Source organism: Cyanistes caeruleus, chromosome 26 (genome assembly GCF_971803275.1).
Source record: "Cyanistes caeruleus chromosome 26, bCyaCae1.hap1.1, whole genome shotgun sequence".
NCBI classification, from domain to species: domain Eukaryota; kingdom Metazoa; phylum Chordata; class Aves; order Passeriformes; family Paridae; genus Cyanistes; species Cyanistes caeruleus.
The window spans coordinates 1050297-1120859 of NC_141726.1; the positions used below are offsets into that span (position 1 = coordinate 1050297).

Genomic DNA, 70563 nt, shown 5'->3' on the forward strand with positions numbered 1-70563 from the left:
TCACGTCTGGCTGGTCCCAATGTGTCCCAGGGCCACCCAGTATCATTCAACTCTGCTAAATTAAGCTGAATCCCCTTAAACTCCATGTCCCTTTTTGTCCCTGAGCCCACAGGGTTGTAGGAGTGAGGAATCCCTGGAGGACTTTGTGGTTTCTCCTGCTGGCTCTTCACCCTTCAGGAGGAAGCTGGGGCCATCACTGAGCTCAAATCTCAGCCCCCTGCTCCTCCCTGCTCTGCTGGACTTGCACTTCAGCCCCATCCCTGGGGAACTCAGGACTTGGAGCAATTTCCTCCAATTAATCCTGTCCTAGCAAGGTGCTGCACCTCTGGGCAGGCAATACCTGCAGAAAGGACAAGAATTAATTAGTCATTAGAAATCACACCTATCAATTCACTTTGTGTAAAAAGCACCTTCTTTTCCTTCGGAGCATTCCACCCATCCTCCTCTCCATCTCTTGGAGACACGGGCTGATTCCAGCACTGTCAGGGTGCAATTCCAGTGCTGTTCCCTCCTGGAGTGTCCCACCAGGAGCTGTGTTTGCTGGCTGGGGTGGTTATTGGGGTTTCAGAGGTCCCACACACACTCATTTCAGGGGGGTTTCCCTTTAGAAGCAGCGCACACAGAAATTGGATTTGCACCTTTGTTTGGTGACAAAAGGGAGGAAATTAAAGAGGCAACACTTCAATGAAAGCTCCTCTTTACCTGCCTTTGGATTAGCACAGCTCAAGAGCAGCTTTTATCCAGAGAAGATGCCTTGTTATTTGTCAGGGATGTAAGAGGCGCGAGGCAGAGCCTTGGAGTCAGTCACTTCGCAAGGGAAACGCAATTATAAAAACTTTAAACCCCTAAATGTTTGCAGGAGATTAGGAGGAACCGGAGTTTGAAAGAGTTTTAATTCATTTTTCCAAACTTTCTCTGCTCCAAGTTCCTGACTTTGGTTGCTGCCTCAGAGCCAGGTTTTGTGAGCACTAAACCGAGTCCCTGAGGTTTGCCTGAGCACAATTTATGTTTAGGTTGCCATTAAAAGTAATGTCTTGTGAATGGCAGACATTCAGTGCGTTGTTCTGAATTATTTGTGTGCAAAATATTTACAGTTGAACCCCCCCCAGCAGGAGCAGCGGTTAATTACTTACACACAAAAGCTAAAGTCATTTTTCTTGTCTGTTTTTCTTTTGGATGTAATTACAGAAATGTGGGAAATACTTTTCCAAGGCTTTTGAACTCCAAAGTGGAACAGAAGGAAGACACCAGGGGGACATCCACCGTTCAGTGTTATTTTCCTTGCACAGGAGAGAGAGAGAGAAAGAAAGAAAGAAGAAAAAAAAAAGGAACTTTCCGAGATGAGCACCAAAGTCTCAAGTTTTCAAAGGTTTGCATAACAAACAAGAGACACATTGTGGGTTGCATCTTGACTTTGAAGGCTTGCCACTGTCAACTGAAATAAAATGGCAAGGTTTAAAGCCTTAACCAAGTTCACAAGGAAAATATTTGGACTGAAAGTTTTGGAAAGTTTTCTCTCTTTGAAGTAGTTTGTCATGTGTTACCAATGTGAACTTTATTGACCTTGAAACGTTTTTTTTTTTGAATCAAATAGCAACTAGTGACACTTTAGTAAAATCCTAAATCAACAACCATCTCCTGGCGGCTCCAGCTTCGTAGCAAATGCAGGCAAAACAGGGAATCTACAGAGGAGACCTTTATTATTCATAAATGAAGCCTGCCAAAACCTTCCCGAAATAGCATTCAAAGACCCTTTTAAGGTCATGGATCCTGAACAAAGCCAGAAGAGCACAAAAAAGGCTGAGGAAAGTCCAAGAAAGAGGCTTCCCAAAGGAGAGGCTTTCCAAGGCAGTATTTCATCCCCAACTACGTACCAGGGCAGCTCTGCTCCTTCCCAAGGAACCCCTCTCCGAGATATCATCTCGCAGCAGCACTTTCCCGGCTCCTTGCCCGTTCCTCGGGAAGAGCCTCAGGAGAAGCCCGGCCACCAGAAACAACCCAAGCCCTCCTCCTTCGACCACCCTGCCCACGTCCCGCAGCTTCAGCAGCACGCACTGGCACCAGCATTCATGTCCCCGGGGAAGCCGGAGCACGTCCTGGAAGGTCCCACATGGCAGCTAGTTGATCCAGTCAGGCCAGGGCCCTCCGGCTCCTTCCCGTCCCCCGGGCTGCACGCCCACCACGGCCAGCTCCTCCCGTCCCACTCGCCCATCATTCCTGCAGAGGACATGCCAGCCGTGCAGAAGGTCTTCATCCCCCGCCCCGCCCAGGTGTCCCTGAAGCAGGCTGAGGAGGTGCACAAGAAGGAGAAGAAGCCTCAGAAGCCGGGCAAGTACATCTGCCAGTACTGCAGCAGGCCCTGCGCGAAGCCCAGCGTGCTCCAGAAACACATCAGGTCCCACACGGGGGAGAGGCCCTACCCTTGCATTCCATGCGGCTTCTCCTTCAAGACGAAGAGCAATTTGTACAAACACAGGAAGTCTCACGCTCACCGGATAAAAGCTGGGCTGGCCTCAGGGATCGGAGCAGAGATGTATCCGTCGAGCCTGGAGATGGAGAGGATCGGCGGGGAGGACTTTGAGGAGCCGACGGAAGGGGAAAGCACGGACTCGGAGGAGGAGACGGCAGCGATGTCGGGCCACGCCGTGGAGCTGTCGCCCAGGCAGAAGCACACCCTGCTCTCCAGCAGCCTGCTGAGTGCAGGGAGCCAAGGCTCCAGCCACGACCGCTGCTCATTGTCCCATTCCAGCATGTCCCAGTCCCTCGAGGACAGCTCCCAGTTCGTGGAGCCGTCGTCGGAGCACGCCCTGAGCCATAAGTCCGAGGACACCCACACCATCAAGCAGAAGCTGGCGCTGCGCCTGAGCGAGCGCAAGAAGGTGATCGACGAGCAGGCCTTCCTGAGCCCCGGCAGCAAAGGCAGCACGGAGTCCGGGTACTTCTCCAGATCCGAGAGCGCCGAGCAGCAGATCAGCCCTCCCAACACCAACGCCAAATCTTACGCCGAGATCATCTTCGGGAAGTGTGGGAGGATCGGGCAAAGGACAGCGGCACTGGCTGCAAACACAACCCCGGGGTTCCCACACCTGTCCGGTGATGAGAAGCCCAGCATGGTCCCGCTGTCTGTGCCTAGAACACAGGTGATAGAACACATCACTAAGCTAATCACCATTAACGAAGCCGTTGTGGACACCAGCGAAATCGACAGTGTGAAGCCCAGAAGAAGCTCTCTATCAAGGCGTAGCAGCATTGAATCCCCGAAGTCTGGTGCGTACAGAGAACCGTTTCAGTTCGATATCAAGTCTGGTTCCAGCAGCCAGCTGGATGCAGCGAAAGTGTTGGCGTCCCACGGTGAAAAAATGAAGCCCGAACAATCATTGTTGTCACTTCAGCAATCCCACAGTGCCACAGAGACAGTGCCTCTCCTAAGAAGCCACTCAATGCCTTCTGCTGCATGCACTATAAGCTCCCCACACACCTTTAGAGGTAGCTATTCATTCGATGATCACATCATGGAGCCGGAAGTCTTAAGCCGCAGCCAAGCGTTTTCCTCCCACCCTCGAATGCTAAAGCGCCAACCAGCTATCGAGCTACCCCTGGGAGTGGAATATGTCTCAGAGGAGGTCGGCTCTGCCAGCAAAGAAACTGTTCCCAAACCTCCCGAGGAGCCTGAAACCAAGGAAAGCGATCTAACCAAAAAGTCCCGCAAGGGCCCGAAGGCGAAAGGGTTCATGTACGAGTGTAACGTGTGCGGCGCTCGCTACAAGAAAAGGGACAACTATGAGGCCCACAAGAAGTACTACTGCTCAGAACTGCAGCTCTCCAAGCCCCGCTCTGCCACATCCCACACCTCGGCGGAGCCGGAGAAGAGCGCGGCGGATCCCGACGTGTGGCCCCAGATGATGCACTACAAGCTGGGCAGCACCTTGGAGCTCACCCCGCTGCGGAAGAGGAGGAAGGAGAAGAGCCTCGGGGATGATGAGGAACCTCCAGCTTTCGAAGTGTCTGACACTCCCTCCTCCAGCACCGGCCCGGGCGCTCAGTTTGCAAACCTGGCCTCGTCTGACGTGGCTCTAAACCTGACCCGTGAATCCATGAAGTCACCAGCAGACTCGGGAAAATCCGCACCTCCCGAGGCCAGCGCCAGCTTCCATTCCAGGAACACCAAACCGGCTTCGAGCACAGAGGGCAAGGAGAGGAGGACAACCTCCAAGGAGATCTCTGTCATCCAACACACGAGCTCCTTTGAGAAGTCGGACTCCATCGAGCAGCCCAGCAGCTTGGAAGAGGACAAGCCCTTGTCCCAGTTCCCGTCTCAGTCCACACCCCAGCACAGCCGCCCCCCTCACTCCCTGCAGCCCAGGCTGGTCCGCCAGCCCAACATCCAGGTCCCTGAGATCCTGGTCACAGAAGAGCCGGACAGACCAGAAACAGAGCCAGAACCTCCTCCGAAGGAGCCAGAGAAAACCGAGGAATTCCAGTGGCCACAGAGGAGCCAGACTCTTTCCCAGCTCCCTGCGGAAAAACTCCCACCCAAGAAGAAGCGGCTTCGGCTGGCAGAAATGGCCCAGTCCTCTGGGGAGTCCAGCTTTGAGTCCGTCTCCCTCACCCGGAGCCCCAGTCAGGAGAGCAGCCTGTCCCACGGCTCCAGCCATTCCGTCTCCTTTGACCGGGATGACCACACCAAGCCAGAGTCAAGCAGCCAGCCCTCCGAATCCCAACCAAAACCTCCTGGAGTCGGCTCCCATATGCTGATGGTCCCCAGCCACCATCACCATTCCAGGGAAATGCGGAGATCTGCTTCCGAGCAGACGCCAAACGTGTCCCACCCTTCCCAGATGTCAGAGACTCGCAGCAAATCCTTCGACTACGGGAGCTTGTCGTCCACTCCTGCCTCCACCCCCGGCCCCTCCACCTCCTCGGCCCCCCAGGAGAGGAGGAAATGCTTCCTGGTGCGGCAGGCGTCCCTCACCAGGCACCCCGAGCACGAGCCGGACCCGGCCCCGCCGGGCTGGCCGGACACAGAGGATCCAGCTCCTTCTTCAAGTAAACCTCCAGCCACGAGTTTGCCCCATCAGCCGACCTCGTCTTCCCCTTTGCCCTCTCACAGCACCTACCCGAGCGACAAGAGCCAGCCAAAGGACAGCCCCGAGCCATCCTACAGCCCGCCATACACAGAGGCTCTGCAGGTGTTCCACCACCCCGTGCCACAGCTGGCGCTGCACGAGAAGCACTTCATGGCCCCCCAGGTTTCCATATTCCCCTACCAGCACCTCCTGCCGCAGCCAGGGCAGTCTGCAGAGCTCTTCGCCGCGCACACCATGTCTGACATCCTCTCCGCCCAGTTCTCCATGCCTCAGATCCCTCCCTCCATATTCCAGACCCCGCCGCTACCCCTCCCACAAACGCTCATCCACCCGGGCCCGCTCCACCTCGCTCCTCCCTTGATGTCTCACCCCGCCGAGGTGTCCTTCAGGCACCCTTCATTCCTGCCCGTGCACTACCCTGTCTCCTCCCCAATCCCCTCAGCCTTTTTCCTGCCTCTCCAGTCTCAGTTTGCCCTCCACTTGCCAGGTGATGCCGGTGGACATTTGCCGCAGATCAAATCCGGTTTGTTCTCGGCAGCAGGGAGCTCCAGCCTGTCCCCATGCACGGATTACGACTCGGACAGCAGGTTGCACCCTCTGACCTGCGCAGCGAGTCCCGCGCTGTCTGTCACCGTCACCCAGCTCGTTGTCCCCACCCGGACAGAGCCCATGGTGTCGCTGGTGGTCCCCGTTCGCATCCAGACCAACATGCCCTCCTACGGCAGCGCCATGTACACCACGCTCTCCCAGATCCTGGTCACGCAGTCCCAGTGCAGCTCCTCCACCATCGTCCTCCCCAAATTCGATGACCACCAGCCCAAGGGTGCCCTGGTGTGCAGCGCTGATGTCCACGGGCTGGGTTTTGACCTGGCCCAGATGATCACAGAGGAGCAGAGAAGTCTTTTCCAGAGCCCGTACCTGAGAGTGCCCCTGCCCTTACCGGAAAGAAAGGGCTACATGCCCCTCACCTGCCCCTCAGACAGCGTCCTCGGCCTGGAGGGGGGCCCCTCCACAGTTGGGGGGAGCAAAAGGATGTTGTCCCCAGCTGGCAGTTTAGAGCTGACCATGGAGACCCAGCAGCAGAAGAGAGTAAAGGAGGAGGAAGTGTCTGAAGCAGAAGAGAAGCTGGAAGTGGTGAAGCCACCCGGTGCAATAGAGGAAGGGAAAAAGCAGGATAAATCTCACTTCCTTGCAGAAAGCCAAGACAGGGTCGAAGCTGAGACACCACCCGGCGTGTCCGTGGAGCAGTCGGAGCCAAAGGAAACCCCGAGCAGTTCCCAGCAGGCAGCGTCCCGGTCGGGTTCCCCGAGCTTTGAGGCACTGCAGGAGTACGAGCAGCCAGCTGGCAAACAGTTCCTCAGCCAGGAGCCTCTGCAGCCCGTGAAGAAGGAAGACTCCAAAGAACCGGTGGAGCAGCCTCCACCAACCCCTGCCAGCGCTGCCCCCGTGCCCGAGGGCGCCGCCGGCGTGGGGAAGGCCCAGGAAGGCCCAGACACCAAGAAGGTCCTGCAGTTCCCCAGTCTCCACACAACCACTAATGTCAGTTGGTGCTATTTAAACTACATCAAGCCAAATCACACCCAGCAAGCCGACGGCCGCTCCTCAGTGTACGCCAGCTGGTGCATCAGCCTCTACAACCCCAACCTGCCCGGGGTGTCCACCAAGGCAGCCCTGGCCCTGCTGAGGTCCAAGCAGAAGGTGAGCAAGGAGACCTACACCATGGCCACCGCTCCGCGGCCTGAGGCGGGCAGGCTGGTCCCGGCCAGCTCCAGGAAGCCCAAAATGACCGAGGTAATGCAATCCTATCTCTTTCTCCTGATCCATTTGGATGCGTGGGTGGAGGGGGCTGAGTGCCGGGGCGTGGCTGTGCTGAGGTTGGTTGGGGTTTACTCGTCCCGCTGGCGCTTTGGGAGGCGCCTGTTCTCGGTGAAGCTCTTAGAGTGAAGAACCCAAACCCCGCTGAAACCCCAAGCCAGGAGGCAGGAGAGCCTGCTCTGAGGCCAGGTTTCTGTTCCCCAGTTCCTACCTGCTTTCTAACCCAAGAAGTAGGAATCACCACCCCACGAACCACAACTGCTCCAGCACAAAGGATTAGACTTCATTTGCATTTGTCTTGATATTTCAAACAGCTTTATAATTTTTAATTTTTTTAATTTTTTTTTTTTTTGGTTTAAATGCTGTTATAATTCCCTACATTTTGCATGTTAGAAATGAAAAAAAAAAAAAAAAGGATTACCTTGGGGAAATGGGATTCTGTCTGGTTGTGCATCTGCTCATCTCACATTAATGAACATAGAGAGGCATGCTTAAAAGTATTTAAAAAATATTAAAAGGAGATTTGCAAGTGTATTTAGGCCCCTGAAGAAGCACAAAGGCTGTCAGTGGCATTTATAAAAAGTGCCTCGGTGGGTTTTGTTAAACACCCCTGTGGTTTGGTCCGTTTGGTCCAGAGCTGTCCACCTGCTCTTCCAGGTATTTAAGGATATTTTATGCCTGGTTTTAGAGTTAAGACTTCACTGGCTTCCCAGGGTCAGAGCTCCCCCAAGGCATTGCCCACACAGGCACAGAAGTCTTTAAGACCCTCCTGTGAGCTGCCTAATTTTATGTATCTCATTTTAAAGCCAGACTTTACCCTTCCTGCTTAATGCTGAACCAAACAGATCCCTTTAATCCAGATCATGTTCATGTAGATTAGCAAACAGAATCACTCTAAAGATTTTGCAATTTGATATTCATCTCAAGTCAATTTATATTGATGGATTATTCATTTTATTTCTGTGTCATGAAATGAACTCTGAATATTAAATTTATCATAATCGCTGCTGCAGCTGCTGCTTATAAATATGTCTTAAAATACGCAGTAGAGTCGCTTTGATTCAATAAATCTTTATTTCTATTCAGCATTTCCATCCCTCTCCTGCAGAAATCCAAGAGGCAGATTTCTAGGGACACAGGGGCAGATAATTACCTGAGCAGTGCAATAACCACGCTGAGATTTATGCACTATTTTTCCAAGGGGTTTTATCGGAGCGGTACCATAGCATCCTCGATTTGAATCCCTAAAGGAAGTGCCTGTGCTGCTCTGAGCTCTGCTCTTTGCCATGGTGCTAAAACCCACACCCAGGGGGTGTCCAAGAGGTACCAGACCCTCCCACCCTGAAGGCACAGGTTAAACATCAGTGGTTCAGCCCTCACTCATCCAAATCCCCATTTCACTGCATGCATTTCCCCCAGACCCCTCAGCAAACCCCTCCAGGCAGTGGTGCAGGTTCAGGTTCCCGTGGCACAACTTGCAAAAGGAAGAGTCTGCCCTGCCCAGCTCACCTGGGTGGATCCTAAACCCAGCCCTCCTCCCCCAAGAGCCGCAGTGGAGATAAACTGAATTCTTGCCGAGCACAGAACCCATTTTTCCATCAGTGGGGGTGAAATCCTCCGTGCAGGGTTTAAAACACGCACGGCCGGGGTCGCAGCGGCTGCCAGGACGTGCGGTAGCATCGCTCCAGGGTTGGGGATCCAACCCTCAGCTAACTCCGCTCTGGCTCCTTCCCTCCAACACCCCCTCCTTTATGTAACTGCAGGTTGTCAGTCGAGCTCCCAGGAGATGTGAAGAAGCTCTGGTGTTTTGTACAGTTGTGCATGCAGCAAGCAGTAGTTCTGTACGTGCCGTCTCCGTCCTTGGCTTGGGGTTTAAATTTCCAGTGGGATTTGCTGAGCAGATAATTCTGGAATTCTGGAGTGGCTGCGGGCTCCAGCATGCATGTAGGGATGGCTGGTGACTGTACTGGGGCTTGCACACTCTGTAAATTCGAAGATTGTAAAAGGGGATAGTAGTGACTGTATGATTTTGGCTCTCTGGTGCCTTTCATCTGTCAATGTTTTTGTGCTTTCGAAAGTTGCAATAAATAAACCTCGTGCTGCATCCAGCAAGTCAATTGTTTTGTATTCCTCAGCAAACCTGGGAAGCTTGTCCCTAGCCGTGTTCTGAGCCTGTAGCTCCTATCAGGAGGTGAAGTCACAACCCTAAAAGTTTAATTTTTGAGGGTTCTGAGCATCTTCTGACGCTGATTTCCTCGCTGTCATCTCCATGCCCAGAGCATCCAGATCAAGACCATTCCTGCTGTTAAATGGCTCAAATTATTCCTGGCACTGTTCTACCCCTGAGCCTTTTGTCATGAAATTCCTGGCACTTTTAGGGAAACAGGGACCACTCCCAGGAGGCTCCTAGGATGGGTGTGTGGATGGTGTGGACGTGGGGCTGATCCAACCCTGAGGACAGAGAGCAGCCCTGGGTGCACTGAGTGCTCTGAGCTGAGCTCCTGGAATTCCTGGGCAAATCTGAAATGCTTGACTCTGGTTTTGCCAAGCGACTTTTGAGTCCATCCCTCCTCCTGCTGAGCATCCCGTGGCAGCTGGGGGAGCTGGGTTATATCCCACTGGATCCTCTTGGAGCTGCTCACTCTGTGGCTTCCCCCAAAACCAGGGGAGACAAAGAGGCTCCACTGGGGTGATTCATCCCCCTCCAGACCAGGCTGAGGTGGGGCAGGTGAATCACCTGGGGAGCCGCCACTCCTGCCGGCCAGAGCCAAGGGTGACCAGCTGGGCTTCAGGGGCTGCCTTCAGGCCAAAACCCCTGGAGAAACTGCTCTCAGGTGCCTGCAACCTGTTTCCATCAATTACAGAAAGTGTGAGGATATAGATCCAGGATCCTCATCCTGGAGATGGATTCGGTTGAATGTCAGAGTTACTGTGGGAGAAGTTACCTGGGGGCAGGAATCTGCTTTCATTTCTCTGGAGACCCCTGTGTTTGTCCTGGTAGGATTTAGGGGAAAACATCCCAACATTTCACTCCAGGTTGAAGAGCTCTCCTGCATTTGTCCTGGTAGGATTTAGGGGGTAATGCCGCAATATTTCATTCCAGGTGTGGAGAGCTCTCCCTGGGTTTGTCCCAGGATTTAGGACATCCCAACATTTCATTCCAGGTGTGGAGAGCTCTCCCTGGGTTTGTCCCAGGATTTAGGACATCCCAACATTTCATTCCAGGTGTGGAGAGCTCTCCCTGGGTTTGTCCCAGGATTTAGGACATCCCAACATTTCATTCCAGGTGTGGAGAGCTCTCCCTGGGTTTGTCCCAGGATTTAGGACATCCCAACATTTCATTCCAGGTGTGGAGAGCTCTCCCTGGGTTTGTCCCAGGATTTAGGACATCCCAACATTTCATTCCAGGTGTGGAGAGCTCACCCTGGGTTTGTCCCAGGATTTAGGACATCCCAACATTTCATTCCAGGTGTGGAGAGCTCTCCCTGGGTTTGTCCCAGGATTTAGGACATCCCAACATTTCATTCCAGGTGCGGGGAGCTCTCCCTCATCCCACCCAGACCCACAGAGGCAGCTTTGATGTTTAGGTCCATGCTCTAACAAACAACATTCATCGTGTAGGTGAGGTGTCAGGGCATGACTTAAACCTGGGGCCAGACAGGGTTTAGACACAAAACCCCCTCAACGAGTGGCAATTTAACAGAGAAAAAGCAGATTTGACCCTGGGAACGTGTGGGGAGGTTGAGGATTCTTTTCTCCCGTGGGTTTTGTGGCTTTCTCTGCGCGGCGCCCTTGGCAGCGGGGTTGCAGTGAAAGGAAATCACCCGGGAGCGCTGCCTGGCGAGAGATTTATGTCAGGCTGAAATCCAAATTTGTGTGAATGTGGGGGAAACACGGAGGTTCAGTGTAGGAATTGTGCAGATGCCTCCTCTCCAGACCTTTCAGACGTGTATTTCAGAGAGAGGAATACCCAGGACAGGTTTGGGAACAGAGACCCCACACGCTCAGAGTCACCCCAGCCACCACGCTTCTCTTCATCCTTCACTTCTCCGGCTGGCAGGAGCTGGATAACCTGGAGGGAAGCAATTAAAAAGCCTGTCAGGGGTGACAGCAAATGCAACACCACCCTCAGGGCCCCAGATGCAGAAGCGAGGCCCCATTTGTTAGGAGGGTGCCCCGATTCCAGCCCTCGGTGTGGGGAGCAGCGCTGGGGACGCCGCTGGCTCTGCTGGGGCTGCTTGCTCTGTGTCTGCCTGCCAGTGATTCTGTCTGTAATCATGGATTGTTTTGCTCTTTTGGGGAGATAGGTTCATTTGCCTTCGCTCCTTTCTAATGAAGGTCGAAAAGATATAACTAGAGCTGAGAAGGAAGAGGAGAAAAGGGGAAAATCAGAAGAAGAGGCTCTTGTGACCAAGCGAGGGGAGCCGGTGAGGATCAAGATCTTTGAAGGAGGGTGAGTGTCTCGTTTTATTTCTCTTCCTGTGTCTCTCACTTGCGTAGAGTTGTGACAATGATGGCGAGGTGCTGCTGGAGGTGAGCAGATGGAGCTGATTACAGCTTATTCTCCCACAGCCACTGTAAAAACTTGGCCCTCCAGATCTGGAGCGCATTAATTTCCTATTTTTGAGCTGTCTTTAAGTCAGCAGTCACCTGGATCTCTTTTCTGGGTGGGTGGTTGAGTGAAGAGCACAAACCCATCTGGCAGCTGTCTCTGAAGTGACAGAGGTGCTCTCTGTATCTCCTCAATCTTCCCAGAGCCTTCTCCTGGAATGATGTTCCCAGTCTGAGGAGGATCTGGGCAGATCTTCCCTGATGCCCGGGGTCTGGGTGGGGAACAAAAGAAGAGTTTTGTTCATGTGATTTCCATCCCACCCAACCCAAATAGCTCCAACCAGAATGGATGCAAGGCCTTAATTTGATGTGTATCTTAAACCTCGGCTCCAGGTAATTCAGAGGGCGCCTCAGGAATTCAGAGCTGGTCTAATGCTGCCGTTTATTTCTTTAAAATTTAAAAAAAATAGCTCACAAGCAATGTGTCTGTGGGTTGCAGTTAAAGATCATCCTTCCTGGGTGTTGCAGGGGGGGCCAAATCAGTGCCAGCAATTTCCAGCAGGATTTATCAGCTCTGCCCTTGCTGTTGGGTGGTCTTGGTGTCTGTGTGTTAGCAAAAGGCTTTCATTAGGCTGTGCTTGTGGTTTTTCTGCTGTTACCAGATGAAATTTGCTTTTATTTTAAAATACCTCGTTAGCAGATGGTCCAGCTAGCAAAGCGAGAGGGAAAGCAGAGCTTTGGGACGGGAAAGCTGCTGGTTGTTCAGGAGAAGGCAGCTCTGCCCCGGGTGCGAGCTCTGTGCGCCCAGCTCGGGCTTGGGCAGGGAGTGGGGGATGCAAAGAGCCAAACCCTGCCGTGGCTGTGGCCAGAATGGGAGCTTTGATGGGCTCAGGAAATCTCTGCCACCCTCCTGCAGCAGGTGGGAGCCATGGGACCCACTGGGATGGGTTTTATTCCCTTCAATCTGCTCTGTGCCGTCCTGAACCGGTGCTGAGCTCAGTTTTAAATTTCCCGTAGCTCTGACCGTGTCCCTCTGGCTGCCACTCTGTGCCAATGGGGCTCATCAGGAGGTCACAACCATGAATTCCATGCCTGAATCCCGTGTTCAATTCCCAAATTCATGGCTCTGCCCAGGGCCAGCAGGACCCGTTGTGCTCCCAAGCGGCTCCGTGTGCTCCGTGCCTCATTCCCACAAGGTTTCTGATGTCGGGGTGGTCAGGGCCAGCAGCCAGGACCTTTTCCTGCTGCCCTTTCCCAGGTGTCTGCCAGGACCTTTTCCTGCTGCCCTTTCCCAGGTGTCTGCCAGGACCTTTTCCTGCTGCCCTTTCCCAGGTGTCTGCCAGGACCTTTTCCTGCTGCCCTTTCCCAGGTGTCTGCCAGGACCTTTTCCTGCTGCCCTTTCCCAGGTGTCTGCCAGGACCTTTTCCTGCAGATTTCACCACAGGGTGCCTGGTGCCTTCTGCAGGCTCCCAAATGGATCAGATTCCCTTTCCCAGCCATCTCTCGAGAATGTTTTACACAAAGTGCAGCCAATTTCAAGACATTATCCCATTCTCTTCTTTTACTTTTCCTCACTATAAAAATGCCTTCCTTGACTCATTTTCCCCCTTCTTTATTGGTTTCACACTGAATGCTGCTGGCCAGGCCCATCCTTCCAGGGGGATGCAGTTGGATTTGAAGCTTTTGGATCCATCCCATACTTTGTTGTCTCGACCAAGGAGTGAGATTATACAGAAATTCACAAAAGCTGCACTTGCTGCAACTCTTTTAGTTCCTCCTTCCCCTCATTTTTTTATCTCTTTGGAGCTCTTGCCTTTCTCTCTGACATCTTCAATACTTTTCATTCTGTAGAGTCTTCTGGCTTCCCCAGTCCCATCACTTTCCCCCTCTGCCTCTCCTCAGAGCACTTCCAGGACCATCTCTGAGGTTTCTCCTGCTGCTCTCCAGCCTCCCAGCTGGAATCTTTATCCCTCAGCTTTCAGGGAAGACCAGGAAAGCCAAATCTCCTCTTTCCACCATTCCCACTTGTCAGGAAGGAGCTGATGAAGCCTCGCAGAGCGCTGGGGGCAGCTTGGCTTCCCTTGTCTCCCTTGGAGGTGTCTCCTCCACAGACCTGGGAGTGGATGGCTCCTTCTGTTTTCCCCCTGGGAAGGGGTTTGGACCCAGCATTTGCAGGTTCCTTGAGCCTGGAGGTTTGTGCCTGGTTTGGGGTCAGGGCTCAGTAGCACCGGGGCTCACTCTTGGCATGAAGGGTTTGTGCTGCCAGCTCAGGATGTGGCCCTGGGGCTGCCAGGAGGACCTGGCTGTGGAGGTTTCCAGCTCCTGGTGGGTTCCCAGCCCTTCCAGCACCGTCTTCCCGATGGGAAAAGGCTCTGCAGACCCTTTGCAGGGTCTCTGGCTCCCTGGAAGCCTCAGGAGGGACGTGCACCGTCCGACCTGAACCTCTCCGCATTAAACTGGGGGTGGGATCCGTGGAGTTTTCCACTGAAAGAATAAATTCCTCTTGGAGAGCAAGCCTTGAGGTCACTCCACGTGTAACCTCAGCCACGGCTCCTCATTTGAAATCGTGGAGCTGTGTCAGGCTGGATCAATCCCCTCTCCACTCAGATGGCCCCAGCCCTTGGCCCTTGGAGTCATTTAACACCCCAAGGACGGGCTGGAGGCTGCACAGGCTCCTCGGGCTGCCTCTGGGAGAGCCAGAAACAGCCAGGTCAATGCCTGAGCTCCTCAAGGAGCCAATCAAGATATCCATCCTGAGGGATGCTGCGGTGGTCTGGAGCGGGGAAAGTGATCTCTTGAAGGTCAGGCTGGCCCCCAGTGCCACAGGAGAAGCGCTCTGGTTCCTCGGTGTCACCTTCAGCACCCCCCTGGGTGCCCATTCTGCAATCTGACATCATGAAACCAGAGATTGGTATCGACCTGCTGGCAGAGCGGGGTCTGTCTGCTCTCAGGGGCTGCTCAGGGACCTGCTCCCTGCTTGCTGCCGTTCCCACCATGGAAGCTGAGAGCTCAATCCATGTCCTTCTGCTTCACAGCCCAGCCCTCTGTGCTGACACGGGGACAATTAGTTGGTTTATTTAATTAGCTAATTACGACCAGTGGGAAGAGCAGTACCAAGATATAGAAAGCTAAAAACCTTAACAGTGCCGTGTATGGTGAAAACTACATTTTCTCTTTGGAAAACTGTTCCTTTTTCCTGCTTTAGGGGAAAAAAACCCACTTATGGCTGTGATGTTGTGATTGGAGACAGGAATATCTGAATATCCTGGCATTCCCACCGTAAAAAACACCTCCCTCCTCACCATCCCGTGGAAAAAATCCACACGTCCACAAGAAGGGCTTTTCACTTCCAGAGGGATGCTCAGAGCGGGGGTGTGCCCCAGACTCTGCTCTGCACTTTGGAGGAATCCAAACCCTTCCCTCTCTGTCTTCCCCAAAATGTGACAGAGCTGGAAGTGCCCCAGCCATGGGATCTCCTGAACTGGGTTGGAAGGGAACTTAAATCCCACCCAGTGCCACCCCAGCCATGGCAGGGTCACCTCCCACTGTCCCAGTGACACCTCCCACTGCCCCCAGGGTCACCCCCACTGTCCCCAGGGTCACCCCCACTGTCCCAGGGTCACCTCCCACTGTCCCCAGGGTCACCCCCACTGTCCCCAGGGTCACCTCCCACTGTCCCAGGGTCACCCCCACTGTCCCCAGGGTCACCCCCACTGTCCCAGGGACACCCCCACTGTCCCCAGGGTCACCTCCACTGTCCCAAGCTGCTCCAGCCCCAATGTCCAGCCTGGCCTTGGGCACTGCCAGGGATCCAGGGACAGCCACAGCTGCTCTGGCAATTCCAGCCCAGCCCCTCCCCACCCTCCCAGGGAACAATTCCTGCCCAAGATCCCACCCCAATCTCCCCTTTTCCAATCTCAAGCCATTCCCTGGGTCCTGTCCCTGCAGGCCTTGTCCCCAGTCCCTCTCCAGCTCTCCTGCAGCCCCTGCAGGCCCTGGAGGGGGCTCTGAGCTCTCCCTGGAGCTTCTCCTCTCCAGCTGAGCACCCCCAGCTCTCCCAGCCTGGATATTTTACTCCATTCCTAGATATAAGCAAACAATTCCCGTAATTGACATTTTTGAGTGCGAGGGGTTTTCCTGAGCCCGTTTGCTTTGCATGGCTGGGTGAAATCGGTGCTCAGACTCTTCCATGAGGGCTGGTGGTGCCAGGCTGACCACTCAGCATCTCCTGGGGCTTTGGTTGCTGGATTTCCCCCGTCCCGAGCCCTCCTGGGAATCTCCGAATCACGGGATCGTGGAGTGGTTTGGGTTGGGAGGGACCTCAAAGCCCCTCTCATTCCAACCCCCACACGGGCAGGGCTGCCCCCACGAAATCCCATCCTGGGCATCCCAAGCTCTCCCTGGAGCACCAATTTAAACCCTCAAGCATCAGGCTGTGCCCTGGAGTTTATGCTGCCGCTGTAAAGGGTATTTTAATTAAAAAGTGGGGTTTTACGTGTGGAATTTTGGGTTGTTTTCCAGCCAGATTTCAGCAGCAGTGCAGAGGAGGGGGTTTCATGTCCCTCTGAGCCCCCCAGGGACAGCCCAGCAGCTCCAAAACTCCAAACTCATGCTGGGATGCTGAGGAGAAGGAAGAGCAAACCCTGGATTGAGCAGAGCTCATCTGAGCTGCTGGCTCCTCTCCAGAAATCATCTCCAGGCCTCATCTCCCTCCCATAATTTGGTTTTCTGAGGTTTTTTTTTTTTGATTTCCATGGGGTTTGGGCGTAGCCTGAAGGGCTGTGAGGCTCCCACTCACCAGGATCCATCCCAGGTGCCAAGGAAAGGCTCTGGAGCTGGGCCAGGCCAGGCTCAGGCTGGATTTAGGGCAAGGTTCTTCCCCCAGAGGTGCTGGCACTGCCCAGGCTCCCCAGGGAATGGGCACGGCCCCGAGGCTGCCAGAGCTGCAGGAGCCTTTGGCCAGCGCTCCAGGGATGCCCAGGATCCCTGGAGCTGGGGGTGTTGGGGGTCTGGGGTGATCCATGATCCTGTGAGTCCTTCCAGCTCAGGATATTCCGTGATTCTCATAAAATAACCTGAGCATTGTAAATTCACGCTCCTTTTCTTTTTAAATAGCGCAAGAAAACCACTTTTTCTGCTTAAAAAAACCCCATTTTTTCTGCTTTTTTTGCTTTCTGATCCAAAAGGAGACAAAACACAGCGTGGCAATTTAAGGAAGGAAAGACTTTTACATTTTCCCGATGCTGACAAGATGAAAGGGGGAATTGTTTAAGAGGCAGCTCAGCTGCTTGAAAGATGCATTCCTTAATAAGAGGAGAGAAAAACAGCAAGGAGAGAAAAATATTTGCAAAATGAAAGGAATCTGCGCTTTTTACTTCGGAAACCATTATGTTATTACATTAAAATATCCTTAAAAGCCAATATGACAAAAAAGCTTCGATTCCATAGGAAGCAAATGCTTTTTTTCCTCCCCATAAACTGTCTTCATAAAAATTTTGATTTTTCTCATTAATTTTGGGTCTAGTTAAAAAGAAAATGTTTTCCCCGGGTAACTCAGGGAACAGTCAAAATGAAAAATCAATTTTTTTCCACCGGTTTGTCCAGGAAATCTTTTCTTGGATGGGGAGCAGCAAGGTAACGGGCAGGAAAATGCACTTGGAAGAGGAGGAAAGGCAGAGATTTAAGTGAGAGCAGGAGCAGTAAAGGTGTGGCTGGCTGGGCTCTGAGCTTGGACACCTCAGCTGTGTTCTCATGGCATCCCAGCCTGCTTTAAAGGGGATTTAAATCCCAGCATCCAGCCCGGTCTGAGGTTTGTGTGGAAGAGCTGGCAGAGGGAAGGTGTGGGGTGGCTGTAGCACCTTCACTGCCCAGAGCTGCCCGCCAGGAGCTCCTGGAGGAGAAATTTTCTGTATTTTTTCTGTGTTATTCACTTTAAAACGGGGTTAATTTCCATCAGGAGCTGCTCTGGGTGGTGGAGCCACAGCTGGAGCTGCAGGCACGGCCCCAGATGTTACAAACAGGGTCACAACTGGTTTGGGTTGGGAGGAGCTGTGGAGATCAGCTCATCCCGATGCCTCGCCGTGGGCAGGGAATGCTGCCAGAGCCCCGGGCTCGGAGCTTTGTGCTCCCCTGGCTTTTGGGACAATAACCTGGGAGCTGGTGCCTTTGGGAATGGACCTGAAGGGTCTGTGCAGAGCAGCTCAGCATCACCCCTGTCCAACCTTTTTCCTTTGGTGCTCCTTAGAGACAGGGGCATAAAAACCCCCAGGAAACCCCACTAAATCCTGCACAACCGAGTCCTGAAGCACGGCCCCTTCCCAGCTCCATCCCAGGATTTTCCAGGCTGTTCCTGCTCTGGGTGCAGGGGGGCCTGGGGAGTGCAGGATGTCCCCCGGTGCCTTTCCTGTGGCTGCAGCTGTGTTTGTGCCGAGCAGTTCCTGGACAAGCTGTTCCCTGGCCTCCCCAGCAGCTCCCGGAGCGCTGGAGCTGGGATGGGGGCTGCTGGGCTCCTGACTCACCAGGACTCTTGGATAAACCCTTCTGCTCTCAGCCCTCCCATTTCCTGGTGAGTGAGGGGAGGCACAAACTCCTCATGGCTCTGTCATGCCTTTAAAATGTCTGAATATTCCTTGCTGGGAATTGTTGATATTTCCTGGACACCTCACTCGAACCGGGTTCATTGTGCAGTTCATTCCTGTTTTCCCAGGAAATCCAACAAACTCAGAAGGATTTAGCTGAGGTTGCTGTCTGGTTTCCTTCATTATTTTTCCCCAGTTATTCCTGCTGGTGCAGCCAAGCCCCTTTCCCTGACCCTCGTGGGTGCTAATTTCCCACAGCCAATTATTAAAAAATGTTGTCTCCAGCTTCCTGCCTGACCTCGTGTGGGATGCTCGAGTTTCTGCACGGATTTCCTCCCCCCTAAGAACCCTGTGAGCATCCGAGCCCGTGGGATTCCCCCGTGGTCCCTGGAGGAGGAGGAGGAGGAGGAGGAGGAGGAGGAGGAGGAGGATGCTCTTCCTGAGCCCGGCATTCCCAGGGGTTTTCCCAGCATCTCACTCCACTCACCACGGATTTTATCTTCTCTCTGTCAAGAATTCCCATTTCTGTCCAGCTCAAATCAAGACTTAATAAATGGGATCAAGCAGGGAAATGCCTTTGCTGCCCCTCACGGGTAGCTGTGTCACCTCTGGGGAGAGAAGGGTGCTCCAGTGCCAGACTGAGCACCAAAGGAATTTAAAATCTTCTCATTATTGCATCTTTTACAAGCGATTTCTTTGCTTGTAACACCCGTGGATCCAAGGATCAGGCCAGATGGGTAAAGAGGAGCAGCTCCAGCTCGGATTCTGGGTGCCTGGGGAGGACAAAGCAGGATTTCCATTTCTCCTGCAGTGCAAAGATGAATTTGGGAGCGCAGAGGGAGAGAGGGAGCACTGCCTTGCTTGGGAAATCTCCTTGCCAGAGGCTCTCAGTTCATTCCTTGGCAAAAACAGGGGCAAAATCGAGGATGGCAGGAATGGTGTTGTATTCCTGTCTCTCCTTGGGGCTGGATAGACCATCCCAGGTCTGGAGCTTCTCCTCTTCCCTGGACTTTTGGGTGATTTCATCTCATTTTGGGGTGGGTTTGCTATGAAACCCTGAGCACACAACTCGGGGTCATTCCCTGCAGTGAGACCGAGGTTTTTGGGGTCTGGGAGGGGGACAAGGGGAACTTGGGGGAGAGCCTGAGGATGGAACCCCTGTGCTGACATGATTTTGATACCATTTTCAAATTATCAACGTCAGGAAAATTAATCCACAGACACCAGAGGTTTCTGTGCAGAAAGGAGACAGAGGAGTCCTTTTCCAAATGGATTTGGTTTCAATGTAACTGAATTTATAAACCAAAACGAACAAAGAGCATTCAGACTAGAAAGTGCCCGTGGGTGTTCCAGGTCTCCAGAGCAGAGCAGGGAGAAAACAAACGTGATGTCTGAGAGCAGCTGAAGGAACAGACGATCAGATCACACAGGTGAGGGGATGCCGGTGGAAAGGAGGAGGATTGGATCACGGGGATGGAGAGGGGCAGAGACGGTCAGAAGGGAGGAGCTGCAGTTATCCAGCAGGAGAGGGATGGGCTGGAAGCTCCCAGCTCTCACAGCAACGAGGGATGGAGAGAAGAATGGCTCAAGTTGCTGCCAGCAGAGAAGGGAAGAGAGGGTCAGAGCTGATCTTGGGATAGGGAAATGCCAAATTCCCGGGAATGGCTGGATGCAGGTACCAGCTTAAAGCACTCCTGGTGTTTGCACTTCCAAGGGGCTCCCTGCCCTCACTTCCCTAGGAATAAATATTTCCTGCCATTTAAGGCGCTTTCCTTTGTCAGGATTTGACAGGATTGGGGATTTTGAAATTTAATTTGAGGATTAAAACGCAGAAGAATTTGTGTGAAGCCCTGCAGCGAATCCCTGATCACCTGGGCTGTCCTTCCTCATCCCGGCTTCCCAGGCATGACACAATGCCTGACTCGGAGCCACCGGGTGACAGGGGCCAAAAGTCTGCAATAATGAGCTGTGCCTGTGAGCAGAGCATTCATGGGCTGTTGGCAGAGCTCCAGGCTCTGGGGTTTGCACTTCATCCACATGCTGACATAATCTCTGCCATTAATTCCGTGGAAAATCGGAGCAGGCCAAGGTTTTTTATCAGATTGACTCGGGATTAGGCAGTTCTTAACATCTGCACAGCCAGGCAGCCTCTCCTGTGCAGGGCTGGGATTTATGGGAGCCTTTGGTGGATTCCAGGCCCTGTGCAATCAATTAGGAACCAAACAGAGCCAGTGCCTGCTGCTCAATTGTGCTCCACCGGGAGCAGGGCAGGAAGGTGACTCTGAGAATTCTCACCTGGCTTCTGGGACTTCTGTGGCTTTTCTAATGATGAAAACATGATTTTGGGGAGACAGCTCTCTGTGCAAGGCTGGTGGTGTGATTCCTGTTTGGTGTCTTTCTGGCTTTGTGGGATTTTTTTTTCTTTTAATGTTCCCAAATGTAGTTGGTTTCCAGTTCTCCTTGGTGTCGACTACCACAGAGTGCTGGGGGTGGGAGATGGATGTGGGATTCTTGGGAATGATGGAAATGCTGAAGGTCTGTGAGGAAAGTGTGGCTAAATCGTGGTTTTTAAAAATGACATGAATTTGGGCAAGTATTTCCTGCAAAATCCATCCACTGACCAGGGATCCGCCTGGAGAGAGACTCCTGGGGGTGGGAATAAAACCATCCCCCATCCCAGATCTCATTACAGATTCTCTTCTGGAGAAAAAATATATATTCTTTATATATATATATATATATATATATATATATATAAATTATTATTTATAATATAATATATTATATATAATATATAACATATTATAATTATATGTAATATATAATATTAATATATCAATTAATAATAATATTATAATTATATATTGTAATACACTGATAATATATTAATATATTAATATGTATTTATATATATATTTATAAATATATATATATTAATATATAGATTTCTACTTTCCTGCTCTGCAGACTTTGGCAGGGAGCACACGGCTCACCCTGGTGTGGGGACAGTGACAGAATCCAGCAGCAGGACTGGGAGCACTGGGAGATTTTCCAGTGTCCCCCAGTGTGGAGCTGGAAGGGGAGAAGCTCTGTGGAGCTCCGGAGGTTGGGGATTTCATCCTTGGGTTCCATCCTCGGGCTGCCCAGCCCGGGGAGGTGAGGATGGGGAGGTCACTGCTCCTCCTGGGATGCTGCCGGCACTCAGAGGTCCTGGGATGTGCCAGGAGCACACGGAGTGAACGCCAAGAGGGACAGAGGGAGCTGGCCAGAGGCTGCTGCCACTCAGAAATCCAGATATTTAGTTATAGTTTAGTTATTTATTTTTAATATCCTAAGCCACTTTTCACAGTTTAATTTATTTCTTAATTTTTTTACGGTGAAGCTTCTCTACCTACTTTTTAGTCCCAGTCCTTTTTTTCGAGGAGGAGCTCCCCAGGGACGAGTTCCAGGCGGATTCTTCCCAAACCTGCCACCAGCCTCAGTCCCAGATTTCAGGATCCGCCAGCCCAGCTCGGTTTCTGCGGGCTGGAGCAGTGGGGAAAGCTGGGATCACTCACTCCAGGAATTCAAAGGCACCTCCCAGCCCTGCAGGAGCTCAGGGAGCCCCACAGAACCAGGGGGTGCAGGGTCCCTCTTTAGACCCCTGTGTTTGTGTGGAACTGCAGGTTTCTTCAGAGCCTCAAACAAAAAGAAAATGTGACCTAATAAGATGATAATAATATCAAACAAGCTGCTCTTGCTGCTGTTGAGATAGGACTGAAGAAATCCGAGATTTTTGAACTGGAAGAGGAACAGATTAGGAACAGGGTCTAACCCAGCTGGGGATGCTCACCTGGCATTCGGTTTTCTGGAAATCCAGGTGTTTCTGAATGCTCGTGTTCTCTCTGCTCCTACCTGGTACATTTGGTAGAAGGGAATAAGCAGATGGAATGCAGCCAAATTGTATACATTTTTTCTGTTTTTTTGGGGTGCTCTGGCTCCTCACAGAGCCCGGCCCAGCCTGGTTTGTGTGGGAGCAGCACGGTAGCGGCGCTCCCAGAGCACAAATACCTCTCCCATATGTTTCAGCTCAGCACTTAAACCCGTGCTTCTCAACCTCTGTGGGTGTCTTGATATTCTTATTTAAACAGAATATTCCATGGCAGAATTATGGGGGTTTTAAGGCTGCAGGAGCCTGAGCACTCACAGGGCTCTGGTGAGAGGTTCACCCCCCTCACAAAACCCCAAGAAGTGTGGGGTTATCTGCAAAGCCTCAGCCTGGGGCGTGCCAGCCAGATGGGGGATGATAAAACAGGAAATTCTCTCCAATAGGAGCTGAGTGAGGAGCTAAAAGCAGAGCCCTGTGCTTGGCAGGAGAGCTGATGTGGGGTGGGAGAGATGGAGACCACCAGGGAATTGGGGTTGGGCACAGGGGAGCTCCCAGGTGGGGCTGAAATGGAGAAATACCATAAAATAATTAATATCATATCATATCATATCATATCATATCATATCATATCATATCTAGAATATAATATATTATTATGTATTATACATATATTATACATACATGTATTTTATTATTATAAGTATGTTATACATATTATATAGTGTATAATATGATATAATATAGTATATTATAATATGTGATATGATATGATATGATATGATATGATATAACATAACAAAACATAACATAACATAACATAACATAACATAACATAACATAATAGAATATAATAAAATATAATATAATATAATATAATATAATATAATATAATATAATATAATATAATATAACATAACATAACATAATATAACATAACATAACATAATATAACATAACATAACATAATATAACATAACATAATGGAATAAATATATAGTAAATGTATAGTAAATATATAGTAAATATTTAGTAAACATATAGTAAATATAAAGTAACTAAAGGAGCCTTGGGGTGTCCAGGCTCGATGAGGTGTTTCCCAGGAATTCACTGAGGCCGAGCAGGGTGGATTTTGCTGTGCACAATGGACAGGGGATGATGTTTTATTCCGTGGCTCTGCTGTTGGTTTGTGGATATTTCCCTTTTCCCCTCAATATTGACAAACACAGTGAGGTGTGTGAGAGCAGAGAGTCACAAAGAAAGGAGAATTATTGACCCAGGCTGGGAGATTTAGAGCTGCCACGTGTCAGTCTGGCTGCAAAGTTGCTAATTACAATCATTTATTATGAATTCAGCTCCTCATGTGTTGGACCTTGAGCTAAATTTGTTGATCTGGGCTTTCCCAGCAGAGAATTCCCGAGCTCTGGGAGGTTCTGTGGGTGCTGAATCCGCAGCTGGGCTTTCCCAGCAGAGAATTCCTGGCCCCGATGCAGCCCAACATCTCCAGGGTATCCCAGCATGGAACACCCTGGGCTCTGTCTGGGGGAGGTTTTATTCCTTTCAGTGAAGAGCATCAGCCTAAACCAGCTCCTAACCCTGCCTCAATTCCTTCAGGAGTCCCTGCTCCTCCCATTCCCAGCCTGCCAGCAGTGCTGGAGAGCTCAGGACGTGGCAGCAGGAACAGCAGACGCTTATTTTTGCATCTTTTTGTCTCTGTGGCCTTCCTGCGTTCCCTGAGGCAGCGTGACTCGTGTCACCAGAGCCGAGGTCACCTCTGGAGCAGGGGTTTGTGAGCCGTGCCTGGGATCAGATGTCTCCGAGTCCCTCTGGCTCCGTGCAGGGAATTCCCAGCTGGGTTGGTGCTGCTGTTGTTGGCAGCCTCTCTCTGCTCCCTGTGGCTCTGAATCGAAGCCACCTGTCCCAAACGGGGACCTGCGTGTCCCTGTCTGCCTTGAGGAAAGTGCTGCAGCGCCAAGGATGCTTTTGTAACTTTCTGGAGCTAAAAACAGATCCATCTGAATCCCAGCAGAGCTGGCCATGAGATCCTGGTACATCTCACAGGCTCCCTTGCACACGCAAAATGCAGAGAGGAATCGTTTGGGGCAGGGAGCTGGGAGATGTCCCACTTTTATTCTCTTTAATGGAAATATCCTGGAGTGTTAGTGCAGGAAGGGGATTCCTGAAATCCAGGGGGAATGGTCTTTATTCCCCTGATTGCGGATTCAGGCTGGAAAATCCCTCTGAGATCGTTGGGTCCAACCACCTGGCACTGCCAAGGCCGCCACTGATGGCTTCTAAATCCCTGCAGGGATGGGACCTCCAGCACTGCCCTGGGCAGCCTGTTCCAACTCTTCCCATGAGAAATTTCTTCCTAAAATCCAACCTGAACGTCCCCTGGCACAGCTTGAGGCTGTTCCCTCTCTTCCTGTTACTCTCTGCAAGCCAAACTTGCCCAAATCCACTTCCAGGTGGCCGCTCACCATGAAGGGGGGACCAGGAGCTCTTCCCATTCCTTGGGGTTATTCTGGCTGCCAGCCCCGGGAAGGGAAGCTGGGGGAGCAGGGACACGAGCCCTGGAATTCAGCTGCCATCAGCAGAAGCTGCTGTGCTGGGATCAGCCAGAGATTGCAGGTGACAGCCCCTTGGTGCCACCAGCAGCCCCCAGGGGATTTTCATATTTATTTTCCATCCTGTTTGCACGCTGTCCCCCTGCTCCAAACCCTTCCTGCTGCACAAACTCCGCTCTCTGCCTCGCCTCTGGGAGGTTTCCACGGGAAACTTTCCAAGCAGGGATCATTTCAGCCGGCACCGGGAGCATTTCCATCGCTGCCTTGGGAGCTGCTCCTGCTCCATCCTCCAGAACCGTCCTGGGCCACGGGGGAGCTGCTCCCGTGAGAACCGCGGAGCTCCCGGCCTTGGGAAAACATCTCCCTGCCAGAGAGCTCCCATCTGGAGCGCTGGAAATCTGGGAAAGGGAAAAGAGCAGGAGCTGAGACTTGCCAGGGCTGGGATTCCCGAAAGGAATCACACAGGGGATGCCTGGGTGCTGCTCAAGCTACAGAAGAGTGTGCTTGTGGCTTATTGTTGTTATTATTATTATTATTATTATTATTATTATTATTATTATCATCATCATCATCATCATCATCATCATTATAATTATCATTATCTTTGTCATTATCATTATTTATTATTATTATCGTATTACATATATATAATTTTATATAATTATGTATTATATAGGATATACTATATATAATTATATAGTATATATTGTGTTATATATCACTATATACAATATATTATGTATTATATATCACTATGTATAAAATATATTACATTACATTACATTATATTATATTATATCACATTATATTATATTATATTATATTATATTATATTATATTATATTATATTATATTATATTTATTATATTATATTATATTATATTATATTATATATATTATATTATATTATATTATATTATATTATATTATATTATATTATATTATACCACATTATATTATATTATATTATATTATATTATATTATATTATATTATATTATATTATATTATATTATATTATATTATATTATATTATATTATATTATATTATATTATATTATATTATATTATATTATATTATATTATATTATATTATATTATATTGTATTATATTATATTATATTATATTATATTATATTATATTATATTATATATTATATTATATTGTATTACATTATATTACATTATATTATATTATATTATATTATATTATATTATATTACATTGCATTACATTACATTACATTACATTACATAACATTACATTATATTATATTATATTACATTACATTATATTACATTACATTACATTACATTATATTACATTACATTACATTACATTACATTACATTACATTACATTACATTATATTACATTATATTATATATACATCTGGACTGTAGGAGCACCAAAAGCCCCTCCTGGTGCTGATGGATTCAGCAGGACTGAATCCATGGATTCGGGATTTGGGGCCTTTTCCCAGGTGTTCCACAACCCAGCCCCCCCATTCCCTTAGTCCAGGTGAGAGTTCCCACCTGGAATCTCTCACCTGCCTGGAACTGATGTGGAATTTTGTAGGACGAAGCTTTCCATCCTCCCTGCTGCTGTCCAGAGGGACTGATGGTATCTCAAGCATCCCTGGGATCAGTCCTCATTTCCTCGCCGGGCTCTGACAGCAGGCAGGAAATGAGAAATAATTGAATCAGTTCCTACAAATTGGTTTGTCTCGGATCCAGTCTGAGGGATGGGGAAGGGCCTGGGCTGCGTCTGAGGCTCGGAGCAGTTCTGTCTCCAGCAGATCAAGGTACAGAATTTCATTAATAACCGCAGCCCCCCGGTGCTGGGAGCAGCAGGAAGGTTGATGGGATGGGCTGCTCGGAGGTGATAATCCCAGCCCAATCCATCAGATCCTCTGGGATGTTGAGGGGTTGTAATAACCTGAGTGGCTTTGGGAATTCTGTCAGTGGTATTTATATCTGGAGATCAGAAATTCATCAGCCATCAGCGCCCAGTGGTGATGAGGGCAAGAACAGAGCAGAAATTGGTATTTTTTTGGTACTTTCTGGGGATTTTTGTTGCTGCTGGCTCTCAGGTTGTCTCTCCTGTGCTGTCACCTCAGGAAAAGAGGGATGGGGCAGCTGGGCTTGGTTTTGTTTGCCACGTTTCAATAGAGCCAGAGGCTCCCCTGCTGTGGAAATAACCCCAGCCTATCATTATTAATTATTGTAATTATGTATTAGGAGCTTTCCATGGGGCCTCTCTTGGGGAGGTGTCAGATCCTGAAGCTGTTTGATTCCCCTCTGAATTCCAGCAGAGCCAAGGATGGATCCCAGAAGGATCAGCTGGGGGGAAACCCAGGATGGTGCCAGCGAGGACAGGGATGTGCTCCAGCAGCTCGGGAATTGCACATCCCAGAAACCGCAGAGGGAGCAGCTGCTGCTGCCAGTCCCACCCAGGGAAAGGCCTTGAGATTCCAGAGGGGACCATTTCTCCTGGAAAACCATCCTGCTGCTCCCCACCAGCCTCTCCTGGAGCTTCTCCTGGCACTGGCAGGGGCTGTCCCTGTCACAGGGTGAGCTGGTGACGGCGTTTGGGAATCGAATGTTTGTGCTGAAGTCGTTCCATCACAAGTCCACATCCCAAATCCTCAGAAATCCAGACCCTTCCCGTTATTCCTGGATGTCACAAGGCCGGCCCTTGGATGGGGATTGGGTTATTGGGAGTAACAGGCAGAGCTTTTGGATGTTCAGGTCATGGATGGGTATTCCTGGCACTGGTGGAGAAGGAGGAGAAATCCAATATTCCCAGCGGGGCTGGAGCTGCTGGAAGGGGAAATGTTTGGGTCTGTGTTGCTAAGGAGCAAAAGGCTGGGGATAAACACAAATCCTGAGCTGAGCACGGACCCTGCGCCCCTCCAGGGTGGGTTCAGCCCCTTCTCAGAGAGGGACAATCCCCACGGAGAGCTCCCCCAGCCTGTGCTGCTGGAGAGGAAGAATTCATCCCTTTCCTCACCCCCAAGGGGCTCCTCCCGTGGAGCTCCCAGAGCTGACGGAGCCCTGGGAGGGGAGGGCACTGCCAGAGCATCCCGGCCAGAACCTTCCAGAAAAGCTTCCAGGAAGAGGAGCTGAGCCCCCGTGGGACAAGAGGGAAACAAAAGGATGTGACAAAGCAGGCAGAGCCCAGAGGAGGGGTCTGGTCTGAGCCAATTTTGTGGCTCTTTTGTACAGAAAAGTCAGCGTTTCCTATTCCATCCCTTAATAACAACAGGGTCAGCGTTGCTGGGGTTGGCTGAGGGGAAGCTGGAAGTGACCACAAATCCCTGGATGGCTCCCCTGGGAGAAGGGAATGGCAGCTTTTGAAGTTTGCTCAAGTGAGGCAGCGGCACCAGGGAAATGCCTTTGGGTCATCTTGGGAAATACTTCACAAATTTGGCACAAATTAGGGCTGGAAATTCCCTTCTGTCCCTGGGAGCACTCGGGGTATTTGAGTGGATCCCTGGCCAGACAAGGATCCTGAGGGATCCGTGGCTGCCAGCGCCACAAGCAGAGGCACGTGGTCAGTGCAAGGCTCTTTAAGTCTCTAATTTTATTGAAATAAACTCTTCATCAAATAAATTCTGTCCCAATGCCATGTTCTGTAGCTCTGACTGCAGTTCAGGCCTCACCCACTCCAGTGAGTGCCCAAAGGCTCCTCATTCCCCCCTCCAGGGGGAGAAACCTTCACAATAAAATGAATTTCTTGATGTTAAAACATTAATGCAAATTTGGAAATATCAAATCACTTAAAATCATTAAATGCTTCGGGTTGGAAGGGACCTCAAATCCCATCCAGGGCCACCCCAGCCATGGCAGGGACACCTCCCACTGTCCCCAGGGTCACCCCCACTGTCCCAGGGTCACCCCCACTGTCCCCAGGGTCACCCCCACTGTCCCAGGGTCACCCCCACTGTCCCAGGGTCACCCCCACTGTCCCCAGGGTCACCCCCACTGTCCCAGGGTCACCTCCCACTGTCCCAGGGACACCCCCACTGTCCCAGGGTCACCCCCACTGTCCCAGGCTGCTCCAGCCCCAATGTCCAGCCTGGCCTTGGGCACTGCCAGGGATCCAGGGACAGCCACAGCTGCTCTGGCAATTCCAGCCCAGCCCCTCCCCACCCTCCCAGGGAACAATTCCTGCCCAAGATCCCACCCCAATCTCCCCTTTTCCAATCTCAAGCCATTCCCTGGGTCCTGTCCCTGCAGGCCTTGTCCCCAGTCCCTCTCCAGCTCTCCTGGAGCCCCTGCAGGCCCTGGAGGGGGCTCTGAGCTCTCCCTGGAGCTTCTCCTCTCCAGCTGAGCACCCACAGCTCTCCCAGCCTGGCTCCAGAGGGGCTCCAGCCCTGGAGCAGCTCCAGGACCTCCTGTGGATTTGTTTCCATAAGTGACCTCAATCCAGAACAATTTATTCAGGAATTTCAGGATCTCTGCAGTGTAACAAGTGCCACAGAGGCCCCAAAGTGAGATCCTGCAGGGAATAAAACCCTGGGGTAAGGCCAGGAGGCCGAGCCAGGATGAGTGACAGAGGGACAGAAGGACAGGAGACAGGGTCAGGGACAGAGGGACAGATGGACAGAGGGACAGAGGGACAGGAGACAGGGTCAGGGACAGAGGGACAGGAGCAGCCTGGAACGACAGAAAGCAGCAGTGGCCTCCAGAGCTGTTTGGAGAGGCAGGAGTGGCCATGTCATTCACTGGAGAGTGGCCAGCCCGTGCTGGGGGGGCACAGGACAGGTCACCCGTGGGGATTTCTGTGCTAGACTTTCCCTGGGAGTATTTTATGAATCAGCTGGATGAGTGGTTGTTTTTTCCCTTTTTCTATCTCCTGTTTTATTCTGTTTCTGTTTGATCTTCCAAGGGAGCTGCTGGAGCAGCGCCCAGGGCTGAGTGTGAGCTCTCACCCACGTGAATTTTGTGCCGTGGTCAGACCTGTCTGACTGCTGTGGGCAGAAAAAACCCTCCCCAGCCTTGCCTTAGCTTTAATTTATCCTCAAAACATCCAAAAAACGTCAAAAAAAATGTGCCTGCATAATTTAGCTGATATATCTTTGTATCCTATGTTGGGACCCAGCCCCAAACGCACAAAGGAAATTGGACAGGTGAGAGTAAAAACTGAAATCTTGAGTCCTCTGGGCCAGGACTCACCAAAATGGAAAGAAAACAGAAAAAAGAGAAAAGCTCAAAGATTGTATTGAGTTGTGAAAAAAAATAAGTGAAGGAACTTGCAGTCAGTCCTGGGATCATGAGCACGGAAACCCAGCAGGGAGAACTTTGTTGCTTTTTTTATAATGAGGTGCACATAAGAAATGGAGTGGGTTTTTTTTTTGTGTGTGTGGTGTTTAGGGTTTATTTTTTAGGGTTTGTTTGCTTCTTCATTGGGGTTTTCTTTTTTGTTTATTTTTTGTCTTTGTTTTTCCTATTAATCAAGCAATTTTGGTAAGGGTAGAGCTGTGAATGAAAAAGTTTCCTGAAGCAGAAGTGAATTTAGGTGGTTTTAAGTCTGGTATCTTCAGGAGGTGGAGGCAGCAAAAGGCTGGACATCCTTCCAGGGGGAAATCCCAGGAGTCCAGGAAGGCTGGAAATCCCTGGAGTCCAGGAAGGCTGGACATCCTTCCAGAGGGAAATCCCAAGAGTTCAGGAAGGCTGGACATCCTTCCAGAGGGCAATTCCAAGAGTCCAGGAAGGCTGGAAATCCCTGGAGTCCAGGAAAGCTGGACATCCTTCCAGGGGGAAATCCCAGGAGTCCAGGAGGGCTGGAAATCTTTCCAGAGGGAAATCCCAGGAGTTCAGGAAGGCTGGAAATCCCAGGAGTCCAGGAGGGCTGGACATCCTTCCAGAGGGAAATCCCAGGAGTCCAGGAAGGCTGGAAATCTTTCCAGAGGGAAATCCCAGGAGTCCAGGAGGGCTGGACATCCTTACAGAGGGAAATTCCAGGAAAGCTGGACATCCCTGGAGTCCAGGAAGGCTGGACATCCTTCCAGAGGGAAATCCCAAGAGTTCAGGAAGGTTGGACATCCTTCCAGAGGGAAATCCCAAGAGTTCAGGAAGGCTGGAAATCCTTCCAGAGGGAAATCCCAGGAGTCCAGGAAGGCTGGACATCCTCCAGTGAGCTGGGAGGAAGGCAATTAATGATCAGTAATTAGTGGCACTGCGGTAGTTACACATTTATCCCTGATCTGGCAAATTTTGCCGGAGACCTAAAGCATAAATGAGATCATTTAATCCCAGAGCAGCCTGTCAGGAACTTCCCAAGGATTGAGGCAAGCCAGATGAGTGGGCAGCCTGGTGACAGATGAAATGTGCTGTCAATAAACCCAAAATCTGACACCGAAGGCAACAACCCGGAGCTTGACTCGCTTCACTTGACAGGGAACCAAACCCAGGGATCAGATATCCCATTCCTGCTCTGTGCACCCTAAATCCAAAAAGCAAACAAGGGATTTCATCAAATGCTAAAACCAGTCGAGGAAATACTTCTTCAGCTGCTGTGGGAGCCTCCAGGGGTGTTCTTTGATACAGCAGCGAGCTTCAAATGGTGAAAATTCACAGAATTAATTGCCCACCTCAATAATTAAACCGTAACCGCTGTGACCGGCAAGGTCACATCAGCAAAGGCTTTGCAGGGCAAGGTAAAATCCTGGTGGAATTTTTTAAAAAAAAAACAACTTGAAAAAAGAATCAGGAGGGAAGGGGTGATTCAGGCCAGCTGTGAGCAATGAGTCCCCCAGAAACCTGCTCCTCCTCTCCGCCTGCCAACCACCAAACTTCCTTCCCCACCGCCTGCCCGAGGTTTTATCCTGTGGTTTCCAGCCACATGGAGATTTTGGATGTGGCTCACAGAGCTGAGGGGGAAAAAAAGAAGTGTTTGTGGCTAAAAAGAATGGTCAGGAATTTGTAACGGCAGATACTGAGAACCAAACCTCCTACAGGCTGCAGGGGAAGAAACGCTCCTCGGGTTTGGGTTTCAGCTGAAGGGAAGGAGCTGAGACAAAGCTTTCTCCAGGTTTGTGTTTTCCCATTGTTGGGTTTCCTGTGCCTCCTGACAGTGATTTTGGGCCCATTCTGGGGCCGTCGGGTCTCTGGCGCTGCTGAGGCTGCGCTGGCTCCTCCTGCTCAGAGAAGGGTTTGCAGTGCTGGCCCAAAAGAACCTTTCAGAAATGCATCAGAGAGCTGAATGTGGATTTCTGTGTGTCTGTTTGAAAGGACTGGTCCCTAAATCAGCCTCAACGACCATTGACTCCCCGTGTTCCCAATCACCCCAGCCTTGAGGGGAGGTGGCACTGCAGGGGCTGGGAGCTGCTAAACTCGGGATTGGGAATTCCACAGGGCTCTGGAAGAGAAGCCCAGACTTGCTGACACAAACCCCAGCTGTGGCCATCCACAGGATGTGCTGGCAGCAAACCTCGTGGGGAGGGAAAGGTGCTGTGCCCGGGGTAAATCCTCACATGGGCTGAGCTGCGGCTGATTTGTCTTTCTGATGCAAATCCTACGGGCACGGGAGCTGGGAAAGCGGGATCCCACTGAAGGAATGATGTCCATAAATCCCTCAGAGCGGGCAGATGGCATCTGCAGAGCGTTCTCTGGGCCGTGGCGCTGTCACCTCCTGCTTTCTTCCTCTCTCCTTCGGTATTCCTTGAGATCAACTCGCTTTTCCTCTGTCTCCCCTCTCCCTGCCTGTTTTCCTCGTGGTCTCGGGGAGCTGTGGGGGAATATCTGTGCTGAAGTGTCGGAGCTGCAGTGCCTGATTCCAGATTAAATCACACGTCTCTTTCACTGCAGCCGCCGTGGCTTTAATGAGGCTGAGGAAGGGACACAAAAACACTTCCATGGGAGGGTGTAATCGAGGGCAGCGCGAGCACGAGGCTGAAGAAGGAGAAATTCCAGGTTTTCAATGGCCAGGTGGTTCCCAGCACACTGACAGGCAGGAAGGAGGCAGAGAGGGAAGCCTGCAGTACAGACCTGAGCAGAAAATATTCAGGATTCCTGATTTCTTTTGCTCCTTCTGATTCCTTAACATCGATGAACAGAGGAGGGACATCAACCACCCCTAACAAACGTGTGCCCTGGAATCCTTTAGGGTTAAATGGAGATAACTGGGAATACTGGGACGGAGGCTGGGGCACTGGCTGAGCTCTCCACACACCGGCTCAGGCCCCTCTGGCCAGTAATGAGATGATGGGTTTTGATGCTGGTGTTTTTAGGGTATTTTGGGGGTTGTGATGGTTGGGAACAGCACGATGGGTGGCGATAAAATGAAGTATTTGGGCCAGCAGGTGACCCTGGTGATGATCTAGAGAACTCCTGCTGATGCTGGAGGACAAAAACACAAACTGGCCCCCCACATGCAGCTGCTGGACACCAAAACCTGGTTTATGCTGCTGGTGCAGACTGGGGCTGTCTAACACCCAGTTCTCCTCTCTTCTCTCTAATCCGTGTCCAAACCTGACCCTGTGAGCTCATCCCCTGAGTTTAGGAGCAGCTCCTCTCCCTCTGAGCATCTCCCAGGTCTCTGTGCAGAGCCATGGGGCTCAGACAGTGCTGGCAGCACGGGGAGGGTTTAGCCCCAGCTCACTTCCAGCACCCAGGAGGATCATCCTGAATTCCAGCTGCAGCTCCCCCAGACACCCCCTGGAGCTGGAATTGCCTGGATTCTCCCTGAGGGAAAGGAGCGAAGTGTGTGGGAGATCCAGGGGTGCCTGCAGTGGGACTCAAACACTTCTGAGTCCACCCTTGCAGGAGCTGGAGGTGTTCCCATGGGTGCATCCGTTCCCATCCTGTCAATTCTGGGCTGGATGAGGGGTCCTTGTGTGGCTTTCTGTGACCCTTGTTTTCCTGCATTACAAATACATGAATTTATTAAATATTCACTTACAGAAGTGCTCAATCTATTCCAGTGCAGCTGTTTCTGTTCAAGTTTCTCCTCAGTCTGCCTGCTGCTTTCTCACCCTTCTGGTTTGGAATAGGCTTCACTGGGAAGATACTAAAACCTGACTGATGGTGTTGGATGCCTCTGGATCTCCTATTAAGAGGCTTTAGACAGCCTGATTTTTCCAGGGTGGATGTTTGGAGACTTCTGAAGACCAGACTTAATTCCTCCTGGGTAGAAAAATGACTTGCAAGAAGTGCCATGCTTCAAAAATTTGGCCTCTTTAAGATCTGAGGGGAGCAATTTCGTGTTACCTTATTCTTCTTGTGCTGCAAGTACAGGAAATTGCAGACTTCATTTGCAGAACAGCAGGAGGCTGAAAGATTTGTCTCAGTCTTACAAGGGTTTTTCAACCCCCCCATCCTGCAGCCTTCCCCATGCACTAATGCCTGGACAGAAAATAAAATATATCACGGGAAGGAAGGATGACCGATCTCATTCTCTTGGGTAAACCTAAATCGTTGTCCTGTGCCAAAGATAAAAGAGCCTGGAGTCTGCAGTGTTTACATTTAGTGGTAGCATGATTTATTTATTAAAAAAAAAGAAAAAAAAAGGGAAGGAAAGGATGTTTTCTTCTCTTTGTGTCCATTCTGGGTGTCTCATTCAGGCTGTGTAGGGGTCACAGGGGGGTTGTGGCACTGGTGACTTCTCAGGTGGCTCTGGCTGCAGCCCTGGCGGGTGGGAGGTGTCCCAGGAGCTTTGGCTGGGATGAGTTTTCCCAGTGCCCAGACCGGGCAGGCTTTAACAGCAGGGAGTGAGAGGCAGCTGGGCTAGTCTGGGACAAATCCTGTCCAGTCTGGCACAAACCATGTCCAGTCTGGCCTGGGACAAACCCTGTCCAGTCTGGTCTGGTCTGGGACAAACCCTGTCCAGCCTGGGACAAACCCTGTCCAGTCTGGTCTGGTCTGGGACAAACCCTGTCTGGTCTGGGACAAACCCCATCCAGCCTGGTCTGGGACAAACCCTGTCCAGCCTGGTCTGGTCTGGAACAAACCCGGTCCAGCCTGGTCTGGCCCAAACCCTGTCCAGCCTGGTCTGGGGCAAACCTTGTCCAGTCTGGTCTGGGACAAACCCTGTCCAGTATGGCCTCAGACAAACCCTGTCCAGTCTGGTCTGGGACAAACCCTGTCCAGCCTGGGACAAACCCTGTCCAGTCTGGGACAAACCCTGTCCAGTCTGGCCTGGGCCAAAACCTGTCCAGTCTGGCCTGGGCCAAACCCTGTCCAGTCTGGCCTGGGCCAAACCCTGTCCAGTCTGGCCCAAACCCCGTCCAGCCTGGCCTGGGGGCCTCAGCTCGTGTTTTAGGATGGGGGTGCCCCGTGGCTCAGCTCAGCTCTGGGCTCTGGTGTGCACAGAGCAGCAGATGCAGGACACGAGAAGGTCCCAGCACAGCAGTCAGGCATCTGGAGACATCTGGGCACGAGCTTTGGGTGATAATTCCCATTTAGCCTAATTACCCAGAGCTCCCAAACATCAGCCAAGACCTGCGGTGTCAATAACGCGCTGAACTAACCCAGCATAAGTTGTGACTTCTTCTGTTGAGGTGGGAATCTTCTTTTTTTTTTTTTTTTTTTCCCCTTTATCACGCCACCTGTTGCTCATAGGTACAAATCAAACGAAGAGTATGTGTATGTGCGAGGCCGTGGAAGAGGGAAGTATGTTTGTGAGGAGTGTGGAATTCGCTGCAAGAAACCCAGCATGCTGAAGAAACACATTCGCACGCACACAGACGTCAGGCCGTACGTCTGCAAGTACTGTAACTTTGCTTTTAAAACCAAAGGTAAGCCACAGCCAGCTCCCAGCTCCTCTGCTCCGGGCTCTGCCAGCCTGCCGGGGGCACTGGCCAAGGGCATTCCCAGCAGTTGGAGGGAGGGGGATGAGGGAGTTGGAAATCGGTTGGTGTTTTCACAAGAGCAGCTCTGCGTTACGCCAGGCTGCAGCAGAGCCTCCCTGCCATCCTCCCTGTGCTTCTCCAAGGGAAAAATGCTGAAATGCAGCTTCCCTGGCAGGGCTTTCCAAAAAAAAACACCCCAGGGCGAGAGCAGGAGCTCCAGGCTCCTGGCTGAGCCCCTGGATCCAAGCTCTGGGTGGCTTTTCCTGCTGGTGCTCTCCAGATCTGCCCATCCTCATCCTCTGCAGTTGCATGTGGCTTCCACATTCTCTGTATCACATCAATGGACCTTTTCCCTCAAGGCCTCCATCCCAGGACATCGAGCCATCAGTGCCACCGGGTGTTCTCTGCCATGGCCTCGGGGGGGGTGAGCGCTGGCAAGCCACGTGCAAATAAATAAAATAGCAAATAAATAAAATAGCAAATAAATAAAATAGCAAATAAATAAAATAGCCAGTTCCAAGAGAAACGGGGAATGGGACTTTCCAAATGGGCCAGAGGTGCCTTTAACTTCTTGCAGGGGTCTGGCACCGTGGGTTGGACAATCTGGTGGCAGCGAGTCTCGGGATGAGGCAGCAAAGCGTGGGGCTCAGATTGCTGGTTACAGCTTGACAGAGGCAGATTGTTCAGGGAGCCTGTGGACAGTGCTCTCGGGCACGTGGGGGGATTCCGGGGGTTGTTCCATGCAAGGACTGGGTGATCCTTGTGGGTCCCTCCCAGCTCAGGATGTTCTGGAGCTCCCGCTGTAGCTCCAGCAGTGTCAGAGGGATGGGGAGCCCAGAAGGAGCCGGTGTCCCCAGGCACGGTGTGGGCGTGGGGAAGGGTGTGTGTGCTCTGGGGCACGACTGCTGGCCCACAGGGGACAGAGGAGGACAAAGGAAGTGACCGGGGTGGGCAGTGCCTTTGGTGGCTTTGCTGGGAAGGCTGGCGGGGATTTCTGGGTGACAACGTGCCGGTGGTCAGCGGGGCTGCGGGAGAACGGGAAGTGATACCGGGTTTGAGGCCAGATTCTCATGCTGCACATCCCAGCGACGGTTCTTCCTCTCCCTCCCATCCTGGAGCTGTTTCTGATTCATTTCCTTTCTCGTCCCTTCTTGCTTTGACTTGGTTCCGAGGTTTTCCTTGGAGAGCTGAACCCGCTCAGCCTCTCCCGTCACTCCACCTCACTCCCACCATGCTTCTGTAGGGCTTTTGCCCAGGATGCTGGGATCAAACCATCCTCTCCACCACCTCTCTGGCTGCTTTGCTCTTCATCTCTGCTCCCTTGAAGGCCACGATCTCTCAGCTCTGGCTGCACATTGCAGACACTTCCCTTCTTCCGCTTGGCATGGGCAAGGGAGCATGGAAATGCTTCCTTCCACAAGGCAAAAAAAAAAATCATCAACGCTCCGTTGGGATTTGGATGGCAAAGTATCCGTTTGCCTATGGATGCATGGAATGGGCAGAACGTCCCCAGATCGGGATTTATGGATGAATAGTTGCATGATGGTGACTTGGAATTGCATGAGAACGGCTCTTTGCTGGGAGGGGGCGATGGGCAGAGCTCTGGGCTGCGCTCAGACTGCCCAGAAATGGGGGAAAAGCTGTTTGGGGTGGGCACAAGGAGCTCTGGAACAGCAGGGAAAAAAAGCCCTGTGTGCATTGATAAAAACATCAGCCGGTGATGGAGAGTTATCAGCAACGAGAGTTTGGGATCGCTTAAAAAATCACCGGCGGGGCGGCGGGAAAATCTGATTTTTAAAGCAATTTCAGACTCTCGTTGGTAACAAGAGTGACCCGGAGGAGGGGGCTTTGCAGAGCTGGCGTTTCCCAGCTCGTTTTGCAGGGTTTTCTCTGGGCCTGGCTCCTCCCTGGCTGGGTGGGATGGCAGAATGCAGAATGCAGAAGCTCTCCCTCCTGCCGGGCTGCACTTGCACTGACACGGAGCTTTTTTAGAAATCAGCTTTCCAGAGTTAATTTTAGCCTTCAGCAGCAGCTCCAGGGGGAGGTCTGTGGAGCTGGCTTCGTTTTGGCCGGGGTAGATCTCTCCAGCATGATCTAATGCTCTAAACTCTCGAGTAGGCTGGAAGCAGTTAAATGGGATTTTATTGTTATTATTATTTTTAATGAGGATCTTTATCTGGTTAGAATGTACCTCACCCCCCACCCCTCCCGCTCTAGAAAATCCACGTCCGTGTTCCAAGAACTGGGAAAACTTTTTGCTTTAAAATGCTTTAAATATTTCCCCTAATTCACTAATTGTCTGCTTTTTGTGCCTTTCTGTCACTGGAAGCAAAGCTGTTCCTTTGGCTTGCAGAACTGCACTGAAAATTTATTTTTTTTATTATTATTTTAAAGCAAATCCATGAGATTAATTTTTTTTTTTTTAGATTTTTTTTTTTTTTTTTTTTTTTGGTGTGTGTGCTCACTCAGCTGATGGGAACAACAGCCTTGGAAATTTGATTTGTAGAGATTTGTTTGATTTGGTGTTTCTGGACCAGATCTAAAGGTGCCTCTTTAATGAGGTGTCTCTCCCTCCACTGCGGTGCAGCTTTGTGGCTGTGGCCTCCAAGAGGGTCTTTAAAGGAGTCTCAGCAGCTTCTGCATTGTTTTCTGGGCAGGAAGGAAATGGAGAAAAAGCAGTTTTCCCTTTCAGGAAGGTCAGGGAGAGCTTTTCCCTTCCCCTCTCTCAGAGGGGGTGAGCTGGGATGAGGGGCAGCGCTGGCACATTAATTCCCCTTTTCCAGTTATTTTCCGTCCTCCTTCAGACTCACATCAGCCTCTCACGTCCTGGTTGCTTCCAGTTCCCTCAGAACTCCTGGACAAAATGTATGGAACAGCTCTGAGCGGATGCTGCCTCTGCCTGGAGGTCAGAAGGGACGAGGAGCTTCACTTTAATTTAAAGGGAGCTGTGTAAAGGACACGGTGCCTGCTGGCTGGAGACACCCATTTCACAGTCTGGGCCACTCACCAGACACCAGACTCAGCCAGAGTCCTCAATAAATTCATTTTCAGTTCCTTCAATCAGCCCCTGACAGCACTGGGGGTACTGCACATGTGAATATATTACAGATATTAAATTAAAGGTATTAAATGCATCCCCCTCCAGCCCTTAAAGGGCTTCAGAGTTTATTGTTATTGCAGCTCCAGCAGCCTGAGCCTCCTCTGGAAAGTGCAGAGCGGGTCCAGCTGGCGGAAAACTCTGGCAGAATTCCCTGCTGGGAGAGCAGGGCACAGGGATGGACAGAATTCCCAAAATATTCCAAGGGCTGGGGCCCTTCCAGGGGCCGAGCATCCCCGGGAGCCTCTGGGCGTGGTCCCTGAGCTCCTGGGGATATCACAAACATCCCCTGGGACGAGGACAGAGTTATCCTCAGGGATTTCCTGCCTGGACATCGTGTGGATGCGAGGCCAGGAACAGAAAATGACCCAATGATCCAGCCAGGAGATAAACACTGAGCAAAAGAGCTCTGGAACTCACCAGGGAAAAGGAAAAAAAATTCAGGACTCAGGGCTGAAGCAAAGGACCAGTGAAATATACCTTTCTGGAATATCAGCTTTTGGCTGATGCAGGGGATAGGTCTGGTCCAGGAGGTGGCTGCTGTGTTAGAGCCTGTGTGGATACGAGCAGGCTGCGTGTGCAAATTCACTCCTTTAATCTATATGTCAATAAGGATAAAAGATAATAATCGATTTTTTTTTAAAGGATTGAACTCCTCTGCCCAATGAATTCTGTAAATTAAAGCTTTCCTCCTCATAAAGTCTCACCTGGGGACGTCAGCTCCACACCAAGGCCTGAATCAAGGCCTGTGCAGTATTTAAATCCCACATAAAACCTGTTTCAACGATTTATTTGGGATGCAGAGTATCAGTTTTGGCTGGTTCTCTGCGAGTGAGGGCATCTCCCAGCAAAATCCCAGAACCCCAGAATGGTTTGGGTTGGGAGGGATCCTAAATCCCACCCAGTGCCACCCCCAGGGTCACCCCCACTGTCCCCAGGGTCACCCCCAGTGTCCCAGGGTCACCCCCACTGTCCCAGGGTCACCTCCCACTGTCCCAGGGTCACCCCCACTGTCCCAGGGTCACCCCCACTGTCCCCAGGGTCACCTCCACTGTCCCAGGGTCACCCCCACTGTCCCAGGGTCACCTCCCACTGTCCCAGGGTCACCTCCCACTGTCCCCAGGGTCACCTCCACTGTCCCCAGGGTCACCCCCACTGTCCCAGGGTCACCCCCACTGTCCCAGGGTCACCCCCACTGTCCCAGGCTGCTCCAGCCCCAATGTCCAGCCTGGCCTCGGGCACTGCCAGGGATCCAGGGACAGCCACAGCTGCTCTGGCAATTCCAGCCCAGCCCCTCCCCACCCTCCCAGGGAACAATTCCTGCCCAAGATCCCACCCCAATCTCCCCTTTTCCAATCTCAAGCCATTCCCTGGGTCCTGTCCCTGCAGGCCTTGTCCCCAGCCCCTCTCCCCATCCCTCCCTGGATCCTTCCCTTCTCCAGGTGAGCATTCCCAGCTCTCCCCCCTCTCCATGGAGTCTCCTCCTTCCAGAGAAGCTGCTGCTCTCCTTGCAAACGATTTCCAATTTCCAATTTCCGTGACAATTGTCATTCCTGTGAAGCTCTGTTTGTGTCACGGCGCTGCCTCCCGCGCTCGGCCGTTTGCCGGATTTTTGGGTTTTGTTGATTTTTTTTCGGTTGCTGCTGAATGGCTCAGGTTTAGCAGCAGAAATAGAAAGGTTGGAGCATCCCCAGCACAGACAGGATCGTTTTCCCAGGAATCCCAAGGCTCCAGCTCCCTGCGTTCTGCTTTAACTCCATCACCTTGAAAACACAAGAATGGCTCTCCCAGAAAAAAAATCAATTCCCCGTATGGAATTTAAGTGGGAAATCACTTGTACTTGATGAAGCTGCTGGAGGTGCTTTGGGAAGCCTGGAGTCACAGCGTTCTCCAAACAGCCCAGGCATCTGAGCTGCCCTAAGTCCCCATCAGACCTCCCAGCACGGGCAGAGCTCCGGCAGCTGCAGCACATAGCTCTGGGCAGGCGTAATGGGAGCTGTGCTCACTCTGGGCCCACAATTCCCCACCATTCCCCACCATTCCTGAGGGGTTTTTATTAAATATAGCCAGTTTATTTCAAATCTGGGAGGTTTTTTGGTAAACAATCCCCAATAAGGACCACTTACCTGTTTAGGGTTCAGTGTAATTCCTCTGCTATTTAAACCCAGCCTCCCTGCTGGGCTGGCTTGCTCCCTCAAAGATGTTTTTCCATGGTTTCCAGGGAAGCAATGCTGTGTGGTTGTGGCTTTATTTTTCTTTTTTTTTTTTTTTCCCCTCCTTTTTTTAACTTGGGAGCCAGAACTCTGCGAGGCAACAAGTGGCTGTGAGTCTTCCCTTGCAGGATTCAGCTCCGGATTTCACTTAAAGTGGTGTTGATTCTACTGCAAGTCCGTCCACTCGAGTGTTTTATCCTGCCAGTGTTAATTAAGGGGTCTAAAAAAGCACAAACTGGAAGGAGATATCCACAACTGGTCAGACAGATATTCTTGTCCCCCAGATTGCTCCCAGGATGATCACTCAGCTTCCCAGCCAGTGGAAAGGAGCTTTTAATTCCCTTAAAATGATGCAGAGGGGGCAGATGAGGATCTGTCCTGCTGAGTCTCCCTTCCCTGAAAGGATGCAGCATCCCTGTTTTGTTGGGGTTCCTCCAAGAAAATTTGCACCCAGAGCTTTGCAGGAGGATCTGGGCCAGCAGCTTTACCTGGTCTGAGCAAGGGGGGAAGAGAGAGACAGAGCAAAGGAAAAAGGAGTTGGAGGGGAAGGAAACAAAGCTTGGAAGGAGTTGGTCCTTTGGGGTGAATTTGTTGGTTCTGGGGGCTGGGAAAGGAGGGCAGCAGCCACCCCCTGCCCTGCCCAGGGACACAGAACAGAGCAGGAGGTGGCCCTGGTGGCTCCTGGCACAGCTGGTGTGGCTGCTGTGCCCCAGCAGAGGAGCAGGAGGGCTCTGGCAGCCCTGCCCGGGGACAGGGACACTGCTGTGTCCAACCTTTGGACCTCAGAGTGCCACTGAGCCTCTCCTCAGGAATTCCTGCTGTTTCCAGGGCTGGCACAGAGGATTTCTGGGCTGCTTTTGGGGCTGGGGTGGCACCAGAAGGCCTGGGGGTGTCCCCTCCCCACCCAGCTGGATCCCCACAAAGCCCCTGCTCACAGCAGGCACTGCCCTGGGCTGATTTTCTGTTTGCTGCCCTTGGAGAGGCTCCAGGCAGGGATTTTGCTGTGGGGGCTGAGCAGGAATTTCTGTGGGATTTCTGTGGGGTTTTCTATGGGAGCATTTCTGGCAGCGGGGCTGTGAGGTGTGAGCTGGACAGGCAGCAGCACAGGGCGGATCGCAGCACCCTGACTCAAGCAGTGGTTTTCCTGGTTTTCACTTCCAAAATGAAATTCCAGTTCCATGAGGCCACAGTTGGGTCTGTGGATGGGTTTTTTTTCATTTTCAGGCAGTGGTGATTCGCTGGGAGCAGGGGTGAGCTCCTGGCTCGTGGGGTGGGTTTGGGGCCATGACAAAACTCCTGCTTTGGGGTGGAGAAAGAGGCTCTGATTTTGGAGCAGGGAGCTGAGCCAGGCCGGCCTCATCCTCACACCTGAGTGTCCTGAGCGTGGGGCTAAGGGCAGCTAAACACAAGGCTTCAAAATTATAAATCTCTCCTCTTTGGAGCTGTTTTGCTGCATCTGAGTTATTAAAATTTTCCTGCATCCCCATCCAGGGTGGGTGCCAGACACACGGGGATATCGAGTCAGCCTTTGTGTCTCGTGGTCCTTGCTGCTGGAGCCGCTCCATTTTATATAAAATGGGCTGAAATAAATAATTCATGGGCTGAGGAGGGATCAAGGTGGCAGCTGGGTGAGCTGTGGCACTCTCTGAGAGCTGAGGACACCACGGGCAATGCTCTGCTCCAGTGAATAGTGGATTTTTTATCCCTGATATCCAGAGACCCCCAGTGCTCCCACCAGCTCAGGGACTGGAGATTTGGGACTGAAGGACCTCAGTCCTCACTGGAGGTTGCAGTAAAGTGGCAGAATTCTGGTTTTCCTCTTTTATTTTTTATTGTTTGGTGAGCAAGCCAGGCCTGGTGCTCCTCAGTGCCCTCAGGTGCCAGCAGCAGCCAGGCTGAGGGCACATCAGGGGATGGGAAATTCAAACACTCCTTCAGCAGAGCCCAGGTTTTCTTCTCATCCCCCCTCAGCCCATAAACCCCTGCAAGTGTCCAGGGACAGCTTGGAGCACCCTGGGATAGTGGGAGGTGTCCCTGCCCACGGGGCTGGATGGGCTTTAGGGTCCCTCCCAATCCCAGTCTGGGATTTTAGAGAGCTGGAGGAGAGGAAAAAGGAAAATGGGACATTTTTGCTTTAATTCTCCTTCATTTCCCTGTCCGCTCCACCTGCCTGCTTTTCCCCCTCCAGCAACTGCTCCCCTCTGCTCTGCATTTCCCTGGGCTACCAGTGGGGTTAATTAGTGTCTAATTAACCCGCCTGTAATTTGGGAGGTGGAATTAGAGAGGTGCCCTCCGATGCCCAGGAGTTATCCCAGAGCAGCCCCCAGTGACCCCACATCCCGTTCTCCTCTCCCAGGGGCTGCTCCTCCCATCCTGGCCCCGAGGAAGCCTCTTGAGGACCTTTCTGAGCTCCAGAAGGTGCCCAAGGCTCCTCCTGCTCGTGGAGCTGAGTTTGCCCAGCCCCTTGGTGCGTTCCAGAGCACCTCAGCCGTTCTATTTTTGGGTGAAAAATGGGAATGTAGGGTTTTTCCGTCTTGTTGGCGGCTCAAACCCTCATTTTATGGTAAATTCATAAAATCATTAAAGCTGGAAAAACCCTCCGAGATCATCCAGCCCAGCACTGCCAAGGCCACCACCACTGCCCCACGTCCCCAGGTGCCACATCCACTGGTTTTTGGAACATTTCCAGGGTGGAGCAGCTCTGCCCTGTGGTGCTGAGGCTCTTTCCCCACTCCAGGCAGGTGGATGGGATGTGTTGGGATGAGGTTCCAATCCTCCTTTCCTACCAGTGACTGCTGAGCTCGCACAAGGAAAAAAAAAGAAAATAAAAAAGAAAAACATCTAAAAAAAAAGAAGGAAAAAAAAAGAAAAAGAAAGGGGGAAAAAAATGAGCCATATTTGAGTAAAATGTATTTTCTGCTTCTTTTCAGGGAATCTGACTAAACACATGAAGTCAAAGGCCCACAGCAAAAAATGTCAGGAGCTGGGCGTGTTGGTATCTTCACTGGTGGATCTGGAAGCCGAAGAAGGTAAAACCTTCCCCTTTCTACATCAGCTGTGGGTGCTGAGAGAGGGGCAGGAAGCACCAGCAGGGAGCCCTGCCCTGCAGGACACCCCACCACAGAGGGGAACTCCTTCCAGAAGTTTCTGTGTGGGGGGCAGCTGCATCCAGGGCAGGCTTCCTCCCACCTCCTCTCCCACCTGGTTAAACCAGCTCTGGATTTCCACTGGGAATGGGAATATTCTGCTCCACGAGCAGAGGCGCGTTGCTCACCGATACCAATATTAAATACAGCAGCCAAGGAGAAAGGCTGAAAATTTTGCCCTCTAATGGCTGTGGCCGTTTGGATGGATGAGAAAATAACACGGGAACGGCAGAAAGGTGCGTGAGAAATCCCAGATCCCAGCTGGGATCGCAGCTCCTGCTCTCAGGGTGAGGGGCTGCAAGGAGCCCTCCCCTGTGTCCTCTCTCTTCCTTCCAGAGAGGCTCAGAACAAAACTAAACGGGCTGATTGAATTAAATAATAATAATAATAATAATAATAATAATAATAATAATAATAATAATAATAATAATAATAGTAATAGTAATAATAATAGTAATAATAATGATAATAATAATAATAATAATAATAATAATAATAATAATAATAATAATGGCTGCGATTTCCACGTGACACAAAGCAGTGCAGGAAGGTTGCTGTGCTTTCCTCTGGGGGCAGGCAGGGAGGGAGCAGCAGCTCCTAAAACTCCCTGGATTATTTTAAAGCGGGGTTGTATTTCACTGGATTGTTTGTATTTCTATTTAAGGGGCAGCAGAAAGCAAGGGGTGTTACTATAAAAGGAGATTGGAGTATAATTCCTCACTCCTGCCTGGGCTGGGCTCGCTGGGGTGGTACCAGCTGGGGAGAATAAATAACACACATGGAATGAGATGCAACCTCAGACAAAGCCATCGGCAGGACACGTTCCCACCAATTCCCTCTCTCCTTCCTCGCTCCATCCCTCCCTCCTTTTCTCCGTGTCCTGCCCTTTCTCTCCCCATGAGCTCAGCAGGACGAATTTTGGAAGCCTGAGCTCTGTCCCTGCCTGCACGGATCGTGTCAGGAGGCCAAAGCAATTCCCTGGGGGTGTCCCAGGACTCACTGGGATGTTTCCCTGGCTGGGATTTGTGGTGGCAAATGCAAACAGCTCCTCAGTTTGGGGCTGGCTTCACTTTCCCTTGGCTCCTGAGCCCTGGCCCTGCTCTGTCCCAGCTGGGGCAAAGAGAGGAGAGCACCAGGAGCAGGCACAGCTCCCGTCTGTCCCCCAAAAGCAGAGCCATGGGGCTGGCCCACAGCTCTGCCAGCAAAACGCATTCCTGTTCCAGGCAGAAAATATGCACGGCTCAGCCTACAGCTGGGAGTTTGGAATAATATTTGTTCTGAGCTCAGTTCCTCTGGGAGTTTGGGAACAGCCCGGGCCCAGCAGCCCCGTCACCGGCTAGGATTTCACAGTGCCAGCCAGAATCCCTCTCCAGGGAGAGCTGCTGGGACAGCTCTGCCTCCAGGGATTTCTGGAAGCGGGATCAGGCGGACGCTTGGCTGGGGAAGCAGCAGGGGAAAATCCGTGGCTGGGAATGCCGAGAGCTTCGGGAGCGGGTACTCGTAAGGGCCTGGCATCCCTAAAGAACCAAACTGGGCTTTGCAGCCCCTCCAGGGGACGTGGGGACGTGGGGACGTGTCCCCTCTGGAGCCACCACGAGGTGCTGCCCAAAATGTGCCCTGAGCGGGTGAGGGACAGCTGGGACAGGGCACGGCAGGAGTGAGCAGAGAGACAGGCTGAGCTGGGGGGACAGTAGGGCCGGGATCTGGCACACACGGGTGGCACACGGGTGTGGCCACACTGTCACAGCTGGCATACACAGCTGGCACACGGGTGGCACAGGGGTGACACACAGGTGGCACATGGGTGGCACACAGTCACAGCTGGCACACAGCTGGCACAGGGGCAGCACATGCTGTCACCGGTGTCACACGCAAGTGTCACACAGGTGTCACACAGGTGTCACTCCCAGCTGGCACACGGGTGGCACACACTGTCACACACTGTCACACACAGCTAGCATACAGGTGGCACACACTGTCACCGGTGTCACATGCAGGTGTCACACAGATGTCACACAGCTGGCACACAGCTGGCACATGGGTGTCACACAGGTGTCACAGGTGGTACACAGGTGTCACACAGGTATCATACCCAGCTGTCACATGGGTATCACACCCAGGTGTCACCCAACTGTCACCCAAGTTTCACACACAGGTGTCACCCAGCTGTCACACAGCTGTCACCCAGCTGTCACACAGTTGTCACACACCCAGCTGTTGCCCAGCTGTCACCTAGGTGTCACCCAGATGTCACCCGGGTGTTACACAGGTATCACACCCAGCTGTCACCCAGCTGTCACACCAAGGTGTCACCTGGCTGTCACACGGCTGTCACACGGGAATCAAACTCAGCTGTCACACAGGTGTCACACAGGTGTCACCTGGCTATCACCCGGCTGTCACCCAGCTGTCACACAGCTATCACACAGGTGTCACATCTAGGTGTCACCGAGCTGTCACCTGGCTCTCACCCAGGTGTCACACCAAGGTGTCACCCGGCTGTCACCCGGCTGTCACCCAGCTGTCACACCAAGGTGTCACCTGGCTGCCACACGGCTGTCACATGGGTATTACATACAGCTGTCACCAAGGTGTCACACCGAGGTGTCACCCAGCTATCACCCAGCTGTCACCCAGCTGTCACCCGGCTGTCACCCACTTGTCACCCGGCTGTCACCCAGCTGTCACCCGGCTGTCACCTGGCTGTCACCCGGCTGTCACCCAGCTGTCACCCACTTGTCACCCGGCTGTCACACAGCTGTCACCCGGCTGTCACATGGGTATTAAATACAGCTGTCACCCAGGTGTCACCCGGCTGTCACCTAGCTGTCACCCAGCTGTCACCCGGCTGTCACCTGGCTGTCACCCAGCTGTCACCCGGCTGTCACCCGGCTGTCACCCGGCTGTCACCCAGCTGTCACCCGGCTGTCACCCACTTGTCACCCGGCTGTCACACAGCTGTCACCCGGCTGTCACACAGCTGTCACCCGGCTGTCACATGGGTATTAAATACAGCTGTCACCCAGGTGTCACACCAAGGTGTCACCCAGCTGTCACCCGGCTGTCACCCGGCTGTCACCCGGCTGTCACCCAGCTGTCACCCGGCTGTCACCCGGCTGTCACCCGGCTGTCACCCGGCTGTCACGCACTGCCCGGCTCCGCTGCCCCGTGTCCCGGGCGTGTCCCCGCAGCCGTGCCGGTGTCCCGGCGGTGCCTCTGCCGAGCTGCAGTGACATCCAGCGGCTGCTCCCGGCCCTCCTCTGCGGCCTCACCGGGATTCACCCAGCCCGGAAAGCTCCCGCTGGCCCTTCAAGCGGCAGAGAGACGTATTTTAACCCGCAGAAATATTTCAAACCCTTTGGAATTTGCTTTTTTATCCTCCCCGCCGCCTCCAAGCTCTGATTTACAAAGCCCCAAACCCTCTGAACCACAGCTGGAATTTATCCCACCCAGGGAAAAATCCACAGAGGTTCCTTCCGCCCCCTTGTTCGATTTTTAGCAAAAGTCCTGCCTTGCTGGTGTTTATCTGTCATGAAATCCAGGCAGGAAAAAGCCCACCACGTGCAGCTTTGGGTATTCTGGAGTCACCATTGGAACAAATGATCATCAAACCCCACTGAAGGATGAAGGTGCTGCTGTTCTCATCTATTAAAGGGGTTTTTTTTTGTATTTTAGAGCAAATAAATATTGTGGTGGGTGCGCAGAGGGGACCGAGGGCTGTGTGTGCTGACAGCTGGAACTGTAACTGGGGTAGAGTGGGATCTACTGGGATCTGCTGGGATCACCAGAGAGGGCAAACTGCAGCTTCAAAGTGAGATAATCACACCTAGGAACAGCCAGGTCCTCTCTCCTCTTGTGCCCTTAGAGCTTGTGAGCAGATTTAGCACAGAAATAGCCCTGAACGTGTGTTTTGTGAGTGGATTTAACACAGAAATAGCCCCTTACATGTTTTGTGAGTGGATTTAACACAGAAATAGCCCCTTACATGTTTTGTGAGTGGATTTAACACAGAAATAGCCCCTTACATGTTTTGTGAGTGGATTTAACACAGAAATAGCCCCTTACATGTTTTGTGAGTGGATTTAACACAGAAATAGCCCCTTACATGTTTTGTGAGTGGATTTAACACAGAAATAACCCCTTACATGTTTTGTGAGTGGATTTAACACAGAAATAGCCCCTTACATGTGTTTTGTGAGTGGATTTAACACAGAAATAGCCCCTTACATGTTTTGTGAGTGGATTTAACACAGAAATAACCCCTTACATGTTTTGTGAGTGGATTTAACACAGAAATAGCCCCTTACATGTTTTGTGAGTGGATTTAACACAGAAATAGCCCCTTACATGTTTTGTGAGCAGATTTAGCACAGAAATAGCCCCTTATATGTTTTGTGAGTGGATTTAGCACAGAAATAGCCCCTTACATGTGTTTTGTGAGTGGATTTAGCTCAGAAATAGCCCTGAACGTGTGTTTTGGAGCGCATTTAGCACAGAAATAACCCCTTACATGTGTTTTGTGAGTGGATTTAACACAGAAATAGCCCCTTACATGTTTTGTGAGTGGATTTAGCACAGAAATAGCCCTGAACGTGTGTTTTGGAGCACATTTAGCACAGAAATAACCCCTTACATGTGTTTCGTGAGCAGATTTAACACAAAAATAACCCCTGAGCGTGTGTTTTACACTCTGTGTTTTGTGTTTGCCTCCAGGAACCAGTGAAGACCTTTTCCAGGACTCTGAGGGGCGGGAGGGATCTGAGCCCATCGAGGAACACCAGTTTTCAGACCTCGAGGAATCTGACGACGACGACGACAATGAGGACGAGGAAGACGAGGAGGAAGAGGAGAGCCAGGACGAGCCAGCACCGAAGCTGCCAGAAGGCAAACCCGGCGCCCTCCCGCCGCACTCTTTGGGGGGCTCCCCATCTCCTCAAGAGGAAGGCACAGAAACACCCACAGCTCAAGAAGCTGCTTCCAGCAGCCCAGAAGCAGGGGAAGGCCAGCAGGCCTCCTCCTCCTCCTCCTCAGGGCTGGAGACCAAGTGGTCAGCAGACAGCAGCGACGTTGCTGTGTGCCACAGCTTCCTGAGCCTCCACAGACCAGCTTTGACCTCCACCGAGCGCCTGGCTCCCGCTGAGAGAGAGTCTGTCACAAGGCCACAGATGTCCTTGGTCGTGGACCTGTCCAGCTCCAAAGACACCTCCCCGAGGAAAAGGTGGTCCCCAAGCCAGGACTGTGGCAGAGGGGGTGGCAGCAGCAGACCAATGATAGCGAGGAAGCACTTACTGACCAAAAATGAAACCTCCCCCAAACGCTTCTCCCCCACGGCAGAGCTGCCCTCCCTGAGGTGCCTGTCCCCAGGGAGGGGGCTGTCCCCCTGCCAGCGCCCCTCTCCCAGGAGGGAGGCGTCTCCCCTGAGATGTGTGTCCCCAAGGCTCGAGCTGTCGCCCAGCAGGCACCTGTCCCCCCGGAGGGAGCTGTCCCCCAGGACTGCCCCCGATGGAGAAGCGTCCCCTGCCAGGCGCTCGTCGCCCAGCAGAGAGATGGCGTCCCTGAGGTACTTCTCCCTGAAGAAAGTCTTGTCTCCAGGCTGCTTGGAGCTGTCCAGGTATCCACCCCCTGGCAAAGAGGACTTGCCTGGCACTAGCAAATCAGCAGAGGACAAAGTTCCAAGCCCGTATCAAGCCCAGCCCGGGATATTCTCTTCGATGCCTCTACCTCACAGGTTCTTTGGCAAAAACTTACAGCTCTACGAGTCCAAGCTGGTAAGTCCAGAGCCCTGCTGCCCTCTGGTCCCCACGGGGTGGTCTCTGACACGGCTTTTGGTGAAGGCTGGGTTGCAGAAGTGCACAGGGACCCGGAGAATAGGGACAGGGGACAGCAGTGGGTTTCGCAGCCATTTGGGCCCTTCTCAGTCGGAGAGACATAGAGTTATCCCTTCTCCATGGGGTTATTCCCACTCCTGAGCCAGCCAGTCCTGCTGGGACAATCAGTGAGGACAGCCTCTTAATGATTAATTGTCACCAAGAGCCTTTTTGTTCCTGGGAATTTCATTCCCATCCCTGAGGTTTCCCCAGCTGGGCTGGAGCTGTGACCATTTTCCAGCGGTCAGTGGCCTGAGCCAGCTCTGCAGCAGCCCTGGCTGAGCCCTGTGTCCACCCACAGGACGGATGAGCGGCTGAGAAATGTTTGTTTGGACATCTCTCATTTCATCTCCCTCCTCTCCTCAGCACAGAGAGGGGTTTCCCACTGGCTCCAGAGCATTATTTAATCTCCCCGCTGGATAAATCAAATCCTGTGGGTAAAGGAAAATCGCCTGTTCCTCCCAGTGCTATCCCAGCAGGCAGATTGATGTGGGCTTTGGTGGGATATTTCCCATTCCTGCTGGAGTGCCTGGCTCTGCTCTCAGTTGTGCTGGTGACCGTGAGATCCATGGGCTGTGGGGAGAGGCTGCAGCCCCCAGGGACAGAGAGAGGCCATTATTGATCCCCTGCCACCCCAGATGCTGAGCCAGGGCTTCTCCCATGCTAACCTCCCATCCTGTGGTGCCTCCTTCCTCCTCCTTTCCACCCCGAGTCTTTGTCTCACCTCCTCAGAGACTCCCCTTTATTTTAGGTCCAAACCTTGTCTTCCTTTAATGCTGTTTCCCTTTCCTGTCAATTCACTTCTTGTGGTGAACCTCAGGGCTCGGGGAGCCCTCATCCTTCAACTCTTCTGTCAGGGCAACTTTCTGCTGCCCCTGCTTGGAGCAAATCCCCTCAGCTCCCAAATCCACAGCAGGAGACAACATTTTAAGCCCTGCTTGTCTGCCATTCCCACCTTCCAGCTCCTTTGTTCACATTTGCCTTTTGGCTTCGTTTTCCTGCTGCTTTTCCTCACCCAGAGCCGCCACTGTTACTTTTCCGTGTGCCTCCAAAGCAATGGCAAAAACCCGCCCGGAAAAATTCCCCTTTATCAGCACAACGGACAGCTGGGCTTCCATTGCAAAATTCACATTCCTGGTAAGGCCACAAGAGACAGAAAGACCAGAGGAGGGTTTATCAAGTCCCAAACAGAGCTTGAAGATGATCTGAGCTCAGTTCCAGTGTCAGGCTCGCTGCCAGGTCTCACCACGATCATCTCTCTTCCCACTGGCCCTGCTTAGGGCAGTCTCTCCTCGTGGTCATGGTTGCACCACTGAAATATTTGTTTGGGCTTTCCCAGCATCCCTGAAGTGACTTAGTCAATAAATATTTAGCGGTGTTTGGGCTTGTCACTGCTGACCCAGCACACGCTACCTTTGGTGGCTCTTCCTTTTTCTCTTTCCTGTTCTCTTTTGCTGCTTTCCTCTGCTGCCTCCTCAGGGATCCAGCTCACAGGATCAGGGAATTATTCCCCACAGTCCTACAAAGAAATGTGCCCTCCAGTGGATCCTCACATTTTAGCTCCAACCCCATCTTAATCAAAAGTTGGTTTCGGTTTTTGTCACTTCCTCTTCTTGGGAGTCCTGTGCAGGGATTTAGTCATTACCTCATCACTAATTAATCCATTTCTGTTTAGCCACATATCTCTCCATGATGTACGTTAGGAAACTATGGGAAGCACCGAGAGAGAAAGAGGAAAAGGTAAAGTGTAGGGTCGGAACCCTTGATTTGCACAGAGCACCCCGTGAGGGTGGTGGTGGTGGTGGGGACCCCACTGCTGGGCGTTGATGCCACCTCTCACTGCGAGCATCCCTGCACTCAGCAGTGTGAGGATGCTTTTTAGGAAAGCACAGTGAGAATAAATACATAAATGAATAAACAGCCTCATTCTGGGCTCTCAGGGACCCCCTGCACTGACAGGGATCAGCTGGCAGCAAACACTGGCAGCGTTTCAGAGGCAGCTCTCAGAGTATGGGTAACGGTTTTAAACTAAAAGAGGGGAGATCCAGACTAGAGCTGAGGAGGGAATTTTTTACTCTGAGGGTGGTGAGGCCCTGGCACAGGGTGCCCAGAGAAGCTGTGGCTGCCCCTGGATCCCTGGGAGAGCCCAAGGCCAGGCTGGATGGGGCTGGGAGCCACCTGGGATAATTAAGGATGCCCCTGCCCACAGCAGGGGGTTGGACAAGATGGCCTTTAAAGGTCCCTTCCAACCAAATAATTCTCTGATTTTATAACGATCCAGGCCTAAACCGAATCCCTGGATCTGTGCCCCAGCACACCCTGGGCGTGTTTCCCCCAGAAGTGAAACGCTGTGCGTTGTGCTGCCCCACACCTTAAAGCTCTGGGGTTCCGCACGTCCCTCAGGTGTCTGAGCTCCCCAAAAATCAGATGAAAACGCTGACCACAGCTCTTGCTGCTGCCGAGGCCAATGCCCCGTGTGTCCCACTGACCCCGCTCTCTTTTTCCCCCCGGCGCAGAAGACGGAACCCCGCAGCCCACCCTGCTCCCCCGGCACCCCGCAGCCCTCGTGCCCCCGGCCCCTTCAGCCCCCTCACGACCTCCACGCTCCCGGCCGAGGCGAGGAGAACGTCTTCAGCCACCTCCCGCTGCACTCGCAGCAGCTCGCCAGGACCCCGTACCCCATGATCCCCATCGGGGGCATCCAGATGGTGCAGGCCAGGCCCAGCTCCCACGCCAGCCTGGTGCCCGGCCCCGTGCTGTCCCTCCAAGCCGGACACTTCTCCTCCGCCCAGCTCAGCCGGGCTGCCAGCAGGGACGAGGAGCCCCGAAGCCCTCCAGAGTCCGTGTCCCCCGTGGCCAAGGTCTCCAAGTTCGCCCTGTCCCCAGAGCGGGCGGGTGGTGGCCTCTCGGAGGAGAAGACGAGGACTAGTGAGCTTCAGCAGGAGCTTGAGGCCGAGCCCAGCCTGGCGGAGCCCCCGGTGTCCCCAGGCAGCCCCGGCGCGCCCCAGGAACCCTCTCCGGAGCCCTCGGCCTCGGAAGAGCCCTCCAAAGCCAAGGGCAAGCAGCAAGCGGGCAGCTCGAGCAGCCCTTCGGAACCAGCCTGCACTTTCATCTCAGCCGTCCCCTCGCTGGCCAGGGACAGCCCCTCAGAAGCCCCCCCTGGCCACCCCCAGCCCTGCTCCCTGCGCCCCAGGAACCTCTCCGGAGAGCCCGGCGGGAGCAGCCCACACCCAGAGCACTCCGATTTAGGTCAAACTCACAAAAAGGTGGATGAAAACGCGGGAAGTACTTAAGCCTCCGCCAGCTGTTCCACCTTTAGGCTTCCTCTGTAAAATCAACAGACATTTTCAACACTATTTCCTTTAGTATAATCATAAGAAGCACTCTAGTGAATGACCAAACCCATGGAAAATTCCTGGTTTTCTTTGTCCCAGTCTGGTATTATCTCCACATGTATGCAGTTACTTGTGCCTTTTTCTATACCTTTTGTTGCTTGAAATGTACAAAACTGTTTGAGGCTGTGAATATTTTTTTAGAGTTTTTTGGAAAGGGGGTTTGTTAGACCTTGTCTTTTTTGCCATTTAGGTGCGCGTTATCCTGGGCCTGAGAGATGCAGAAAGGAAAGGGTTAAGTATTTTAAAGAGCGAGAAGATGCACTGAAAACAAAAGCAAAACAGAAAAAAAAAACTTTTTTTTTTATATATTGATTAAATGATTAAAAAAAAAAAGAAAAAGAAAAAACCCCAAATCCTTGCTCCTGTGTACAGAAGTTTATGATTCGTATTTATTACATGCTTTATTTAATTATTGCAAAGTGCTTGGGTTTGTTTTTTTTTTGGTTGTTGTTTCTTTTATTTTTTTTTTTTCCTGGCATCCCTATGGTCGTGCTTTAAACAGTTGAAACTGCTTTACATTTGAAAAACGTGTTTACCCTGACCTTGTGACTGAAAGTAGCACTTCCTTGAGCAGGGGAGGTTCCTTGTGTGCAGGGAGAGGAATTGTCCCTCGAAAAGAGGAGAACAAACCGCGAGCAGCCCTCCCTCCTCCTGCAGAACCCAGCAAAGCACTTTTCTTATAAAAAAAAAAAAGGACAAAAAAAAAACCGAAAAAAAAAAGTAAAAAAAAAAGAAAAAAAGGTTCTTCTTCTTCAAAGGTTTTCCTGCGAGAAGGTAGGAATGTGTGGAATGTAGAGCCCGTGCCAGGAAGGGTCTCTCGCTGGACGAGCCTCCTGCTTGCTTTGCTTTAATCCTCCCGCGGCGCCCGGCAAAGCCCTGCCCGTGCTTGAGCCCTCCCTGGGCTGGGGGAGCCTCTGCAAACCCTCCCTTGCTGTCGGAGGGGGATGAACACGGCCTTGGAATCCTTTCTTTTCTTCCTCCAGCATGTTTGAGTTGTGGACAACTCAAACTGCCCTCATCGCATCCCATCATCCCAAAACATCCTGTCCTCTCCTGTCCCATCATCCCATCCCATTCCATCCTCTCCTGTCCAGTCCTGTCCCATCCACCCATCATCCCATCCCATCCCATCATCCCCTCCCATCATCCCATCCCATCCATCCCATCCCATCCTGTCCTGTCCAGTCCTGTCCCATCCACCCATCATCCCATCCCATCCCATCATCCCATCCCATCCCTTCCCATCCCATCTCATCATCCCATCCCATCCTGTCCTCTCCTGTCCCATCATCCCATCCCATTCCATCCTGTCCTGTCCAGTCCTGTCCCATCCACCCATTATCCCATCCCATCCCATCATCCCATCCCATCCCATCCCATCCCATCCCATCCCACCCCATCCCATCCCATCCCATCCCATCCCATCCCATGGATCCCATCCCATCCCATCCCATCCCATCCCATCCCATCCCATCCCATCCCATCCCATCCCATCCCATCCCATCCCATGGATCCCATGGATCCCATCTCATCCCACCCCACCCCAGGCTCGCTCCCAGTGCTCTGGGAGCTCCAGGGATGAGGAAGGCTCGGGGCTCTGCCAGGCCTCTCGGTGACTCTGGCTCTTGTTCTCACCTTTATTTCTTTTCCCCCGCGGGACATCCCCAGCTCAGCCCTTCCGGCGCGGACAGGCCCCGTTTTTGGCTGTTTTTGGGAGATAAAAATGTGACGCTGAATGGTGAATGCTTGCAAAGTCAGCTTGTTGTGCATGCGCTGCAGCTTTTTCCAGAGCAGAATTTTCGGGATGAGCATCCCTGGCAGAGCAAAGACCTCAACTGCCAATAAATCCTATACCAAATCCAGAGCTACCCTGACGGAGCCATTCCTCTGTCAACTTTTTAAACCACAAAGCTTCAAGTCGTTTGCCCCAGCAGGTTCTTTACTACTTCTGAGGGTTTTCTGGTCTATGGAATCTGTACAAACCTGATTTTTTGTTTTATTTTTTAACAAAAAAAAAAAAAAAAAAAAAAAAAGAAAAAAAAAAAGAGAAAAAAAATTAAAAATATAAAAAGATATAAATATTTAACCAGTGGACCAGTTCTTTCTTCTTTCAGAGCTGTTCCACTTTATCGGGTACGTAATACACTTTTTAAAAAAAAATAAAAATACAAAAAAAAAAATTAAATAAAAAGAATCAAATAAAATCCTGAATGAGAACATATTTCCTTGCCAGACTTGATGAGCTATGAACTGTTCCCGTTTCACGGGCAAAGAATAGAAATTTTTTAATAATCTTCTGTCATTTTTTCTACTTTTCATTCTTTTTTTTTTTTCTTTCCTTTTGCTCTTCTTGTAAAGGAAACGAAGTACAAAAAAGAAGATATCATGGAAATACCATTAAGGCTGTGACACTGACCAAAACAATGTCCAGAACCCTAATTAGAGCTTTTATCAGCTTTCCCTTTTTGCCATCTCCCCCTTTTTTGGCGCCGAGCCTGGAAGCTGCTCCCGCAGGCAGATCCAGAGGCAGGAGCAGGGCTGGACTCGAGCTCTTAAGCTGCAGTTTAAACCCTCCCCAGGCTTTAAGCCCGAGTTTAATACGCACTTAACTCCCGGGTGAGTGGGAACGGAGTGCTCAGGGCTGGTGTCGGCATCCCTGGAAACCATCCATGAAATCCAGCGGCTTCCCTGATTCCTGCCACTTTCTGCCCCTTGTCACACTCTTAACTTGATCCAAGGTAGCTTCTTGTATTTGATTTTACACACACACATATATATATATAAATATATATATATATATATATATGTGGTACATAAAAATACCACAGCGGTTGTGTCTGGTTTAGGGCTAGATCAAATCTGCTCAGCTTCTTTCTGTAGCTGCATTTCAATCTTTAATCTTATTTAAATTTTGTGTATATTTTTTATTTTTTTTGCCGCTCTGTCATTTGTGGAAAGAGGGGAGGGGAAAAAATAGCCCGAGAAACCCCCAAAGTCTTTACATGGGTTTATTGATTATTTTATTGTTGTTGTGGAGGGCTTTTTCTTATTATTATTATTATTTATATATATATATAACATACACATATATTATATATATAATATATAATATATTATATAATATATAATATACAATATACAATATATAATATACGTTATATATTATATATAATATATAATATATTATATAATATATAATATGATCTATATCTATGATATATGATATATGATATATGATATATGATATATGATATATGATATATGATATATGATATATGATATATCATATTATATATCATATTATATATTTATATTATATATGATATATGATACATGATATATTATATATATTATATATATTATATATTATATATTATATATTATATATTATATATTATATATTATATATTATATATTATATATTATATATTATATATTATATATTATATATTATATATTATATATTATATATTATATGTGTGTGTGTATATATATATATATTTATTTATTTTAATTATTATTGTCATTATCAGGATTTTTAAGCTTTCCCAGCATCTCAGCTGCGGAGCATCCGCACAGTTTGTGTGTAGCCATCCAGATCCTTTCACCCGGCGCCAAAAAAAAGCCAGGAAAAGGAGTTTGGGAAAGGGTGAGGAGCTCCCGGGGCCATTCCCTGCCCGGATCCCATCCCCAGCCCGGCAGCCACGGAGCGGGGACCGCCGCAAACTCAGGAGATGGGCACAAAAAAAAAACCCGAGTCCTAACCCAGTTTGGCTTCTCTGGCTGGGGTTGAAATGGTGCTTCACGCTGTACCCAAGGGGCGAGACGGCTCCCCATAAAAATAGCTAATTGCTAATTAAGGGCTAATGGTCGCACTGCCAGCTCCGAGGGAGCCGCTGCCCGCCAGCACCAGCATCTCTGTCTGCGGGCACGCACCTGGGCAAGAGCGGCTCCCTGTGCCCCCTGCTCCGAGCAGCGCAGGGATGGCATTCCCGGGATTTTCCTGGGGATGCTGTTATTCCCAACCCTCAGCTCTGGCCGCCGTTCCCAGCCGGGTCCCCTCGCTCGGAGCCGATTGCCGGGCGCTGATTTTCGCGTCTCTCCCAGTGTCTGTTCTCCCTGCAAAACCGGGATGGGAAATCCCTTTTTGCTTCCCACAAGGGCTGCGAGGGCGGCTCTGTTGCTTTGCAGGGCAATTAGCGGGATTAATTGCCAGAGAATGTATTAATAATGCAAATAGGCAAATGAAAAAGCGGAGCCCGGCCCTTCCTTTTCAGCAGCAGGTGGAAATAAAACCCCCTCGCTTTTCTCATGGCAGAGCTTCTCTGATTTATAATCGGTGAGGACACACGGCCTGGCTGCTGCTGTGTGCTCTGGCTGCTCCATCACCCCAATCCCTGGGATGTTTCCCTCCCTGCTGAGCTGTTTTGGTGGCTCGCACCCCTTGGAGGTCCTGGATCCCAGCGGGATGCTCTGGCAGCCAGAAATCCTCCTGCAGTCGCTCCCTGACAGCGTTCCTCACACCAGGGCTGACACCCAGAGCTCACAAAGCTCTTGGACCTTGATCCCGAGCACCTCTGGAGTTTCAGGAGCTCCCTGGAGCTGCAGCAGGGATTTAGTTCCTAAATTGAGTTGGGGGTCTTGCAGGGCTGAGCAGACCTTGGGGTGAGGAGAGGGCTCCCCAAAACCACGCCATCCTCGAGGCAGAGCTCTGCCAGCCCCGAGTATCCCCAGGTCCTTGGCTGGATACCCTGCTGCCTATTTCATCATGAAATAGCTGAGAACTTCCAGCTTTTGACTGAGAAATGCAGTTCCTCCCCTGCTCCTGAGGGGTGACATCCCAGCCCTGGTGTCCCCAGTGTCCCACCAGTCCCAAATGCTCTGATCCCAAATCCAGCCCTGTCCGAGCTGCTGGCTCCTGCTGGCCCCTGGGCCAGAGCAGGGAATTCCCACCCAGAGCATCCCAAATCCTTCCTGCCGGGGCTGGGGCTCTGCCTCCCCCTCCCCAACAAATCTGCAGCTTTCCAAACCCCTGGTTTTGTCCAAAATCCACAGGGACAGCACCTGAACAAGCAATATCCTCGGAGAAGTCATTCAAATGATCCCAATTTCCGTGCAAAATCCTCCAGGATTTGATCTAGCCCTTCCCTGCTCTCCTTGCTTTTCCTCTGTTCATCATTTGCTTTTTGTCTTTCCTTTCCTTATAACATTTCTGTCTATTGCACAGTATTTACGAATAAAACCGTATTGTAAGTTATTTACAAAAAAAAAAAAAAGAAAAAAAACCACAAAAAAAAAAGAGAAAAAAAGAAAAAATAAATAAATTAAAAAACATCAGTCCTGATGGCATAAAACCAATCTGTTTTCATTACTGAGATATGATGGCACTTACGATCACTTTAGTAAATGTAATGTAAAAAAAAAAAAAAAAATTAATAATAATAATAATTAATAATGTGTACGCAAATTTAATATACATGGTCTCATGTAAGATAAATATTTGCCTTTTTTTCTAAAAGGTGTATGTATTCTGTAAGTGGAATAGTCTGTAGAAAGTTTCTATATGTTCTTAAAATGGCAATACATTCCAAAAAAATGGTACTGTAAATATGTACAGCGTCCAATGGAATTTGGTAGTTTTGCCTGTAATTTTATTTGAACTCCAGTTTCTACACTTGCATCTTGCAATGTCTGTATGGTTATATCAGTGCAAAAAAAAAAGAAAAACAAAACAAAAACTGCAGGTAAAAAGCACAGTCTGATGTAAAAACAACAAAAAAAAAGAAAAAAAAACACACAAAAAACAAGAAAACAGAAAAAAAAAAAAAAAGAAAAATATTCAGTATTTGATGTTTGTGACCCTTATTGTAAATGACATCTGTACTGTGAATGAGAAGTTTTTACAAGTATAATATTGCCTTTACTACAGCTCAGATTGTCTGCTCGGTCTGGGCGTATTTTTAAAAAAACAGCATGTTGGAATAAATTTTAAAGTCCCAACATATCACTACGTGTGTGAGTGGCACTCTTTAATTCCCCTTTCATTTCCCAGGTCCAGCTGGCACATCTGGATAAATCCTGGTTCTGCTGACCCCCCGGTGCAGGGGGAGTGCTGCCCTCATGGAAATGCCAAAATTGTATTTTTTTTTTCCATTTTTTCTTCCTTTTCACCCCCCAGTTTTTCCTCCTCACGGGGCTGAGACCACGAGCAATGGATGCTCAGAGGTCAGGCTGAATTCCCACAATCCCAGACTGGTTTGGGATGGAAAGGACCTTAAAATCATCCAGTTCCAGCCCCTGCTGTGGGCAGGGACAGATCCCACTGGAGCAGAGCGCTCAGAGCCTTGGACACAAACTTTAGGGGAAAAAAGAATAGGAAAAGTATAAAAAATATCTGGAATTTTCCCCTTCCACTTGTACCTCACGAGGAATTGAGCTGTCCTCAGAGCATGAATTCCCTTTATTCACCTGGAAATCCTTCTGGGCAGCTCCTGCCCTGCTCCTCTTCACCCCATCGGCCCCAGGGCCTCAAAAACCCCTCCAGAAAAAAAATCCCTGTGGGATTTCTGCCTGTGGTGTTGCAGCTGGGGCAGCAGAACCCACGGCTCCCTGGGGAGTGAATATAGAAGTGAATATTTCACTTCTCCAGGGCTGAATTCTAAAGAGGGAGGTGAGGGCAGGGCTGGGGGAGGTTGGTGGGTCTGCGTTAATCTCAGGAAATTTGTGTGTGGAGAGGAGGGAGAGGTGCTGGGGACAAACCCCTGCCTTCCCCCTCGCTGAGATCCCCCAGAATTCAGCAAAATCTGCTTTTCCAGGACGGAGCTGCACCCAATTCCCAGGCCTCCCTGCCTCAGTTTCCCCAGCTGTGGGCTGCCCACTCCAGCCCAGCAGGGCCAGCGGGGCCGAGCTTTGGGTGCCACCCCCTTGCTCCAGGGGCTTCCCATTCCTGCTGCTGCCCCTGAGCTGCAGGAGAAGTGGATGGAGCACCCAAGAAAATAAAAAAGCTGGAGATGTGTGAAGATTCCACGCTGACCACTTGGATTTTCCTCTCTGGGGATGGAAGGCAGCGAGCCCGGGCTGCAGGCAATGGGATGGTGACGTTTGTTCCACCCCCACCTGACATTCAGTAGGGGAATAAATTTTCCTTTAAAAGAAAAAAATAAAATAAATCATTCCTGCAATGTTTAAAGCTGCTGGAGGCAGCCAGAGCTGCCTGAGAACGCTGCAGTTAAACCCCAAACCTGGAGCCAATTTGGGTCACAAAGATCTCCAGAGAGGCTCCAATTAATCAGGTGTCCCAAGAAATTCCTTCCTCCACAAGAGCCTTTGTTTTCCCGACCCAGAGCAGACGTTTCCTGCCCTGGGGAGCCAAATGTGGGATGGAGCTGCTCAGAATCCCTTGGCTGAGGCTCCAGGCTGGCTCCCCTGGGAAGTGCAGCCGTGTGGAGAAGGGAAGGTGGTGAAAGCACTCCGAGAAGTTCAAACCAGTGCCTCCCTCTCTCTGGGAGGATGAAATTCCTGCTGTTCTTTGGAAATCCTCGAGTCCCACGGTGAAATGGTGGCTCCTTCTGCCCAGGTTCAGCCTCCCAGCAGCTCAGGGAGGAGGATTCCTTTCATAACCAGGCCCTGATGTGCATCGCAGCCATAAAAGCACCTTAGAAATCTTCAGTCTTTGACCTTTCATGGGCCTGTCAGGTGAGGAATCACAGAATGGGCTGGAAAAGACACTAAAAATCATCTTGTGCCCATGGGCAGGGACACCTCCCACTGTCCCAGGCTGCTCTGAGCCCTGTCCAGCCTGGCCTGGGACACTTCCAGGGATGAGGCAGCCACAGCTGCTCTGAAAAAGCTGCTCTGAGGGGTTTGAATCCACTGCCAGCCACAGAAGAGATTTCTTTGAGAGCTGGGATTTGATGGATTTTCTGCAGCACAGTCCAGTACCCCCGGTGTCCTCTGGAGCAGCTCTGGCTGTGCCTGTAGACCTGGCTCCCCTAATCCCAGCTGGAATCTGGGATTCCTTAATCTGCACCTCAGTCTGCTCTGCTCTGATCCCAGCTGTGCCTGGGGCTGGTGTCACACAGCGAGGGGAGGAGAGGCTCAGGCTCCAGGGATTTGGGGCTCCACCGAGCCTGTGAGGAACGGGGATTCGGCTCCGGGGATTTGGGTCCCCAGGGAGCCGGGAGGAGGAGGAGGAGGAGGAGGGATGGCTGGGGATGCAGTCAGGGACAGCTCCTCCCGTGCCCCGTGTGACAGAGGGGACACAGCCCCTGTCCCTCTGCCCTGGGCTCCTGCCCACCTCGGCCAGATGGTTTGGGGCAGTGGCTCCCTCCCAGGAGGAGCTGGGAGGGCTGGAAGGGCTGGCACGGCTGGTGCTCGTTGTTATGACAACAGGAGGAGGCTGCTGAGAGCAGGGAACGGGGAGGGAGGGGAGGAAAAGGGATCGGAGAATCAAAGAGTCAGAGAATCGTGGAATCATTAGGGCTGGGAAAGACCTCCAAGGGCATCGAGTCCAACCTCTGGCTGAATCCCCAGTGAGCCACCCCAGAGAGGATTTTGTAGGGCAGAAGGGTCAGGGCAGTGAGGGGCAGGCTGAGGGGTGGGCTGAGCACGGGGAGGGAGGGAGGGCAGCCCTGGGGATAGAGGGAATCACCAGGGATAGAGGGAATCCCCAAGGATGGAGGGGACCAGGGATGGAGGATCAGCCCCAGGGATGGAGGATCAGCCCCAGGGATGGAGGATCAGCCCAGGGATGGAGGATCAGCCCCAGGGATGGAGGATCAGCCCCAGGACACCCATCAGGACTGGGGCTGTGCCTTGCTCCTGACACTGCTGGGCACAAGAAGGGCCTGGCCCTGCAGGGCTGAGTCCCAGCAGCACAAACATCACCAGGGGTGGGACCCTGGTGGGCACAAACTGGGAGAATAATGCCCAGAGCAGCAGCCTGAGGGTTATTACAGCAGATCCCTCCCGGGGAGCTCATCCTGCTAACAGGCACTGCTCGGACAGGCAGCAAAACAAACCCAAAAATCACCTGAGGATGAACCCTGTGTCCTGCTGGGGTCACCAGTGCCCCCTGCCAGCCCCAGGAGGGACACAAAAAATGAGGTGCAGAAGTTGCCAGAGGATGCCTGAGGTGTTTCTCAGCCACAGCTCCAGAGGATGAAGTGGAAACCTCTGGTCCTGGAAGCGTGCGAGCACTGGGAATTGCCAGCACCGCATTGTTCGCTCCCACCACACTTTTCCCTCGCAGCTCTCTGCTCCTGGAATCAGCCTGTCTGCTGAGAACCCAGAATTTTCACTATAAAAATAGATTTCCGAGTATCGTGGCTGCAAAAAAAAAGAGCTGGAAACCGCGACCTTATCTTTCCTAACATATGGGAAAAACGAAGGCTGCAAAATGTGTTATTCCTTTAACCTCATAACTTCGGAGACACGGGGCCAGCAGGGCCCTGTGTGACACCGAGCTCTAGCAGAGATCTCTGCTTTTAAGATCTCTGTAACCCATTAGGGTGCAAATTTATGAAAGGAGTCAGGCTGGATAAAAACCAGCTGGTGTTTTAAGGTGAGCGTTGTGCTCCAGGAAGGGATTGTCAAATTGTTTTTCACGAGCTCTGTGCCCGTGGCTGTTGGCCTGGGATGTGGGTGACATCCAGGGCTGGCACTCAGTGCCAGCTGGCAGGGGACACGTGTCGGGAGATGAGGAGATGAGGGTTGTGGGGATGGATGGATGGATGGATGGATGGATGGATGGATGGATGGATGATGGATGGGTGGATGATGGATGGATGGATGGATGGATGGATGGATGATGGATGGGTGGATGATGGATGGATGGATGGATGGATGGATGGATGGATGGATGATGGATGGATGATGGATGGATGATGGATGGATGATGGATGGATGATGGATGGATGGATGGATGATGGATGGATGGATGGATGGATGGATGATGGATGGATGATGGATGGATGATGGATGGATGATGGATGGATGATGGATGGATGATGGATGGATGGATGGATGATGGATGGATGGATGGATGGATGGATGGATGGATGGATGATGGATGGATGGATGGATGATGGATGATGGATGATGGATGGATGGATGGATGATGGATGGATGGATGGATGGATGGATGGATGATGGATGGATGGATGGATGGATGGATGATGGATGGATGGATGGATGGATGATGGATGGATGGATGATGGATGGATGGATGGATGGATGGATGGATGGATGATGGATGGATGGATGGATGGATGGATGATGGATGATGGATGGATGGATGGATGGATGGATGGATGGATGATTGATGGATGGATGATGGATGGATGGATGATGGATGATGGATGGATGGATGATGGATGGATGATGGATGGATGGATGATGGATGATGGATGGATGATGGATGATGGATGGATGGATGGATGGATGGATGGATGATGGATGGATGATGGATGATGGATGGATGGATGGATGATGGATGATGGATGGAGGATGGATGATGGATGGATGGATGGATGGACGATGGATGGATGATGGATGGATGGATGGATGGATGATGGATAATGGATGGATGATGGATGGATGGATGATGGATGGATGGATGGGTGGTTGAGGGTTATGGGGAAGCCTCTGAAATGTGGATTTCTGTTGCTCAGTGGAAGGAGCCCAACTTCCTGAGGCAGACACTGCAGTGCTGGCTGAGGCTGTGTGAAATCCCAGCTGTGGGAACCCCCTTCCACCCCATCTTCCACACCTTCTGACTCTCTGTGAATATTTGTGGTTAGCACCCCCTTTCTGAGCTCCTCCTTCAGGGCCAAACCCCACAACCCCCAAACTCTCAGGGCACCAGGAGCTGGGGCTTTCACTCCTCTCCCATCCCAGCCAGCAGCAGGAGTCACAGGCTGCCCAGAGCAGCAGCAGTGACAGCTCCTGCTAACACCAACCCCATCTTCCAGGGCTCGATATCTCTGGCTGGAGACCTAATAAGTGCTGAATTGGTGTGTGATTTAATGAGACGAACTTCAAAGCTGCTGTTTCCACACCTAATTCACTCATCAGGACTAATAACTGCAATGGGTGCCGGGTTTTATTTTTTATTTATTTCCTCCTAGCAATTTATTATTTACCCAGTTGCTTTACAGCTCCTAATTTAATAAGTGAAATAACCCAGGGGTACTGCTTCAGTGAGGAGGAGAAGCTGTGAAATCCAGCTTTGCTGGACACCAGAGGTCCCATTAGAACGTTTGAAGCCCTTTTATGACATTGGCAAGGAGGAGATGTGGAGCTCTGTGCCTCGCCAGACAGCTCCATCCCCAAAATGTGCTGGCAGCTGCTGGAAGGGGAGGGTGGCAGCGCTGGATCTCCTGTGGATTTGTGTCCTGCAGCCTGGCTGAGCATGGATGGAGCTCCTGAGGATGGCAGAGCACATCCCCTCCAGGCAGCTGGCTCATTTTGGGGCTCTCCTCGCTCTGCCTCCCCCTCCCAGGGATGTGCACGAGGGAGCCATCCCAGCCCAGGTTCATCCTGGGGTTACAGTGATGGCCACAAACCCCACTCTGCCCCCCGTGGGGACTTTTAGGGGTCTAAAGGAATTTTTCTGGAGGGGCAGAAGTTTCCAGGATCCTTGCAAGGATGTGCAGACAGCTCTGGGGGTGAGGGAGGGTGTCCAAAATCTGTCCAAATTCCCCATATGCCCAGCAGTGGGATAAATAAGAGCTCACTCTGCCCTGGCACTGCTCTGACAGCTTGGGCACGGCTGGGTCATCAAGAATTCACCTTTTTCCCCCCTGGAGCATCCTTGAGGTCCTGCAGCTGCCTGGATCTCCTCGGATGTTTTCCAGCTGTATCCTGGAGAGGAACCTGAGCTGGGCTGTGCCCCTGAGCTCCTCTTCAGGCGTGATTTCAGACTGTTGTTTTCAGAGCTGCTTGAAGCCCGATCCCTGTTCCCAACAACCCCCGTCCTTCCCCTTCCCCATTTCCCATCCCCGGGTTTCAAAGCGCTTTTGCAGACATTAAAGAGCTGTTCCCCAGAACCCCAGAGGCTGCGGCTGAGCCGAGCCTGCTCTGAAATGTTCCTGCTGTTGCTGTGATACCGGCTGGAGCTCGCTGCAGCCGCCAGCCTTTTTATTACAGCTCCAGCTCGCTCCCAGGTTAGGTCATTCCGCAGATAAAAACCCAGCCAAGGGATGTGGCCGAGCTGGGATCTCGCTGGGAGCGCTCGGCAGATCCAGGGATGCTGCCTGGCATTCATCAGCGCTTGGGGCAAACTCACATCCCCCTCTCCTGCCCTTGCACCATCTTTTCACACCATTTATTCATCCTTGGGGCACCGGCCGTGCTCTTTGTGCAGGCTCCAAAGAATTCCGGGTGTTTCGCATTCTCTCCGCTAATCAGGCACTTCTGGAGAAGGGGAAAATCCTAATAAACCTGCAGCAGAGTTCCCCTGCTGCTAATTAGCAGCTGATCCATTTTCCTCTGGATTTAAGTGGGAAAATAGCAGGGATCGGGAAGAGCCGCATTCCTGGCCCATGAGCTATTCCCAGACCGGCAGCCCTGGGAGCATCCAAGGCGAAATCTGGGCTCGGCTTTCCTGCCTGCGGAGCACGAGGAAAAGGGGCTGCATTTCCCATTTCGGGGCTGCTGCTGCTGCTCGGAGCCAGCACAAATTGCAGCCAGATTTGGGGGGTGGACGGGCAGGGACCCACCCGGGCTCCCGGCCACGGGGCTGGGCTCAGCCAGGGAGCAGCAGGAGCCACACAGGGCCAGGGGTGAATCCAGGGGCTCCAGATCCAAACGGGGCTCCAGATCCACACAGGAATTCCAGATCCAAATGGGAATTCCAGATCCAAACGGGAATTCCAGATCCAAACAGGGGCTCCAGATCCAAACGGGAATTCCAGATCCACACAGGAATTCCAGATCCAAACAAGAATTCCAGATCCAAAGAGGAATTCCAGATCTAAACAAGAATTCCAGATCCAAACAGGAATTCCAGATCCACACAGGAATTCCAGATCCAAACAGGAATTCCAGATCCAAAGAGGAATTCCAGATCCAAACAAGAATTCCAGATCCAAAGAGGAATTCCAGATCCAAACAAGAATTCCAGATCCAAACAGGAATTCCAGATCTGCACAGGGCTCCAGATCCAAACGGGAATTCAAGATCCAAACAAGAATTCCAGATCCAAACAGGAATTCCAGATCCGCACAGGGCTCCAGATCCAAACGGGAATTCAAGATCCAAACAGGGGCTCCAGATCCAAACAAAGTTCCAAGATCATCAAGTCCAACCTTTGGCCGATCACCAGCGCATCAACCGAACCCCAGCACTGAGTGCCACGGTGAAACGTCTGCTGAGCAGGGCTGGGCACTCCAAACCTCCCTGGGCACTTCCAAGCCCTGATCCCCTTTCCATGGGGAAATTCCTGCTGCTGTCCCCCCTGAGCTCCCCTGGCCCAGCCTGAGGCCGTTCCCTCTCCTCCTGTCCCTGTTCCTGGCAGCAGAGCCCGACCCCCCCGGCTGTCCCCTCCTGCCAGGGACTTGTGCAGAGCCAGAAATTCCCCCTGAGCCTCCTTTGCTCCAGCCTGAGCCCCTTCCCAGCTCCCTCAGGAATTCTCCAGCCCCTTCCCAGCTCCCTCAGCAATTCTCCAGCCCCTTCCCAGCTCCCTCAGCAATTCTCCAGCCCCTTCCCAGCTCCCTCAGCAATTCTCCAGCCCCTTCCCAGCTCCCTCAGGAATTCTCCTGCCCCTTCCCAGCTCCCTCAGGGATTCTCCAGCCCCTTCCCAGCTCCCTCAGGAATTCTCCAGCCCCTTCCCAGCTCCCTCAGGAATTCTCCAGCCCTTTCCCAGCTCCCTCAGGGATTCTCCAGCCCCTTCCCAGCTCCCTCAGCAATTCTCCAGCCCTTTCCCAGCTCCGTTCCCTTCCCAGTGCCCACCCACCCTGCTCCGAGGACTGGCCACACTCTCTGAGCAGTGATGGGACTGTTCTCATCCCCGTTCTCCTCCCAAATCCCAGCATCTCCTGGGGCTGTCGGGATTCCCTTCTGGCTCTGCAGGGTTCCCAGCCCGGGTGGAGATGTGGGTTTGAGGGGACACTGACGGGTGGAGTTTCCATCACATCCACTCATGGAAGGGGCAAAACAAGATTTCTGTCACCCCACACGAGGTCTGGGGGGTGCTGGGGACACCCCAGTGCCACCCTCCTTGTCCGGCTGAACCTCCCAAGCAGAGCAGAGGGGCAGCAGCCGCATTTCCAGCGCTTCACTCCAGCAAATTCCTGCTTTCCCAGCAGGACAAGCCCAGGGCAGCTCCCTCAGCCGCTCCAGGGGAAGGAGATCCCTTCTCCCCGGCCGGGGGATGCTCGCAGCCGCCCCAGCGAGCCCCATCTGCCGCAGGAGCTGCCAGGTGAATTATGCGCGTCCACCGAGTGCCATCTAGTGGGATTTTATCCGTATTTCCTTAAAAAAAACCCTAAAACAACCCCAACCCTGCATTTGCTTCAAAACCCCAGCGCTGTGCGCGGATTTGATGCACGTCCGAGAGGAGAACAAGAATTAATTAATGCAAATTCTCCCCCTCGCTCGTTCTCCCGGCAGCTCCTTCCCAGCGGTGTTTTTGCAGCTCCTTGCGCGATGTCTGCGATTTCCTGGCACCACATCAATCTTGATTTACAGGAGGAAAAAGATCGCAGGGTTTTTTGGGTTTTTTGGGGGGTTTTTTTTGGGTTTTTTTTGTTTTTTTTGTTTTTTATTTAAAGGGCTTTGCGATTCATGGGTACTACGGGGAGGAGAATTATTGTAAAATGTTGAATTTTAAAATTCTTAATTAAAAATTAATTCATTTAAAATTTAAATTTAATTAATTAATTCTAAGTTTAAAAATAATAGTAACAAAAAAAAAATGAAAATTTTAAAATCCTATTGTAAAATGTAAATTCCATTTTAAGATCCAGGGGGGACATTGTGTGTTCCCCCTGCTGCTGGCATCCCATGGGACATTTGGGGAGCAGGCAAAGCCTGATCCTTGTGTTCCTGCTTATTCCAGCCTGGAGCTGTGGAAGGGGGATGAGGGTTTTCCTGGGATGGGGATTTTCCTGGGATGAGAATTTTCCTGGAATGAAGATTTTTCCTGGGATGGGGATTTTTCCTGGGATGAAGATTTTTCCTGGGGATGAGGGTTTTCCTGGGGTGGGAATTTTCCTTGGATGAGGGTTTCCCTGGGATGGGGATTTTTCCCAGGGATGAGGGTTCCCCTGGGGTGAGGGTTTCCATGGGATGGGGATTTCCTGGAATGGGGATTTTCCTGGGATGGGGATTTTTCCTGGGATGGGTTTTTTCCTGGGATGAGGATTTTCCTGGGATGAGAATTTTCCTGGAATGAAGATTTTTCCTGGGATGAAGATTTTTCCTGGGGATGAGGGTTTTCCTGGGGTGGGAATTTTCCTTGGATGAGGGTTTCCCTGGGATGAGGATTTTCCTGGGATGGGGATTTTCCTGGAATGGAGATTTTTCCTGGGGATGAGGATTTTCCTGGGATGCTCTGTTCTTCCCTTCCCACTTGCCTCCCCCCAGCCCTGCCCAGCACAGCTGCTCCAGCTCCAGCCCCTGCACGCCTCAGCTGTGGAGCCAGCTGTTCTCTGCTGCCTGGGCACGGAGCAGGCTCCTCCAGGGAAATGCTGGAAAAAATGGGATGCAGGAGATGCCCCTGGAGAGGGGAGGGGTGAGTCCTGTGACCACCCACCCTCTCTGGGAAACAAAATGCCAGTGAGCACGGGGGAGAGGCTTCAGAGCCTCTGGAACTGCTGGAAAATCCTTCGTTTGGAAAAGAATTCGGTTTTGTGGCAGAATAAAGGTGTGGCTGATCAGCCTGGAGAGGAGAAGGTTGTGGAGAGACCTCAAAGCCTCTTCCAGGATCTCAGGGGGCTCTGAGGAAGCTGGGGAAGGACTGTTCATTGAGAACTGGAGTGACAGGACAAGGGGGAAAGGTTTCAGGCAGAAAGAGGGGAAATTAAGGTTAAATATATGGAAGGAATTGTTCCCTGGGAGGGTGGGCTGGAATTGCCAGAGCAGCTGTGGCTGTCCCTGGATCCCTGGCAGTGCCCAAGGCCAGGCTGGACATTGGGGCTGGAGCAGCCTGGGACAGTGGGGGTGACCCTGGGACAGTGGGGGTGACCCTGGGGACAGTGGGGGTGACCCTAGGGACAGTGGGGGTGACCCTGGGGACAGTGGGGGTGACCCTGGGGACAGTGGGAGGTGTCCCTGCCATGGCAGAGGTGGGATGGGATTTAAATGTCCCAACCCAAACCATTCTGGGATTCCTAAATCCCATCTGCCATAGGACCAGTGACGTGGTGCTGGTTTATCCCAAACTCTTAAAAATCAGTAAAAAATAGTCACCGGCTGAGGGAATTTTCGTGCTCAAAATGAGCCCTAAACTTGTATTTTCTTTCAGGATGAAACGAGAAAAGAGGAGCTGCCAGAGCGGTGTCACTTCTGCTGCTTTCGTGGGGCCACCGAGTGTCTCTGTCAGAGCCAGTCCTAGAGAGCATTAATCATCCTTTACTCGCTCCTTACTCAGATCACCACCCACAAACTCCTTGAGTGAGCCCTGAGAAGGGAAAAGGATCCACTCCGAGCTCTCTCCCTGGGTTTGTTTGCACACTCATCACCAGGAGACACAAATAACACCAAAGCTGCCTCATCCCCCCTGCCAGGAGCCCCCAGCACTGCCCTGCCTGTGCCTGGGGAGTGCTCTGGGGGCTCCAGGAGTTGTGTCCTCCATGGAATTCCTCCCTCCTGCCCAGGATGGGCAGGGAGAGCTGGAGAAAGGCTCCGTGGAACCCCCAACCCAGCTGGAGCTCTGCATTCCCAAGTGGGATCCCTGGGCTCGGAAACATTTAGCTTGGCTCTGGCTCCTGTCTCCGCACTCTTGGCTGCTGCTGGGTTCCCTTGTTTGCTTCATTAATCCTCAGATAGTGCTGGAGCCTGGGAAACGGCTCCGTGGGCATTCCCGGGATCAGCCTGTGGCTCCACACGGGCAATTCCTGCTCCTCCTGCGCAGGAAGAAAGGAAAAGCTGTTCCATTTATCCCAAACGAGCTTCCCTTCCCCACGAGGATGAGAGGGGGGAGCAGAGCCCTGTCCTGCAGGTGGGACTCACCAGCATCCAAAATTCTCCTGCAGGTGGGATTCACCAGCATCCAAAATTCTCCTGCAGGTTGGACTCACCACCATCCAAAATTCTGCAGGTGGGATTCATCACCATCCAGAATTCTCCTGCAGGTTGGACTCACCACCAGCATCCAAAATTCTCCTGCAGGTTGGACTCACCACCATACAAAATTCTGCAGGTTGGACTCACCACCATACAAAATTCTGCAGGTGGGATTCATCACCATCCAGAATTCTCCTGCAGGTTGGACTCACCACCATCCAGAATTCTCCTGCAGGTTGGACTCACCACCATCCAGAATTCTCCTGCCTGCTCCTGAAGCCACACCAGGAGTGATTGCTCAGTGCAGCGCCACAAGCCGAGGGAAAACGCCCCCCTGTTGATGTTTCCCTTGGATTCAAGCTC

The 70563-nt window shown here is 51.5% G+C and overlaps 1 protein-coding gene across 2 annotated transcripts; it reads left to right on the forward strand.

Moving 5' to 3' along the window:
* The first annotated feature begins 1610 nt into the window (after positions 1–1610).
* Positions 1611–53324, forward strand: HIVEP3 (HIVEP zinc finger 3). 2 transcript variants are annotated; one of them, XM_086863246.1, is made up of 7 exons: positions 1621–6878; positions 11210–11355; positions 35027–35202; positions 43497–43595; positions 48426–49480; positions 51255–51319; positions 52096–53324. In XM_086863246.1, the coding sequence occupies exons 1-6, from the start codon at positions 1764–1766 to the stop codon at positions 51270–51272; spliced, it is 6609 nt and encodes a 2202-aa protein (XP_086719372.1). In that variant the 5' UTR covers positions 1621–1763; the 3' UTR covers positions 51273–51319; positions 52096–53324. The 2 variants fall into 2 exon arrangements, with proteins under 2 accessions (XP_086719371.1, XP_086719372.1); XM_086863245.1 differs by lacking the exon at positions 51255–51319 and having other exon boundaries at positions 1611–6878.
* Positions 53325–70563: the final 17239 nt, after the last annotated feature.

Bases quoted from the DNA above. Each gene is read 5' to 3' on its own strand.
- HIVEP3 (XM_086863245.1), top strand. From the start codon at position 1,764: ATGGATCCTGAACAAAGCCAGAAGAGCACAAAAAAGGCTGAGGAAAGT. The intron at 35,203-43,496 runs GTAAGCCACAGC...GCTTCTTTTCAG, and splicing joins CTTTGCTTTTAAAACCAAAG to GGAATCTGACTAAACACATG. The intron at 43,596-48,425 runs GTAAAACCTTCC...GTTTGCCTCCAG, and splicing joins GGATCTGGAAGCCGAAGAAG to GAACCAGTGAAGACCTTTTC.